This window comes from Helianthus annuus, chromosome 17, assembly GCF_002127325.2.
Source record: "Helianthus annuus cultivar XRQ/B chromosome 17, HanXRQr2.0-SUNRISE, whole genome shotgun sequence".
Classification (NCBI taxonomy): Eukaryota; Viridiplantae; Streptophyta; class Magnoliopsida; order Asterales; family Asteraceae; genus Helianthus; species Helianthus annuus.
The window spans coordinates 82,371,856-82,443,944 of NC_035449.2; the positions used below are offsets into that span (position 1 = coordinate 82,371,856).

Sequence of the window (72,089 nt, forward strand, 5' to 3'; positions counted from 1 at the left end):
TGAATTTGCTCGTCGAACCAACGCAGGAAATCAAGTGCCAAACTCCTCTATTTATACTGGAAAAACGGCGCGCTCGCGTGTCACGACAGGGAAACCTGGTCCTGGCGCGTGGCGCGAGAGGTCACTTTTAATATGAGGTGGCCACGCGTCCCAGTAGCTTGGGTGAGTAGACGGTTCGAGAAAATTCGATTTCTATCGAAAACTGTTTAGATAATACTAATTAGGAAATACCCCCCCTGAGTTTTAGGGGCCCTGATCCTGATTTCGATTGTTCTGAAAATTTTTAGGGGTCATGCAGTATCACTTGGGGGTCTCAATTAGGGTTTCCTATTGGACAAAATATAATAAGAAATAATAGTTTTGGTGAGAGTTGTTACATCCTCCCCACCTTAATAAAAATCTCGTCCTCGAGATTTGGACTAGGATATTTTCTTGGGTTATGTTTCTTCTTCTAATTAAGAGAAACAACGTATCGTGGAATGGAATCAAAAGATATTTTGAGGGGTATGAAAATTTAAAATTTAAAAAAATGATTTATAGAAACAATTGGATTTAATATTCGAAATGAACTTACTTTGATCAATTGAGGGAGATTCTGAATGGATAGATATTTATTTGTGAATGGAAGTATGGAAAATGATTTGTTAATGATTATCCGAAAATCAGTATTGTTTACTTAGATGGTAATGGACAACAGGATTTAGTGTATTGTAATCTGAGTACATAATTGTACCAAGAATATGACAAATCAAACGAATGAATCATGAATAGGGTTTAGCACAGGCCATAAATCTATTCGGATGCTACCTGGATCACCTCCTTTTCATGTACTGAAAATTCATAACCGCAATTGCTACGTTAATACCGTCTAGTTGCCCTATGCCTTCGCAGCTGTTATTTTGGCACAAATATTTTTGGTTCTAAAAAAAGAAACAGTTCGAGAAAGTTCAATTGTCCGAAATGAATTTCTAAACTTGCGAATTTATCGACATCAAATTTGTAAAATGATTCAAGGATGACCGAATAAATTCACCGTTTTTCGAAATTGAGAGTTTCAAGGAAGCGAATCTAGATATCTCAAAAGATGAGATGTTCAAACGAATGAGATGAAATGGTATAGTGTTTTTCAATGTGATTGGGTTCAAGCCAAAAGATATATGATCTATAGATTCTTAAAATGAATGTAAAGAACTTTTTGGAATTAGTAAAATTCTTTGTCAGAAGAAAATTTACCTTGATTGGTACCTAAGGAAGACTTAAGATTGACCGGTTCAAAATGAAATAAAAACATGAAAATGATTCGTCAAATATTGAATTATGATATGAGAAAATCAATGTGCTGAGATGGGTGATTTGTAAGAATACATGAAAAGACAATGAAGTTAGAGTATTTTTGTCTTAATACACAATTGTATTCAGATGATTTTAATCAAAATATTTGATTTAAAGATAGGTGATATTTTGATTTACTAAGTGTCTTTTCCTGTTATCATAAAGTAGAATATAGATAGGTTTAAAATATCAAAAACCTGTAATAATAATAATATATGTTTTATAAATAGGTTTACCCAATATCGTAGAACTCATGATTATTATTTTTAAAATCAAGTATGTTTACTATAAGATTAGGGTATCATGAAAGTAGAATAATAAATGTTTATTTTAATATCGAACATACTTAAATATTGGGATGCGTAAATGACATTTGATATTTTAATATGTATATATTTATAAAAGAATATTTCTATAGGTATTTAATAGTTGTGAAATATTAATTAAGATGAACATTTATTTATAATATGTTTTGTTCATGAATGCTTAGACAATTATTTAGATAATTTTGTTCGTCCCTTTAATTATTTTTATGAAAATATATTTTCTCTTTACAGTACGAAGTATATATATATTTCTATATATAATATAAAAATATTTTTACATGTAATTGAAATTTACTAACTAAGTATGATGACTTAATTTATATATAGTAAATAGTTATTATCATGGTTGAATATTGGTTAGTGCTGCCTTGTTTAAGCATAGGTGATCAGTCCATGTCTAACTAAGGCTAGGCTATCCAATACCTGTCTTTGATAATAACCCTAGTATTTTAAAATAATACTAACATTATCACTATTAATATTATTACTAATAATAAAATTAATATGAATTACCAATAATAAATAACTAAATAAAACTAAAATGAGAGTATACCTCAAACATAATTTTATATGTAAAATATAAATTCTGCAACTCAATGGTTTTAACAAGAATTTTAAATATAGTAATACTATATTATAAATTAGGTAATTACTTATGTAAGTTTCCATATAAAATTTATAAAATTTATATTTTAAATTTATATAATGTTTTTTCGATCAATGATGATAATAAATATCACGAAAGGCTCGATTGATGCTGTAAGAACTATTTAAGAGATACACGGAAATAGGACATGAAATGGGGTATCCTTATCTTAGCACATAATTGGGTTAAGATTGTTTGTATAGAATAAATCAACAAAGCGGATTTAAAATAAGTAAATAACTAAATAATTAATCCGAGATTAGCGCAAGCTTCAGATTTTGTGAAAACGTCACCACAAGGTGATTGTGATTTAAAGAAAATGATTCAATGAAGTTGAAGACCAACAAGCATGTTATAGTTCAAGAAAATTGAGGTGCTTGTTGGGATTATTTTGAATATGATGGCTTCAATTCATCATATGGGACTTTAAATGGAATATGTATTGCGAGCAAGTTAACTGGGTTTGGATAAAACGAGTTTTAATAAGAAAGTTCGACATGATCACAACAAAACCATGTATATCTTTTAAAAGAAACTCGAGTTTTTCGAGAAACTCATTGCTTCGATATTAGAGAGTCATTGCTTTGTAAAAACGCGGTTTACAATGCAAAGATCAAGTATAGTGAAATGATATTTGAACTTTTGATAAAACAACAAATTGGAATGTTGCCCTCCTATGGTTTTCATAACTCAAATGAACCATATGCGCAACAAACAGTGCATGTATAACGTGTGGATTTACCAAGAAATGAAATGGATCAATATTTGCTGCTATGAAAGAAATCCTCATGGTATGATGACTATTAGAGGAAGTAAAAACACGAAAGTCAATTCTTTATAGGCAGAAGTCAGAATTGTAACGAAAGAAATATAAGAGCTTTATCTGGAATTTCGCGTGATAACTATTGTTAAATGACATTATCAGAGAATGCCGAATGAAATGAAATGAAATAGGGAATTTGCAAAACTATATGACTTCTTTTGTAGTGCTAATAATTATGACTCAGGTTAGACTATGCACCGATGTTTGTAAAATATTGTTCCAACGTATCTCAGCGATATTTTGATTGTTTGTAAGGTCATGTGGCAAAGTGCCGATTTTTGATTTAGGAGTTCTTTTACTGATGGAATTAGTGTAGGTATCATCGTGCCTAATTTATATTTTTTCAAAGATCTTGCCTTTGGAAGTCGTGTGTGATAAATTTCGACATCTGTGGATGTATAATTTAAGTTTCATGTGTTTTCTTGTGCATTAGCACAACTTTACCGGCTTCTTACTGGCGTTAGTAGTTTATGGTAACGTATTGGAAATTCTTATATTTTTGATGGTGTCCCAACTTAATGGGTTTCCAATATTATTTTGTTGCACGAGTTACGAGGTAGATGATCAAACGAAAGAATGTTTGACATCAAAATTAAAGATATATATGCCAGAGATTCCTGATAAAGAAATCTATATACATATGCTTGTGCTTTATTCCTAATTATCAATTGTTATGGCTTTTAAAATTTCTTATAGATATATATATATATATCTATATAATCATATATTTCACATGCTGTAATATACATATCCTTTATAAAATCAAATGTATTTATCAATTTCATATTTCCAAGGACCAGTCAGAAATCTGGTTAAGATATTATTTAGGGAAATCTTGTCACTTTTTTGACATATCATATACCTCGTCTTACCCGGTACTCGCCGGAGAGGTAATCTCAGTATATCCGGACAAACTGGAGAGTCTGCTACTCTATACCCAGTTTTATCAGAAAAATTTTCTATTTCCCATAAATAGTATCTTTTCAAGATTTTGAAGGTGTCTCTTTTATTAGGGCTTTTTATCCAGAATCAAGAAATTTGTATTCCCATAACATATCTTATTCTAGACCAAATAATATCAATAAGCAAGAATAAATAGCAATTAAATGTTATTGCCTGCTAGTCGTTATTCTTATTGAATACCAATTATACTTCTTTATACATAAGTAATTTTATCTTGAGGCTTATATTAAGACAAAATTCTTAAGTTCGAGTCTAAATATCATTCAGAGTGCTATCAGATAATATTGAGTTTCTAACTTTCCGTTTAAGCTTAGGTATTATTATAACACCTATTTGTGTAAACAAGTGGCTTAGCTTATACTAAGGCATCTTTTCTTATGTTCAAGTCTAAATACTATCAGATGTGCTACCAGTTAAGTTAATAGCAATTTCCTAACTCTTATATTTAAGCTTAAGTATTGTTATCACAACACTTATAGGCTTAAAGCAGTGGCTTAGCTCTGATACCACCTTCTGTCACGACCCCCGACCCCATCCTGACCGGAATCGGTGCCGTGAGCAGTCCAGTGGTACCGGTGATTATTTTGAAAAACCTTGCAGCGGAAATTTCATCAGGACCGTGAGTTAGGAAAAATATCAGAGTTTAGAAACACCGGATTTTATTTCAAAAGATGGAATAAACTCCATGTTTTACAAGGGTAGCTTTTAATAAAATAATTATTTCTTAATTTGAAAATAAGCCACTTCTTGAAGTCCTTCAGTGTCGGATCCAATCCTTACTCCAATCTATTGTAATTACCTGAAACGCGTTTTAAAAAGATTTTGTCAGCGGGAAATACTGAGTGAATTATTCATTTTACTGAAAACGACAGATTTGTTATAATTCACAGTGATAAGATCTTTTACAATGTATCCTGATATCAACCAACTACCCACAGTACTTTACCACTCGATCCATTGGCCCTTACGTCCAATGGTATCTGTGATTATGGTCATATCACCCAATGGCTGCCCCAATGGTGACGATTATCAAGTAATGTGCACAATACCCCACATACCGGCTGTAACTTGGTGATTCACATAAACTTAATCACTGTAAGTTATAATTCTGGAAAATAATTTGGAGTATTGTAAACAGTCACAAACTGTGATCAAAGAATTTATAAAAAGAGAATAACTCACAAATCATCATGCAGGATTGAGTTAACAAACTTCTTGATTCTACTTCTTTCGATAATTAGGCATGTACTTTATTATTCTGGATCTTCTGATGATTTAATAGTTTGTTTGATTGTAAGGGTGTAGTTGGGAGTGTTTTTGGTGGTTTAACAGAATAGAATACGTGTTGGTGTAAAACCCAAATCAAACCTTAACGGTAGTCATGAGATTCGAACCTTAACGAATTTCACAAAAACCGGGTTAATGATCAATACAGCAGTTACGATAATTTCCCGAGATCAAATTCTCACAATGAATGACCAAGTGCAATACTTCAACTCATTTATCAAAATGACAAACGACAAAGTATAGTACTTCAACTCGTATATCGAATTATCGACAACGACAAAGTACAATGCTTCGGCTCATTTATCGGATTACCGACAAACGATAAAGCATAGCCCAATGTGGGCGGCACTTAGACATTCTTTGGACATATTGATCCTGGAAATGAATCGTAATAGCGATCGAGTAATTGCCCCGATTGCGGCAGAATTTCGAGATTATGTGGGTTTTTGTAGTATTTCGACGATATCTCGTTGCCTGAATTGAATTTGCTCGTCGAACCAACGCAGGAAATCAAGTGCCAAACTCCTCTATTTATACTGGAAAAACGGCGCGCTCGCGTGTCACGACAGGGAAACCTGGTCCTGGCGCGTGGCGCGAGAGGTCACTTTTAATATGAGGTGGCCACGCGTCCCAGTAGCTTGGGTGAGTCGACGGTTCGAGAAAATTCGATTTCTATCGAAAACTGTTTAGATAATACTAATTAGGAAATACCCCCCCTGAGTTTTAGGGGCCCTGATCCTAATTTCGATTGTTCTGAAAATTTTTAGGGGTCATGCAGTATCACTTGGGGGTCTCAATTAGGGTTTCCTATTGGACAAAATATAATAAGAAATAATAGTTTTGGTGAGAGTTGTTACAGTATCCACCATGCTTGTTTCACATTACATACGTTTCGTTACTTAAACCACTTATCCAAACAAACCACCAATGTAAATTTGCCCATGTCTAAACCAAATTGTCAAATGTCATTGTGAAAACCATGTCAAAATGTCTATGTCAAATGTCAATCATGTAGTGTGTAAACAAAATGTCATGTATGGCAAGTGAAATATGTATCTACTAAACCATAGGTGAAAATGCACAAAACAAGGTATTGAAGTAAAACTCAGTTTAAATCAACGTTATGTTTTGTGGAAATGCATGCTACACTGAATACAAACATTTATATGGTATTGTAAAAATGCATACATTCAAGCCTTGTGACTGTGGTGATAAACCTTTAAACAAATTAAAGGTCTATCGGTTTTTATGTTTAAATCGAATTCGGTCATTCCTTCCATCCAAACATACCCAGGATGTCAGGAACGGGAGTTGTCAATTCCTATGGTACCACTACCTACTAACGAGCGGCGTGATCAAAGTTAATGAATGTATATGGTCCCACTTAAACAAACCAAATGTCATACCCAATATGTAACCATATGATGAAAAACAAATGCACTAAGTATGATGAACATACATAGCGTGAAAAGGTAATGTAAACAATGTACTAAGTATGCGCTAAAAGAACATACGTAGCATAAAATGTCATGTAAAACGATGTACTAAGTATGCACACAATGGACATACATAGCAAGAACACGATGAAAGCATGTATTATATGTGTACTATTGAACATAACAAGCATATGATATGAAAACATGGAAAGCATGAAAGTAACAAGTAGGCACATGTGTTTCACCCCAAGATGTTTGAAAAACAGTAAAAGAGGGGTACTATGTACTCACTTGAGATTGCTTAGAAGTCGTAGGATAACCACCAAGCAATGCTAGAAGATCACGGAAATCAAACGGCACCTATATAGGTATCTACATTAATAAACGGACCTATCGGAGGATCGGGTAGTACGAGGGTTCGTAAACCAAATAAGTAGGGGAACTTATGTAATATGGTTTAACAAAGCCTACGTACTAAAGCGAAACCTATCCTAAGTGCTTTTGACCCGTTACGACCCGCTTAGGTAGCTTATGCTACTTTAACGCGTCGTTCGCGTAAAACGCGTTCGGAATGCCTAACTAGTCCTATGACAAGCAAGACATGCCTTACATGTTTAATATTGTTGTTAAATCAGTTTAGATATCAAAATTTATGTTGCATAGGCTTAAAATGAATTTTGGCGCAAAAAGGGTATTTTGGTAATTTACCTAAGGCATAAGAACTAATTATCATACAACTACTTAAACGTTGTGACCATAAGGTATAACCTCAGAAGGTTATTCCCTATACACTATGGTCACCTAAAATGTTTGGTCGGATTCTAATGATCAACCAAATGGGTCGGGTTTGAAAGCATAAGTGATTGATTAGATCGCTTACCTTTACGACCCTAAACAAGCACAAATCTAAAAGCGACGAGCTAAACATGCTGGAACATGTTTAGTAAAGTTAGAAAACAGGTTTGGTATATAAACAAACGGTTTTAATACCTTAGAGTAGTTTGGTTACAAAATACGCAAGAAAACGCATTTTGGCCGAAACTACGACTCGTCACTGAGCCTAGATAACGTGGTAATCCGTAGGTATAGTCACTAGGGACTATAACCATCGTGATTACGCTCACGTTATGAAGTTCAAACGAACTTCGCGTTGACCATAAACTGGTCAATGCAGAAAGTCAAACGCAGTTTGACTTTAACGCTAAAACGAATCAAAAATGCGAAAGAATACTTACAGAAGGTCCCCGCAAGATTTAACCCGATTCACTTTCAGGTAGGAAGTATACACTTCCACTTAGAAAGCTTTGAATCAGATCAAATGTGAGGAATATGGGCAAATGGGTTGGGTATTTATAGAAATGGTAGAACCGTTAGGATCGTTTCTCGATAATCGAGCTTAAATCTTGGCTTCCACTTGTGCCCATTGTTTTGCAATACAAGGGGCAGCTAAAAACCATCAAAATTTGCCCCTAGATTGATAAAAAACATGTCCAAGTTCAACGAATACCAGCTGCTGTTTCAGAAAATGGTTTTTCTGTTACCGGGCATCTCAGGCGGCCCGCTTCAGATATGCACATGGGCTCACGCGGGCCGCATGGCTAAGTATTCAGAAATTGCATTTTAGTCCCTGCACTTCAGAAACATGTATTTTGGCCCATTTTTGGCACGTTTAAGCCCCGTGAACCTCATTTCAAGGCTCTAAAATGAAGTTAAAGTTTAGGGAACTCAAAACATGCTCAAAAATATCTCGGATGTCGGTTCGTTTGGTCGTACGGTTGCGTTATTCGCTTAATTACGACGGAATGCACATAAGCGCGAAAGACGATCCAAATTGCGCGACGAATGGATTTTTCTTATGCCAAACACTAAAATAAAATATTTTAATGCTTGCATAAATTTTTGGATGTCCGGAAGTATTCAGAACGTAAGTTTTGCGCGAAAGTGCAAACTTATGCACTTTTTGACGCTTTTAGTCCCTGAATGACTCAAAAGTTTATTTTAGCACACCGAACCCCACAAAGCCTATTTCTAAGCTATGTAAAGGATATTTTGGGTGTGTTTAACTTATGGGCATGTTCCGGAATGTTCGTTACAGTTCAAATCGGCATACTTTCGCAGTTTATCAATTTTAGTCCCTGTAAGCGAATAGACTTGATTTTTTCATACCAAAGCCTTCAAAACTTATTTCTAAGTTATTTAAAGGTTATTTAAGGTATGTTAAGCATAAATTGATGTTCCGGAGTATTTGTCATGTTAATCTGATTGCTTTTACGCACCAGTTTGCGTATAACTCACAAGAAAGCGATATAGAGTTTGAAATCCAATAATATGAAAATCATCAAACACAAATAAACAAACATTGGGATCAAATAACTTTATTTCATTGATAACTGAATTGTTTACAATGATTACAAGCACATATGTCATAAGTAGGCCAGTTGAGGTAGGCCGTAGGGTGGATATGGGTTGTAGGGTGGGTTGGGCATCCACGGGTTATAGAACTGGTTGGACCAATGATTCGTTGAACGCCCTCTGCCGTAAGACCCGCGTCCCCTGCCACGTCTGCCCGACCGACCGCGGCACCTGCCGCCGGTCCGGTCATTATGCCGGTTCATGTCGGTTGGAGCCGCACGCTGTGTGGTGGCTGTGAGAGCCGATCCAGCAGCCTTGGAGGCATGTAAAGCTTGTTCGGCTTTGCGACTTTCAACTTGAATGATCTTGGAGCGGGCAGTGTAGAATGACGGTAATGGTTCCTGTTGTTGCAAGATGGTGGTAATCCCGTCATATTCTTCGTCCAAACCGGCAATCAACTAAAGCACAAGTCGATCACTGTCCACAGGAGCATTAACATTAGCAAGCTGGTCGGGCAAGACTTTGAGTTCTTGGCAGTACGCGGACACGTTCGGGAAGCCGTCAAGCCTTGTGTTGGAGAATTTATGCATAAGATGAATCGCACGGGCACTTTTGTTGTCATGAAAAAGGTTTTCGATGGCAACCCAAGCGTCGTACGCGGTGGCAGTCTTGTTAATGATGATGTGCAAGAGGTCGTTTGAGATCGTACTGTATATCCATTGCAAGACAATGGCATCCAGACGCTCCCAATCGTCCAACTGTTGGTGTTTTCGCTGGAAGAAGAGGTAGTTTCAGGTTTGCTTTTGATATGATCATACACAAGGAAGGTTTTGCAGTGAAGTTTGAAGAGAGTGGCCCAAGAGTTATATTGCCCGGACTCGATTTCGAGAGTAATAGGGATAAGAGTTTTGATGTTAGTGATGGTTGTAGCAGGGTGATTCTTGGATTCAATGGTGACAGGAGAGGTGTTGGTCGAACCTGTCATGGTGGCGGCAGAAGGTGATTGAGAGGAGGGGGGGGGTGAGCCGATGAGGGTTAGAGAGAAAATAGGAGAGGATCAAAGGATGATAACATGAAAGAATAGGTTCCTTGACCTTTCTCTATTGAATATCATCACTATAAACAATAAAATTGGTTCCACTATTTTTGGTACAGATAATCACAAATTGATATGCATTTACATCACATAATCAATGCCTAATATATACGCTATTAAATAGTCTAATTTGATAAGAATCTGTAGATGAGCAGGCTACGCTAACTGTAATCGTCAAGTTGGATTTTAGAGATATTATTATCTCTTTTTTTAGAATTGGCAAATGACGTAACATTATCTCTATAATATAACTACCCATCATGAAGGGAATCCTGATAGAGGTTTTGTGGTAATGAAGGTGAGTGTGAGTCAGTTCTTTATTTCATAATTTTCTTGATTTACCCGTACCGTTTCGAGCAGTACCATTTCGACGCGAACCATTTCAACGCGAATCGTTTCGACCAGTACCGTTTCAACGCGAACCGTTTCGACCCGTACAGTTTCGAATTGAACGGTGTCGACCCGTGCCGTTTCGAACCGGACCGTTTCGAATCGAATTGTTTCGACGCGAACCGTTTCGACCCATACCATTTCGAACCGAACAAAATTGCCCCTTGATGTACAATCTCTTTAAAAAACATTTTTAACCAACCTGAACCGAAGCCCATTCCGACCCGAAACCTGTTCTGACCCGAACCCGTTCCGACCCGAACCCGTTTCGACCCGAACCCGTTTTGACCCGTACCAAAACAACCTCTTTTTTAATTGACCCGTTTTGACCCGAACCCTTTTTAACCCATGACCTGACCCGACCTAACCCAACCCGTTTGCCAGGTCTAGCTTAATCTTAATTGTTGGATAAAAAAGCTAAAAAAAACAAGATTAATTCTATTATTTCCCATATTTTTAAAGTGTGCGAATCTATCAGTATTTAACATGTGTCTTGAGGTGAAAAGTATAAGTCTCAATATAGATTCACACCAGAATTATGCACAACATGGCACGACGTATATAGATAATTACACCACATATATAAATAGATATAAATAATTATGCACAATATTACATAACATATAGATATATATACACACACATACATACATAACGCATATTAATTAATTAATTAATTATTAACTAACTCTATAACAATTTGGAAGTTGGATGAACAGTAGAAATATAATATTTTAAATATTAAAATTACAAGTATGCCCTTAGTTATTAAATCTAGGCCAAACCAATTTACGATTTTGTCCCGCTTTAAAATTACGATTTTACCATCAGTTTCAAATTACGTTTTTACCTCCAGTTCAATATAAAATTATGCTTTTGCCCCCAGTGAAAAATTACGATTTTGCCCCGTTTAAATTTAATGTTTCTCCATTAGTTTTGTTTTCTTCCTCCGAGGTAATTGCCATCAGTTTCAAATTACGCTTTTACATCCAGTTCAAAATAAAATTATGCTTTTGCCCCTAGTAAAAAATTACGATTTTGCCTCGTTTAAATTTAAAGTTTCGCCATTCGTTTTGTTTTCTTCCTCCGAGGTAAGTTACGATTTTGCCCTCAATTTAAATTTACATTGTTGTCATCGGTTTTGTTTGCTTTCCCAGTCAAATTACGATTTTGCCATCAGTTTAAAATTACGTTTTTACCTCCAGTTCAAAATAAAATTATGCTTTTGCCCCAGTGAAAAATTACATTTTTCCCTTCGGTTCAAATTTACGATTTTGGCCCGTTTAAATTTACAGTTTTGCCATTAGTTTTGTTTTTCTTCCTCCCATGTAAATTACGATTTTACTCTCAATTTAAATTTACATTTTTTCATCGGTTTTGTTTGCTTTCCTAGTCAAATTACGATTTTGCCCCCAGTGTATAACTATAGCCAAAATATTAGGGCATAGTGTGAGGCAAGTGTCTGGAACTCCCCCATGGCCCAACCAATCTACGATTTTATCTCTGCTTTAAAATTAAGATTTTGCCATCAGTTCAAAATTACGTTTTTACCCGGTTCAAAATAAAATTATGCTTTTGCCCACAACTAAAAAAAAATACAATTTTGGACTCGGTTCAAAATTAAGATTTTGCACCGTTTAAATTTACAGTTTTGCAATTAGTTTTGTTTTTCTCCTCCTAGCCAAATTACGATTTTGTCATCAATTTAAATTTACATTTTTGCCATCGTTTTTCTTTGCTTTGTTGTTTCTTTTTTTGCCCTTTTCCGCTTTACGTATAAAATATAGTTATTATTGCGCGAAACTATTAAGAAAAATATTCGCAATTCAGTTAGTTGTATGAACATTCAAATATAGTGAGCAAATATAGTGAGTGTCATGGGTTCGAAGCCCTTCATGGGAAAGAAAATATTTTTATTACCTGCTGGTAAATAAAAGTTTGAGTATCTATTATTCTTAATAAAATTTTCCGTGATTTATTCCTTCTTCTTTTTTCACTTTTATATTGTTTTCTCTGTTTCTAAATTTTAATTTTTATAACCAACCGGTATGTACGGGTAAAACACCAGTAAGTACCGAACCGAACGGATACCATGCTCATCATGTTACAAAAGGAAACGAATCGATAACTTTCGAATTCCCCGCCGCGTAGCGCGGTGAATTTCACTAGTAAATAACTATGTAACATATATAAATAACTATGCTACTTGTTTATAGTTATATACAATTAATATTTGTTAATAAGCCATGGGAATGAAAAGTTGTTTTATGTTGATTCATCATCTCATTTCTTCTCATGGTGCCACGTTTAATTATCACTCATCTTTGATCTCCGGTATGAATCTTTCAGAGAGGAGAGAGATCATAAAATTATGAGAGAGAAAGATAAGAGGGACAATAGGCAAGCTACTAGCGGAAACAACAATGGTACTTAGGTTTCCGGTCACCACAACGGTGGTCGGGCAACCGTAACCCAAGTGGTTGCTAGGGATTCGATTTCCGATTTTGTCGACATTAGCAAAACTCGACGCTGATGGTAGTTATGTTATCTCCAGATTGACAAGGATGGCTGCAAGAAGCTCTGGTGAAACACCTTGGGTTCCGGCCATATTCCGGCAAAGTTTTGTCCATAAGGGTTAAAGCTTGCATGCTCCATTTTCGAGTAAACAGTGGTTGATTCGCCTTCACGTGTGCTTTTCCGACTAATAAGGTAAAACCCATATACTTTCCAATTATACAATCCGAATCAGGTGTCTAATGCTTGGTTCTTTCTGTTTGGACCATCTTGGTGTTGAAGAGCAAAATGTTCAATAGAAAGGCCTGATTTCGATAACCTTCGTATCTGCGCCTCTCTAGCCTTCATGCCTTTTAAAAAGGTAACCTTTATGTTAGGGTTTTTGTTCTATCCTCTGTATGTTACATAGGGTGTATACTCTCGCTTCTGGTTTTGGATTATGACGTCTGTATTAGCCGATTGAACTTGCATTTTGATGATTAGTGTTAATTTTTTTTTATTTCTAAGTTGTTTGTCGCCAAAAATGTTTGTGTTAAAAGATGATACACTCATTAATTTTATTCGGTTAGGGTACGACATTTGGGGAAAAATGCTGGAAAATAATTAAGCGATCATTGTGATGATGCTGATGGTCTTTGATAGAGTAGAATTGGTGTGTCTTCTCCTTAGTTATCAAAAGTGCACGCTTTTGGCGCCTAGGTGATTTTTCTGAGCAATGCACATTGAATTTGCTCCTACCTCCTAGCTAATTATAGCGCAGTTTTGTAATATGTAAATTCCTTATATTATGCAGTATTTATAGGCATATTATCTTTTAGCTTTGTTATATTATATATTAAATATATATATATCGGTTAGGCATACCATGTAAATAGGAGATATATATTCTAATTTGAATATGGTGATTTGATATAAGATTAGAACAGGGATTATTTATATTAATTATACACTATATTCTTATTACATTAGAACTCAATCAATTCTATATCAAATACACTTTCATTACCAACTGATTATATTACTAAAAATCCAGATCTCAGTTTGAATTCTTCACATCCACTATGGTTTTGAAGATTGATAATAAACTTTTGGTTTTCAAGTTTTACTATATATTACTTTATAACATCCTGGTTTCGAAGTATTTTTGAAAGATCATGTTACAAGTTGTAAAGGATGAAATTTTGCAAGAATGAGTTTTATAAAATAAAAACCATGGATTTAGTGTTCTTAAACCTTATTAAACAACATGTTAAAAGACTACAAAGTTTTACGAAACTTCAGGTTCATAACATCTTGTAAAATGCATATTTATGGCTATTGGTAAGTTGTGTGAAACTTGTTGCTGATTGATGATAATTTTTAAAAGAAAATGATATGCTAATAAGCATGGAAACCTCCATCTTTAAGGGGAAACTATGGAAAAATTTTTGTAAAAATTAAACACTTAGAAAAATATTTTCAAAACAAGTGTTTACAAGTAATTTTTGATCTTGGTTTTAAGTATAAAATTTGCCATAATTTTATTTATAAAAGTTACAAATATTGGAGGTTGATTTTTGATAATAAAAATCAATAAGGATATTTATTTAGGAAAATATATATTTAGATGTCACAAAATTATGTGCTACTTGTATATTGATTGTATTAGTTATATTAAAAATTAGGACTTGAAATAATACACCAAACCAAAATACCAAAAATTATAATATAAAATATTACTAAAATCACAAGAAAATAAATATATAATTTATACCCAAAAATTGGATAAATCGGACAGTGGACATATGGACTATATTTATATATATAATCCGGAAATAAATTCGTAACTTAACAAATGTGATAAATGGTATTTTCGAAACCAAAGAAACGACAAAATATGAATTTTTACAACTATTATAAAATATATCATATTTTGTCAAGGTAGAATTTTGAGGTAGAGAAAAATATATGTTTTCTTAAACAATTCAAAAGTATATTATCTTGTTGAAAACTAAAAATATATATTTTTCTAAGTTTAATCTTAAAAAGATATTAATTTTTAAGATATATTTGGAAATATACTTATTTTTGCCAAAGCAAAATTTATAGATATTTTTCTATAAAAATTCTCTTAAAATATGTATATTTTAAGAATATAAAGTGGTGATTTTTAATTGTATAAAAATAATATTCCAGAAAATTATACACAAATTTAAGTATAAAATACTTAACAAATACAAGAAAATACGTATTCCTATACGTATAAATACATACCGGAATGCACCACCGATACTTGGCAAAATACACAAATATAAGTATACCTATACTTGGGAAATACATATGTGAGAAATACATGATAAACCAAGTTAAAGATATATTATTTTTAACAATATTTCAAATTATTCGATAAAAATAGTTTAAGTTAAAATATTCCTATTTTAACTACTAATTATATAATTTGGAATTATATAATACATATCAACCGTATAACTCAAAGCATACTAAATTCCAAAAATAAGTCTTAATAAATAAATACGACTGAGAGTCGTTACACGACCTAAACGCCTAATAAAACATAGCACGTGTGTAGGTAGTTGTACGACCAGTGGAAAGGATCTTTGAGATACGAGACAAGCTACGCAAAACCGTGAGTTCATGTCCCCCTTTTCTTTTAACTGTTTTCAATTTTATAACTTACAGGGGTGAAATACATGTTTCAAATGTTTCAAACGTTTCAAATGGTATGGTTAGCTAAGGAATGAACTGTTAGATCATGTGAATTGGTAGGCATAACACTTAAGACCAGTAATATTTGAATAAAGACCGAGGGGCATGAGTGATAGATCTATTTGGGTGTTGCGAGCCCCACCCATGGATCCGAGAGTTGGTCCATGTGGTGACTATGTCATTCCAGCCGGGTGACCCGATACGAAATCCGCAAAGGTTCGAGCCTTCCTACGCCATTGCACACATATTAATGCCCTCGTGAAACATTAATTGATCTGTTCATAGATGCTTTCATACCGGATTAAAAGGAATACTTACAAATGTTTACAAGATTATTCGAGCTCACATACAAAACACATGAACTCGCTCAACTTTTGTTGATGTTCTCAAAATTACATGTATTTCAGTAAACAAGATGGATCTTGGGCGCTGGTGTTGTTTTCAAGATGTAAATATCAAGTTTAGATGTCATCCACTTTTGTTGGTTTGTAACTTAACCTGAGGATATGTTGGTTGAAAACTTAAACGTCTTGTGTTTGTAATATTTTTAAAACTTATGAATGGATGAACATCATTTTAATCATATAGTTGTTTATTATAATCGAATGCAATGAAAACTGATCAGGTCACACGTATACGCTTCCGCAAAAGTCAGGGTGTGACATTCTACCATCTAGGCCCGTAATTACCCATACCACCCATTAAAGTGGCGTAAACCATTCTAACAAGTCGTAATGGGTTAGAACACATATAGACACTTTCCAAATCAGAATGTAAGGTACACGAGCTCCTTAGCTCGTATGATTATTAAACCTCATTCTATCCGTTCTTCCGTTTAAGACACAATGTACACTAATCTTATAACAATCTGATACACTAGGAAGCACTTGAACTTTGCATACACGATTGAACAAGACATCTAGGCAACCAGTGAGTACATAGTCTCCTCTTTTACGTTTTCCAAATGTTTTGGGGTGATTCATATGTGCCTAAGATTTTTCCGAGTTTTCAAAACCACATATATGGTTTATATATACAATATGCCTTCAATTTGTGTGAAACTTGGTGGTGCGGCATTCATAACAAGGGTACGTTCATTAACTGTGGCCAAGCCGACTGGTAGTATGTTATGGTACCATAGGATTGACAATCCCGTTTTCAAATTTCCCGAGGTTTGTGGGGAAGTTTGGGGAACGACAGAAACTGTGCATTTGACAAACCCTTTGGTGGTTTGTCTGACGAGTCAACATAGGTTTGAATGTATTCACCATACGACTACACTTGTTTACATAAAACGATACTATTGGTTTACAAAGCATGATGATTGGTTTTAAAGATGAAGATTGGTTTTAAACATGATGATTAGTTTACACATACATGAAGATTGGTTTTAGACATGATGATTGGTTTATACATCCATGACGATTGGTTTCAAACATGATGATTGGTTTATACAAAACATGACGATGGGTTTTTAAGTATATATAAACCATACAATTTACAAGAAAACATTTTGGTTACTTACACGAGTTCACAAAGAAACATGGTTGTCGAGTTTCATGGCTACAAGGTTTTCTTTAAAATACCAACTTGCATAGTTCGTAAGACATAGCGCAATACAAAACACATTAGATAGAAGTTTGGTTACAAATTTCAGTTATCGACTTTCGTAGTCGGACGAGGTATTGCAATACAAATTATAGCCATGAGCTTGACCACAAAACCTATGTTACTCACTAGCATTCATTGTTGACAAAAATTTTCACAGCCGTTTCAGGTACGAATGTTTGATGATTGCACAAGTATGCTGATATACGTTAAATTATACATGTTTTTATACCCCAAAACACTTCCGTTTTAAGCATTTTTGACCGAAACCGCGACGTTTAGGTACCAAATTCGGTACTTTTATATTTTCAGGTCTTAAATGAAGAACAAAAGAAAAATCTAATGAAAAAGGACAAATTCTGATGCATTTCTAATAAAAAGAACAAAATTCTGATATGCCAGGTCTCACACGACCGCGCGACCTACGGCACTACCGTGCCAATTGCTTGATCTCGGAAGCACTGCCAATGCAACTTCCAGTGCCAATCTGATCCCGGGCTGCATGACCGTGCCACCCGCAGCATGACCGTGCCACTGCCAAATCAAGCTTTCTGATCAACATTCTGATGACCTCGCAATATCATGCGACCCATGGCATGACCGTGCCGTTCTAATGACCCAGGCAACTTGTCCACTAGTCAACTTGGCTGACAGCGAATCGGGCAAACTGACGTCACCCGATAACACCTGCCGCACGACCGTGCGACCATCGGCACGGTCGTGCCGATCATAAAAGCTTCTGTAAATAGCAGCATTCGCTACTGGTTCAAATGTTGGGGTTTTCTCCATGTTTCTTGGCGATTTCTGGGTTCTGAAGCAGTCCTGGTCAGACCCATTTGAAGCTTAAAATGGAATGGAAGCATAACCGATCCAATCCATCAATTCCTTGCTTGTTTATGGTACGATTCCTTGTTCTTGAACATGTATTCTGATCATTTTGCGAGTTATGAGCTGATGTTAGTTTATGTTTAATGTAGTATTATGTAATAGTAGTAATGAACTTGTTTCTTGAATAACCTTTATGTTGTATTCTTGTTTGTATGAAACCTTAGTACTTTTTCATGGTTGAATCTTCATGATTATATGACGAACATTTCATTGATGTCGAGTTCCTGATTATGTTTGATTATCTTGGATAATGAATCTGTGGTTAGTGGGATGGTAACTACTTCTTGATTAATCACTTGTTTGTAAACTTGTTTACACCATGAGACTCGAGAGGGGTATTGGTTTTATCTAAGATATATCTTATTTTGATTAAGAATGCTTTCTTGCACGTAAGGGTTCTAACAAATTATATGGTGTTGATTACATGTTCTTGCATGATGTTTATGATATATAAAAAAATTCGGATGTAAATAAGTAAATAAACAAGTAAATAGTTAAATAGATTTGTTTCGTAACTTGTGTGTGTGTATATATATATATAATAGTATTATTACTTGTCTTCTTATTTCTTATAATTATTACGTTCTTTATTCTGTATAATGCCTTCCTTTTTACTTACAGGCTAATGTCCACACCCCTTGCACCCGCTAATGCTGAGCTGGCCAACGAACCTGAAAATAACTTAAGAAGAAGTAGGCGGCTTCGCGAAAGATCACTTGTTATTGCACAAAGAATTGCGGACGCAATCGACGAACCAGTGATACTTTCTGACAGCGAAAGTTCAAAGGACGACAGAGGAAGCATTATGGCACAGGACGATCAGCCTTTAAATGAGACCGGCCGTCCAGGAGGAGAAGGCTTGCTACCGAGCATCGCCTGACCTACAATAGCAGCACCGAGTTTTGAAATTAAATCTAGTATAATTAATATGTTACAAAATTCTGTGCAGTTTGATGGGAAGGATCACGAAGATCCAGGTCGGCACATCGCATCATTTCGCGAAGTGTGCTCGACTTTCAAAATTAGAGACGTTTCTGAAAACACAATTCGTTTACAACTCTTTCCATTTTCTTTGCGAGACAAAGCCCGGTCTTGGCTTTTGTCACTTCCAGCAGGGTCCATCACGACTTGGAACGAGATGGCAGATCTTTTTATGCAAAAATACTTCCCGCCGGAAAAGAAAGCTAAGTTGAAGAATCGTATAATGACATTCAAACAGGACGAAGGAGAATCTCTACACGCAGCTTGGGAGAGGTTTAAAGATCTTCTGATCGATGTTCCACATCATGGGTTGTCCAAAAGACAACCTGTGTTGAACTTCTACCAAGGACTTAACTACGACCCACAAGAACGTTTAGATGTATATGCAGGAGGCGATCTTGGAACCAAGACACCCAATGAAGCCTATGAAATTATAGAGAAAGCTACCTTGAAGTCGAGTTCTCGTAACGGTGGAGTGCGAAATAAAGCATCATCTATTCCTGGAGTTCATCAAGTGGATACGTATACAGCTCTTGCAGCATAGATTGGAGCCTTGGCAGCAAGGTTTGATCAAGCTCAGAAGGTTTCGCAGGTACAATCATCATGTGAGCTGTGTGGTGTGTCACACGAGCCAGGTACATGTGAACAGGGTGTTATGTTTACAAGCCACGAAGAGGTGGACTATTTGGGCAATCAAATTAAAATAACCCCTACAGCAACACGTACAATCCGGGTTGGAGAAATCACCCAAACTTTGGGTGGAAGTCTAATTCCAATAACCAAAACCCACTCGGATATGCTCAACGTGCTCTCGCACCACAACAACCCCAGGGGCAATCCTTTCAGCCCCAGGGACAATCTTTTCAGCCATCAGGGCAAACCTTTCAACAACGTTATAATAATTTAGGTTTAGGAAGCACTTCCCAGCCACAAGCCTCTCAAAACCACTCAAAACTAGAGGAGATGATGGCACAGCTGTTAAACAACTCCAACAATGCCAATCAAATATATGGGAAACGATACCAGCAGCATGAGGAGCGTTTCATGGCACAAGAAGGGGAAATGCGAAGCCAGAAGGCTTCAATACAAACCATTGAGAATCAAGTCGGCCAATTGGCCAAGATGTTGTCTGAAAGACCCCAAGGTAGTCTTCCAGGTAACACAGAACAAAACCCGAGAGGGCACGTTAATGCAGTAATGACAAGGAGTGGTAAAACCACGGGACCTGACAAATCAGACTCACCACCAATCACTGAGACGGTCCAAACTGAAACTTCGGACGAGGTGCACGCTAGGCGAGTCCCAGCAAGTACAGCACAACCCCAGGAGCCAGTAGCAGATTACACTCCTCCAGTCCCATATCCAAGCAGACTAAAGAAGCAAAAGAATGATGAACAAGATAGTAAGTTTCTAGAAATGTATAAACAATTACATATAAACATACCATTCTTTGAGGAGTTGGCTCAAATGCCTAAATACGCCAGGTTCTTAAAAGACATCCTCACAAACAAGCAGAAACTTGAAAGCTTGTCTTGTGTGTTGATGAATGAAAACTATTCAGCCCTTCTTCAAAATCGTCTACCTGAAAAGATGGGAGATCCGGGCAGTTTTACTCTTCGCTGTCTCATTGGCAGCATGTCTGTCAATCACGCATAAGCTGATTTAGGAGCTAGCATAAATCTTATGCCTTATAAGGTTTTTGCTAAATTAGATCTGGGTGAACCTTCACCCACTAGAATGAGCATTCAACTTGCAGACCGTTCAATTAAGTATCCGCGTGGATTCGTTGAAAATATGCTTGTTAAAATAGACAAATTCGTGTTTCTAGTGGATTTTGTTATTATAGACATGGATGAAGACTTAAAAGTGCCATTAATACTTGGACGTCTGTTCCTCAATACTACAAGGACGATTGTTGATGTAGCAATTGGCCAAATCACACTCTGAGTAAATGACGAGCACATGACTTTTGATATTAAAAGATCAATGCAACATCCGCAAAGTCACGATGACATGCTTTACTATGTCGACATTGTCGATACTTGTGTAAGCTCTCATTTCCAAGCCACGATTAAGGAAATTGATACTGACACACATCTGTTGTGTGGGAACCTAGATGGCATTTCACAAGAGGGCCACACAGTTGAGCAGCCGATTTTCCAAATCGGTGAAGATGGTTCCCAAAGTCTAAGATCAATTTGTGGAGATTGACCGTGAAGTTGAAGAAAAGTCAAAACCTTCGGTTGAAGATCCACCATCTTTGGAGTTAAAAGAACTCCCACCGCACCTCGAATATGCATTTCTAGACGAGGAGTGTCACTTACCAGTCATCATTTCAGTATCTTTAGCAAAAGAGGAAAAGAGACAGCTTCTCGAGGTTCTAAAGCTTCATAAGAAAGCCATGGCGTGGAAGATTATGGATATCAAAGGCATTAATCCTTCTTTTTATACTCATAAGATTCTAATGGAAGACGATTACAAGCCTAGTGCACAGCATCAAAGACCTTTGAATCCAAATTTGCAAGACGTGGTGAAGAAAGAAGTAATCAAGTTGTTAGATGCAGGGCTGATTTATCCTATATCCGATTCTGTTTTGGTAAGTCCAGTGCAAATAGTACCCAAGAAAGGTGGTATTACTGTAGTTCCAAACGATAGGAATGAACTTATTCCTACCCGTACCGTCACCGGATGGAGAGTTTGCATCGACTACCGCAAACTCAGTGATGTCACCCGTAAGGACCACTTCCCGCTTCCATTCATCGATCAGATTTTGGAACGTCTGTCGGGGAAGTCATTTTTCTATTTTCTGGATGGGTTCTCTGGGTATTTTCAAATTCCTATCGCTCCTGAGGACCAGGAAAAGACTACTCTCACATGTCCTTTCGGCACATTCGCCTACCAGCGTATGCCTTTTGGACTGTGTAATGCACCAGCCACATTTCAGCATTGCATGGTAGCCATTTTCCATGACATGATTGAAGACTCCATTGAAGTATTCATGGAAGATTTCTCTGTGTTCGGGAGTCCTTTCAATCAATGTCTTGGAAATCTGAAAAGAATGTTAATGAGATGTGAGGAAACTAATCTTGTGCTAAATTGGGAGAAGTGCCACTTCATGGTGAAAGAAGGAGTAATTCTCGGACACAAAATCTCTGAAGCCGGGTTGGAAGTCGATCCAGAAAAAGTGGACATCATTTCTAAACTTCCTCCCCCTACCTCGGTCAATGCAATTAGAAGTTTCCTGGGTCATGCAGGGTTCTATAGGCGATTCATAAAAGACTTTTCAAAAATCACAAGACCTATGACCCGTTTGTTAGAAAAAGAAGCTCCATTTGTGTTTTTAGACGAATGCATAAAAACATTCAAACAACTGAAACAGAGGATTATTGAAGCCCCTATTTTAGTTGCACCAGACTGGGTGTTGCCATTTGAGATAATGTACGATGCCAGTGATTACGCAATAGGAGCAGTCTTAAGACAGCGAAGGGAGAAGCATTTTCGACCTATTTACTATGCCAACAAAACTCTACATGATGCTCAAGAAAATTACACGACTACAAAGAAAGAGCTTTTGGCAGTAGTTTATGCTTTCGACAAATTCAGGTCGTACCTTGTGTTGTCGAAAACAATTTTGTATACTGTCACACCCTGACTTTTGCGGAAGCTTGGTTATTGGTGTGACTTCTTAATACCATAACATTCAATCATAACAACGCTATATGATAAAAACATGAGATATTCATCCATTAATTAAGTTTAGAAAATACCACAAAATACTTGTCTGAAAACATCGACACCAAATTAAGTTACAAACCATGACATGTCTAACTGAGTTCATAAAGACTCCACAAAAGACTTTAAATAAAACCTGAGTTTAGAAACATGTATCCCGACCAGGAATAGGATACACCCCCTAAACTCAAAAACCATGGATAACATCTTTTATTCACGACGCAGCTTGAAGACACATGCATACACCTGCCAGATCCACTAGTTCCCTGAAATACATGTAGTTTATAAAAAAATCAACAAAAGTTGAGCGAGTTCATGCATTTTGTATAAGTATGAATAAACCTTTGTAAAAAGTGTATGTATGTATGTCTGTAAGTCCCGGTATGAAAGCAAACAAGGAAAAGATCACCAATAGTTTGCAAGGCCACTGATATATGTGACGGTGTAGGAGGACTCAAACCAAGCAAAGTTGTACCGGGCTTCCGGCTGGAAGACATAGTCACCCTATAGGCCACGCTGGTCCTCATGGGTGTGGGCTCACTACACCCAAATAGATCTATCACTCATGACCATCGGTCCTTATACGAGGATTAATGGTCCCAAGTATACGCCTACCAATTCACATTATCTATGGTTCTTTCCTAGGCTAACCATACCAATTGTATTTGTAGTAATCCTTTTGTAACATGTATTTCACCCCCGAAGTTAATAAACAAAACACTTTAAAGAAAAAGGGGGACATGAACTCACTGTATTTCGTCTTCAGAATCGTAACCCAAACTTCTTCAGCAAACCCGACTACCTACAATGTACTACTGTCTATTAGGCGAACGGGCCGTGCCTTAACTTAGAGTTACGTTTCTTTCATGTCTTCAAAATTATATTTAATATTTGGAATAATTGTTTACGCAATATTTCTGTATTAATACTTCTCAAGTATTTATTTTTGTATTTCCTTCCCAAGGATGGGGGTATTTAATACATGTACTTTTGTATTCTCGTATTGGTATTCTCAAAATAATATATTTTCAAGTCTCACTTTAGAAAATATATATATATATATATATATATATATATATATATATATATATATATATATATATATATATATATATATATATATATATATATATATATATATATATATATATATATAACTTATTTGTCAAAAATAATGTATTCCAAGAAAATATATATTTTTCACAAAAATCATATATCTTCTAAATATACTAGGAAAATATATTTTTATCTCCCAAAAATAATATATTTTCTTCTTGTTGAAAATATGACATAACTTGTTAGTATGTACAAAAATCATATTTTGTATCCAAAATAATATTTACTAAAAATATATTTGTAATGGTATTTTCCGGAATATTTCATAAGTTAGGTTCTTTCGTTCGGTTTCGCAATATTAAGTGTGTAACTTATATATTTATTGCTTGTGATCTTTGGTATTATTTTGGATTGTAAGTTCTTGGTATTTTTGTTAAGTTATATTACTTTACCCCAATATAACATAACTTATTTCATAAAGTATACAAATATTCACACAAGTGTGTTTAATATAAATATATATATTCTAAATGTATATTCATCCATTTTTATTTATAAAAATCAACCTCCAATATTTGTATTTTTGTTACAAAAATTATGGCAAAGTTTATATTGGAAACCTATGATCAAAATACACTTGTAAATATTTGTTAGAAAATATTTCTTTGAGTGTTTATATTTTTAGAAAATTTTGCTATAGTTTCCCATAAAAATGGAGGTGTCCATGCTATTTAAGCATATCATTTTCTTTTCAAAAATTATCACAACAATCAACAATCAATCCCTAAACAACTTACACTTACCAAGTGCAAAAACTATTCAATTTACATAACAACATGAACTTGATCTTTCACAAAAACTTGTAGTAACTTGATAATGTTTTTAGTAGGTCTAGTTATCCTTTAAAATGGGTTTATTTCTTTAAAAATCACATTCTTAAAGAATATAGGTGTTTACAACTTGTAAATATATTTTATAAAAATGTTTCTTGGTGAGATCTTCTTGTTTCATAAGTGTTTACACACTTGTTTTACCACTAAAAATAGTGTATATTTAAGTAAAAACCAAGATCTTCTAAAAATAACATTTTAAACTTGGTTCTTTTGGAAAACCATCCATAAATCTTAGATCCATAAGATTACTAGCTTACTTTGTTTATTATTTTTCAAGAAATCATCTTTTTATTCAAGTTCATGCTTATGTATGAGGATGATCTTCTTGTGTTAACACATAATCATCCTCTAACTTGCAAGATCATGTGTTGAATCATAATCTAGCAAGCTCCTTATGATGATCACCATCCAAATCTCAAGTAAACAACAAGCAACTATCATTCATACACTAAACAACACTATTTCATCAAGATTTCATCATATGTAAGCTTTATGTTAGAGTTGCATGCTTATGTCTTTTAGTGTTCATCAAGATAATCAAAGTATTTCATCTTTTAACCACTCAAAATTAGAAGTAACAAAGGTTATGCGGGTCTTACTACTAGCTCTAAGCTAGGGAAGAACACTTGAAGATGGTGATGACAAAAGTGATGGATAAAAGCAATTGATGAAGGTACTTCAAGATCCACAAGCACCAAACCTTCTAATCTTGCTTCTTACACCTTGTGAGGAGCTTGGAATGGATGAACTTGAAACGAAAATGGTGGTGGTGTGGAGAGGGGTGTTCGGCTGAGAATGGTAGAGAGGAGAAGGAGAGTGAAGGTGTTGAGAAGTGTAGGTGATTATGTTCTACTTATAATCACATAATTCTATTGTCCAATGGTTCTAATATCTCAAATAGTACATACAAGATCAAAGCATATCCAAGTAAGATTAAGGGGATATTTAGAGATCTTTGAGGAGATTATGGTGGGGGTCACCATGTAACCGTCCCAAGGGGGGGGGGGTAATTAGTTGGGTCTCAAATATTAGTTAAGTGTCTAGGTTAGATTTCAAGTGTATAGTTTAGGTGTTATGCATAAGGTATGCTATATAGTGTGTTAAGGTGTTCGGGGATCATAACTAGCCAAGAAATAATAAAACAATGCTTCTAGCAATATTTTGGTGTTTCAGGTAATGTCCGGTTGTTCGATTTGATATCGGTTCGTTAAAGTGTCAAGCTTTACCGTTTAGTGTTCTTTAAGTACCCTTTTGTGACACTTTCAATTCCCGACAGTTAGGAAAGCATACAGGACCATTTTGCCATATTTTTGCATGATACTAGCTCTTTTAAATGCTGAATTTTGCTGAAATGTGCTGAATTCTGCACTTTATATGGGTTTTAGGCACTTTCCGGCACTTAAACTATCACCTAGTGACGCAGTTTTATGGTCTTTACTTCCCTACACTCCATACTAGTGTAGAACTTGGTCTCCAGCTCATATTGGGTCTCAAAACACTGTCTGTCTATGTACTGAACATCGTCAACATTTTTCTGAGTTATCCGCTAACTGTGCTAACTGTGCTTTGTGCATCGTTTATGTCACTAAAGTTTGTATGTAAAATGATGTGACAGTATGTAATATGTGATGCACATGTAAGTATGATGCAGTAATCAGAAAGCAGTTAATAGTTATTCAGCACAGTCATTAAGCACTAATCACGATTAATTAATTGTACGGATACCTGGATTTATGAGGGTTGTCACATTCTCCCCTTGTTAAGAAAATTTCGTCCCAAAATTTTAGTTCTACTACTAGATGCAGGGGAGTTGGGGAACAAATGTGGGTATTTTGCTTTCATGTGATCTTAACGCTCCCAAGTGAATTCTGGGCCGTATCGTGCGTTCCAACGAACCTTGACGAGTTTAACACTACTCCGTCGCGTCTTGTTAACCTTCCAATCAGTAACCACAACAGGTTCTTCAGTAAAGTGGAGTGCGTCGTCAATATGAACTTCGTCGGCAGGAATGATAATTGTTTCTTGAGTTGGACTCTTATTTCAGATTAGATACATGAAATGTATCATGAACGCCATTAAGTTCTGCGGGTAGATCCAACTTGTAAGCTACAAGACCAATCCTTTCCAGGATTTTGAATGGTCCAATGTATCTTGGGTTCAACTTCCCATGCTTCCCAAAGCGTGCTACACCATTCCAGGGTGAAACCTTTAACAAAACCATATTTCCTACCTCAAACTCTAGAGGTTTCCTTCTTCGGTCCGCATAACTCTTTTGTCGATCACGAGCCGCCTTGATGCGCTCTCGGATCTGTATAATCTTGTCTGTCATCTCTTGAACCAATTCAGGACCAACAAGCTGTCTATCACCCGCGTCTGCCCAGCATAACGGTGATCGACACTCGCGTCCATAGAGAGCTTCGAACGGTGAGGCTTGAATGCTTGCATGATAACTGTTGTTGTATGAAAATTCAGCCAATGGTAGGTGAGTGTCCCAACTTCCACCTAATCCATTACGCAAGCTCGCAGCATGTCTTCTAGCGTTTGAATCATTCGTTCGCTCTGGCCGTCAGTCTGTGGGTGAAAAGTCGTGCTATAACCTTCTGTCGCTGCATCAGCACGCAGCCTAAACCTTGACGCGAAGCGTCGCAATATACAACGAAGTCGTCAGTGCCTTCGGGTAGAGACAAAATCGGTGCATCGCAAAGCTTGTTTTTCAACAACTGAAATGCTTCTTCTTGCTTGTCTCCCCATTCATACCTCTTGTCTTTTTGAGTGAGGGAGGTCAATCGTTGAGCGATTTATGAAAAATCCTCAATAAACCTGCGATAATATCCTACCAAACCTAGGAACCGTCGAATCTCGGTTGGTGTCTTCGGAGTCTCCCAATTCTTGATTGCCTCGATCTTTGTAGGATCCACATGAATTCCATTTCCATTAACCACGTGACCAAGGAACTGAACTTCACGCAGCTAGAACTCGCACTTCGAGAACTTCGCGTACAACTTCTCTTTCTTAAGCAGCTCTAAAATAGCTCTTAAATGTTGCTCATATTCTTCCTTTGTCTTCAAGTAGATCAAAATTTCGTCAATAAACACGATCACAAACTTATCGAGGTACGGCTTACAAACTCTATTCATCAAATCCATGAATATTGCTGGTGCGTTCGTCAGACCAAACGGCATAACCAGAAACTCATAGTGCCCATAGCGAGTCCTAAAGGCCGTCTTTGGAATACTTTCCTCTTGAATCCTCAACTGGTGATATTCTGATCGAAGATCGATCTTGGAGTAAAAACTTGAACCTTGTAGTTGATCGAACAGGTCATCAATCCTTGGCAAAGGATATCTATTCTTAATGGTCAACTTGTTAAGCTCTCGGTAGTCGATACACATGCGGAAACTACCATCTTTCTTCTTAACGAACAAAACTGGAGCTCCCCAAGGCGAGAAGCTTGGTCTGATAAATCCCTTATCCAATAGCTCCTGAAGTTGCGTTGACAGCTCTTGCATTTCTGAAGGCGCAAGTCGATAAGGTGCCTTGGCTACAGGCGTGGCGCCTTGAACTAAGTCAATGTGGAATTCGACTTGTCGCTGCGGTGGCAATCCTGGCAAGTCTTCGGGGAAGACCTCAGGATATTCCTTCACAACTGGGATATCTTCTATCTTTGGTTCAACGGCCTCTTTATCCATGATGTGTGCCAAGAAGGCGACACATCCTTTCTGTAAACACTTTCGAGCCTTCAAACAGCTAATGATCCTTAGGGGCGTATCGCGCTTCTCTCCATGTACCACAATTGTTTCTCCATTCACCATCAGAATGCGAATAACCTTCTCGTGACAAACGATCTTCGCGCGGTTACTTGACAACCAATCCATTCCGACTACCACGTCGAAGCTTCCCAACTCGACGGACAGAAGATCAAGCGTAAACTCGTGCTCTCCCAGTTCTATCACGCAACCTCTGATTACTTCATTTGCTTCTACTAGCTTCCCATTAGCTAGTTCTATCGAATATGGAATATCTAGCTTACTAGCTACCAACCCAAGTATTTTCTTAAACTCTAGCAATGCAAAACTATAATCGACACCAGTATCAAACAGTACAGATGCAAAGCGTTGATTGATAGGGAACGTACCAGTGACCACATTTGGATCTTGGCATGCTTCCCTCGCTCCGATGTTGAAAACCCTTCCTTGTGCTTGATTTAGCTTTGGGCACTCTCTCTTGAAATGCCCCACATCTCCACAATTAAAACAACCTGGTCCTCGACCATTACCATTTCCATTACCCTGATTGTTGTTTTGGTTGCGATTTTCACTCCCAGCTTGATTTCCAAAATTACCACGGTTTCCATTTCCACCATTTCCTCCTTGTGGGCGGTTTCCATACCCATTACCACCACGGTTGTTGTTCCCATTACCAAAACCTCTCTGACCACCACGACCTGTACCAACCCAACACGTCTCCTTCGAGTGACCAACTCTACCACAAGACTCTCATTTTCCAGCTCGGCATCGTCCATTGTGATGTAACTGACACGCATCACATTTGGGCAAGGTGCCCATATACCCTTTTCCCTTGTTTTGAACACTAGTTTTGTCTTCACTTGTGGGTTCACTTCTTTCTTTTTGCTAGCACTGCTGTACCCTTCTTAATGTTTGAGAACTTCCTTTTGTTGTCACTCGAGGACTCAACGTGAGTCTCCTTTTTCTTCTGGTCAGAAATCGAGAACTTGTTCAACCTGATAGCCTCTTCAGTCAGTGATATACTCAGATCAATAGCCTCGGTTATTGTGGCAGGCTTCGACGTTGTCACCATACTCATAATCTGAGGTTCCAACCCCGAAATAAAACGCTCAATGCGTTTGAATTCCGGATCAACCATATACGGCACACCGCGTGACAAGTCGTGAAATCTCTGCACATATTCAGCAATTTTCGGGCCGTCCATCTTGAGGTTCCAGAATTCAGTTTCCAACTTTTAGATTTCAGCTCTGGAGCAGTATTTCTTTCACATAAGCTCTTTCATTTCATCCCATGTCATGGCATAAGCAGCTTCTTCCCCCAAGGTCTGGACTTAAAGATTCCACCAGGAAAGCGCTCCGTCTAAGAACAATCCGGAGATATAGGTGACTTGGTGTTGTGGAGCACACTTGCTCATCATGATCACAGAATCAGTCTTCTCCGTTCATCTGAAAAAAGCTACAGCACCCCCGGTGTCGTCGAAATTCAAGGGCTTACAGTCTAAGAACTGTTTATAGGTGCAGCCTGTACAAGGAACATCATTCACATAAAGCATTAGCGATTGCACATGGAATATCCAAATGTAACGTAATGTTTCTTTAATGACTTAAACATTACCAAGGGGTGGGTTGCTTCCCGAGGTACCTCCGCTATGCTTGGAGCGTAAGGCCTCGTGTTGTGCTATCGCCCGTGAAATACGTTCTTGTAACTCGGCCTCAGTTGTAGGCAGTGTGTTGTCTCTTCAAGGTGGCATCTTCTATAAGAAGATTGTATAGGTCAGGTCTTATGCATATAAGTATGTAGTATGCGTATGTAATAACATTCATCAACACAAGTAAACACATAACATCCCATGTCATAACACAAACGAGTAATCCAACAACGTGTATAATGAGAATGTTGCGATTGAGCTTTCATATAACAATGACCACAATTACAGTTTTACAAGTTCATCAAATGTATCATATCCCAACAAAAAGGACTACAGGGTCACATCACCCTTGTCCAAAAATATACATCATACTACAATAATCAAAAGTCAATAAGTCAAAAGTGGTCTTCAAAAGCTGTGCAATCTGGGCTCAAAAGCTACACTCTCACCAAAAGTAAGCTACCTGCATAAAACCAAAAACTGCTATGCTGATGGAGGAGGAGGAGGAGGTGGAGGAACGAAACGCAACCTGTGCCAATGCGCTAAATCCTCCTCAAGTGCATGAACAATACGCAACAGATAGCTAATCTGCTGCTCCATAGTAAGAAAATGGACGTCAAAATTTGGGTATGGCAGAAGTGGAGCCAGTGGAGTCGCGAATGGTGACTGACAAGTGTAAGGTGGAGGACGCGGGATCCTCTCTAACTCCATGACTCCGCGACACAACAACTCCTGCTGGAGCTGTAACGACAAAAGCAAATCATCCCTGGTGTATCCAGCATAATGTGAAAGATGATATGGGTCAGAAACAGGCATCGTGTTGGGCAAAAACCAAATAAGTGGCTCGCCCGAGGGTGCAGAAACAAAAGGAGCAGTGTGTGTAAACTGCGGCATGAAAGGATCGGCTGCTGACACAGAAGGTATATGACTGGGCTGCTGATTCGATGGTCCTTCCCCTGGATGGGGAGGAGGGATATCCTGAAGGAACGTGACCGGTAGATCTGTACGGTGAATGTCAGACACATGTGGGTGAAACGGGGCGATATTAATGGGTGCATGTACAGGTGCAGGTGGGGGAGTAACAGGTCTAACAGAAGGAGGAAAGTCGTCATCGTCCTCGATCCACCCATTGTGGGTGAATGCATATCTGGGGTCAACCTGGGCAGCAAAAGGAGCATGATCAACAAGTATAGGAATCGGGTCAGGTAAAGGTGGTGCAACAACTGGTATGTCAACAGGTATAGGGTCATGCTCAGGTAAAGGATCGTGTGCTGGTATAGGCTCGGGTGCAATCTCAGGCTCAGGGTCAACTAGGGCTAACTCAATATTAGAGGGTATCATGTCAGGAGCGATAGGTGCCTCAAAAGGCTACTCATCAAAGACAAACTCAAACTCATGCTCAAGGTCAAAGTCATGTGGAAAGACAGGATCAAACTCATCGTCAAACTCAAAGTCCTGTGGAGGGACGGGTGCGGCAGACATAGCTGTGTTAGAGTCAGAGTCAGTGGGATAGCGCTGCAATCCCAGTGCATGTAAAGTAGAAGATGACACAGACTCAAATGAATCGGGACCAGAATGGTCAGACAAAATCTCCACGACAGGAACCTCGACAAGTGGAATAGCAATGACATCAGCGACTAGAATCTCAATAAGAGGAATAACATCATCATCATCGACTGGAACTCCATCATCCTGGGGACCCTTAATAAAAAGATCGACGTCGTCGTCAAACATAGCATCAAGAGGCAGATCCTCGAGAGGAAATGCAGCAAGAGGAAAAGGAGCAGGGATCTAAACAAGAAGTAGATCCTCGCTAGGAAGACCATCAGCTAGCGGCATAACATCGCCAAACTCTGGTAAAGCAAACGGCTGGAAATCATCATCGTCGCTACTCGTGGTGTCAGATGTAAAAACCTCATCCTCTGGGATGATCTCGTCATCCGAAACTATAGTCGTAGGGTGTACCGTATCGGATACTCTACTCTCAGAAGAAGATGACATAGTGTCTGTAACAACACAATCACAATATATACACATATATCAACAATCATCCAAATAAGCATGTAAGTAATAACAATGTAAGCATGTATACATCCTAGTCTTCCCAGACTATTCCACCCAGCCTCTCACACTGAACCCCTAGTCTCTCAGACTAAAACTCCCCAGTTTCCCAAACTAAACTACCTAGTCTCTCAGACTAAACTTCTCCAGTCTCTAAGACTCAATTTCCCCAGTCTCTAAGACTAAATTTCCCCAGTCCTAAGACTGAACCTTCCCAGTCTCTAAGATTAAACATCCCCAGTCTCTAAGACCGAATTATAAACATAGCCTTGAAATGTGTTTTTATGCCTTTTGTTTGTAAAAATGTTTGTTCCCTGGATTTGGACACTTTGTGTATGCAATTAAAATATGTTTGAAAACATTTTTGTGAGAGCCCTAATGATCGTAGTCTAGACTCGAGAAAGAATCCTAGTTCGCTGCGATCGAAGCTCTGATACCAAGCTGTCACACCCTGACTTTTGCGGAAGCGTGGTTATTGGTGTGACTTCTTAATACCATAGCATTCAATCATAATAATGCTATATGATAAAAACATGAGATGTTCATCCATTAATTAAGTTTAGAAAATACCACAACATACTTGTCTGAAAACATCGACACCAAATTAAGTTACAAACCATGACATGTCTAACTGAGTTCATAAAGACTCCACAAAAGATTTTAAATAAAACCTGGTTTAGAAACATGTATCCCGTCCAGGAATAGGATACACCCCCTAAACTCAACAACCATGGATAACATCTTTTATTCACGACGCAGCTTGAAGACACATGCATACACCTGCCAGATCCACTAGTTCCCTGAAATACATGTAGTTTAAAAAAAACATCAACAAAAGTTGAGCGAGTTCATGCGTTTTGTGTAAGTATGTATAAACCTTTGTAAAAAGTGTATGTATGTATGTCTGTAAGTCCCAGTATTAAAGCAAACAAGGAAAAGATCACCAATGGTTTGCAAGGCCACTGATATGTGTGACGGTGTAGGAAGACTCAAACCTAGCAAAGCTGTACCGGGCTTCCGGCTAGAAGACATAGTCACCCTATGGGCCACCCTGGTCCTCATGGGTGTGGGCTCGCTACACCCAAATAGATCTATCACTCATGCCCCTCGGTCCTTATACTAGGATTAATGGTCCCAAGTATCCGTCTACCCATTCACATTATCTATGGTTCTTTCCTAGGCTAACCATACCAATTGTATTTGTAGTAATCCTTTTGTAACATGTATTTTACCCCCGAAGTTAATAAACAAAACAGTTTAAAGAAAAAGGGGGACATGAACTCACTGTATTGCGTCTTCAGAATCCTAACCCAAACTTCTTCAGCAAACCCGACTACCTACAATGTACTACTGTCTATTAGGCGAACGGGCCGTGCCAAAACTTAGAGTTACGTTTCTTTCATGTCTTCAAAATTATATTTAATTTTTGGAATAATTGTTTACGCAATATTTCTGTATTAATACTTCTCAAGTATTTATTTTTGTATTTCCTTCCCAAGGATGGGGGTATTTCATACATGTACTTTCGTATTCTCGTATTGGTATTCTCAAAATAATATATTTTCAAGTCTCACTTTAGAAAATATTTATATAACTTATTTGTCAAAAATAATGTATTCCAAGAAAATATATATTTTTCCTAAAAATCATATATCTTCTAACTATACTAGGAAAATATATTTTTATCTCCGAAAAATAACATATTTTCTTCTTGTTGAAAATATGACATAACTTGGTAGTATGTACAAAAATCATGTTTTCACTTCTTGTATCCAAAATAATATTTACCAAAAATATATTTGTAACGTATTTTCCGGAATATTTCATAAGTTACGTTCTTTCGTTCGGTTTCGCAATATTAAGTGTGTAACTTATATATTTATTCCTTGTGATCTTTGGTATTATTTTGGATTGTAAGTTCTTGGTATTTTTGTTAAGTTATATTAAGTGTCTTTAATATAAATATATATATTCTAAATATATATTCACCCATTTTTATTTATAAAAATCAACCTCCAATATTTGTATTTTTGTTACAAAAATTATGGCAAAGTTTATTTTGAAAACCTAGGATCAAAATACACTTGTAAATATTTGTTAGAAAATATTTCTTTGAGTGTTTATATTTTTAGGAAATTTTGCCATAGTTTCCCCTAAAAATGGAAGTGTCCATGCTATTTAAGCATATCATTTTCTTTTCAAAAATCATCACAACAATCAACAATCAATCCCTAAACAACTTACACTTACCAAGTGCAAAAACTATTCAATTTACATAACAATGTGAACTTAATCTTTTACAAAAACTTGTAGTAACTTGGTAATGTTTTTAGTAGGTCTAGTTGTTGATGCATATTTTGTCTATCGCCTTCGTCAATCCGAGTCATAGTGAAAAGCCGGAAGGAATCAAGTGCATAACGTCATATTTAGTTAGAAATGGCAAGGTGGCAAACTTGTAATTAATGTGAACTTTCATTAAAAGCCTTGACCATATAAATAGGGTGTTATGTCATAGTTTTAGTAAGTTTTTGAAAAAGACTTTTGGAAGACTTTTAGAAGAGATTTAGAGAGGAGACTTGGAGAAGACTTTCTAGAGAGAGAAAGTAGAGAGAGAAAGTTGTGTATTTGTGATTCTTGTACCGTACACGTCAAATTCAGCAATGGAATCACATTAGTAGTACGTTATCGTGTGTTCGGTCACGTTCGTTCATGGATTCCGCACGTGAAACGTTCATTACGCAATCGAACGGTATCAAAACCGGTCCTACAAGTGGTATCAGAGCTAGGAGCTCGATTGCTTGATCAAACACGTTGTTTTCGTACTGATTCAGAGCCGATTCAGATCCAATTTCGTCGATTTTTCATATTCTACTCGTTCTTTTCTGAAAAACGTCAAATTGAACTGGTAAATACGGTCCAAATCGTCTGATTTTTGGATATGAGGTGCGTTTAGACCCGATCTACAACCCTACCAAGTTTCAGCCCGAAACTCCAAGCCGTTTTGGAGAAATCTCGATTTTTAGGTCCGAATTCGCAGGTGTGGATCGCTTTCTTGAACACCTGGATCGCTTTTGTGGATCGCTCATTGAATGATCCTGAACCGCTCGAAAATTGTGTTGTGGATCGCTCATAGAATTTTCTAAATCGCTCATATGACAAAAATAAACCTCTGGATCGCTTTTAAGAATCACGTGAACCGCTCATAGGGTTATGTGTGAACCGCTCAAAATCATTAAGTCTTGGATCGCTCAAACAGACTTTGAGGTGAACCGCTCTTATGTCGTCTTCTTCACATGACTATCTGATTTTGCAGGTTATTGTCAGTTGCAGGTTCACCGCCAATTAAGACCAAATTGAAATCCTACAATCATCGCTCATTAGTTGTTTTTAAAACTGCACACCCAACCGCCCCATTAAGCAAAGATTAACCAATCATCAAAGACCATGACAGTTTAGAATCGGCCACTACTCATTATCAGCCCACTTAATCCAAAAACCACCGCCCCACTTAAAGTGAAGGTCCAACCGTCCATATTATCCAATCATACTTTCACTCCACCCAAACAAATTAACCCACCGCCATTTTCTATTACAAAGCACCGTCCATTTCTAAGCCCACCGCCCCACTTACCCAATCACTAAAGCCCAACTTCATCACATTTCACCGCCCCATTAGCTGATATTAATTCACTGCTCACTCCTAGTATTAATCTGGACCGCTTATTCGGATTGATTTGGATCGCTTTTTTCAGACAAATTCTTTGAACCGCTTATTCGAACATCGGTTGGATCGCGTATTCGAACATCGGTTGGATCACTTATTTGGCAGTTTGAAAAACCGAGTTAAGAAATCATGGGTTTCAATGTGTTTAATATGACTCAGGAAACAATGGATAAAATAAGGGAATTAGAGACAGAATTTGATTCGTTTTCAAGGTTTCCAGGAGAAAATACAAAGAGTATCATTAAGAGATATATCCATCTTGTTAGTTCAATGTCTGATTTAGATATTACAAAAGAACCAGAAGAGTGGGTTGAAAAATTTATCAGTGCGTTACCGAAAGAAGAATGGGAAGATTATGTCTTGAACTTGAAAAGTTCTAGAGAATTTTCTCAACGGACAATTACTCCACTCATTAAAAGGATTGAAGAACAGATGGTGATCAAGGATGAGAAAAGGAAAGAAAAAGCTGTAAAAGTCAAAGAATCTGTAAAGAATGAATTGTCAAGGTCTGCATCAGTATGCTCAAATTGTCACAACTTCAAGACAGTCAATGCCAAACTTGTGAAGGATGCAGAAAGTTTAGCATTGGAGATCAAGAAATTGAACAATAAGAAGAAAGCTGATGAAAAACAGATTCTAGACTTACAGGGTATTTGTGAGAAGTTGAAAGTCGAAAATGGCAAACTGTTAGGTAGTGTGAACAGTTTGACATTAGAGACCAAAGGTTTAAAAGAAAATGAAAAGGTTTTTGAAAGCAAACAGAAATCATCTGAAAATGAAGATTTCTGGATAAAATTGGAGAACAAAAATCTTAAAGCAAATGAAGTGAAACTTCAAGAACAGATAAATGTTTTGGAAAATGAAAAATCGGTTCTTGAAAATTTGAAAAATGATAATGAAAATTCAATCAAGTCTCATCTTGAAAGAATATCTAAGCTTGAAGACGAAGCTAAGAGTTCAAGGATCAAGATTGATGAACTTGAAAAGAAATTGATCAGTTTTGCGACTAAATCTGACAAGTTGAATATTCCTTGTCCAAAACCGATCAATTCAGATCCAATAAGTGACTGTGTCACAAACTTTGACTCTGTCAAAGTTGAAGATTGTGATGATGCATCCGATGATGAAAATATTAAAAAAGAAAAACAAAAATTGTTTTTAAATTTGAAAGAAAAATCTCAGAAAACTGTTTTGCAATCGACCGAAAAAGGTGAATGTTCTAAGCAAAAGCCTTTGAAGAAGAAAGCAGAACAGAAACAAAAAGATAATAAAAGTTCATCGGATCGATCATCCAATCAAAAACAAAATTTACAAAAAAATAAAAAATGAAAACTCAAAAAATGTTAGTAATAAGTGGTGCAGGTCAGACCACAGTGCTAAAGCGTCAAATCCAGCAAAGTTGAGGAAGGAATATCACCAGGCCAAACAGTGTTACGACTTGAGTGTTTGGTACAACGGTGATAACTGGTACGATAACAGAATGTGTTACAGCTGCGGCTATCATGGACACATTGATGTTAATTGCCAGTACTGGAGATATGAGACCAGGAGGTGCTATAACTGCAACATCAAAGGTCATATTGCCCGAGATTGCCCGAGGAGATCAATGGGAAGATCAAGGGTTATGTCTCAGAAAGTGGCAAGAATTCCAGTAAAGGTCAAGCCCGAAGAACTAAAAGTTCGAGAACCAAAAGTTCAACAACCGAAAGTTCTAGAGACGAAAGTTAAACTTTCTCAGGGGCAAAAAGACCGACTGAGGAAGAAGAGAAAGAAAGCGAGAGAATATCTCGAGAAGATTTTGTCCTCAGGTTCACAGGATAAACAGAATAAAAGTTCTGATGAATCGACTCCTTCAGTTGCAAAAACAAGCAAGACGAATTCATCAGATACAAATCTGAGGACAGAACAGAGAGAGAAGAAGAAAGAAAAGGTCGGCGATGAATCAGACAGATCAAAGTCGGACAAGCCACCTGCAGGCAATGATTCTGGTATGGTAAAACCAGAGGAGCCATTGGTTAAGGTAAAAGTTGAGAATTCTAGTTTAGCAATGGATGATGCAAATTTTCCACCATTGTTGAGCAAGAATTTAAAATCACCCAAGGGCAGTCAGGCTTGGGTGAAATTGTTTAAATAGAAAAACCTGACTTGCCGGAGATCCCAAGATGGTATCGTGGATCATGAATCGGCACATTTCTTGAGAAATTTCACTTTGGTGATTTTTCGCCTCAAATGTGGTAAATCAGGGACATTAATTTGTACTTGATTTTCTACTGATGGTTTATGATCAAACTGGAAATAATAAATCTTTAAAAGGTTTGAAGAAAACAAGATGATGAGATAACCCCAAATCTACAAATGGTTGGAACACAAACTAATTTTTTTCCGGAAAAACCATTTTGATTAAAACAAACTTAAGTGTTTTGAAATCATAATGGGAAAATAGTTTGTTGTGAGGGGGAGTTCTGATTGTTTTTTGCACGAGAATGGTGAATTGAGGTAATTCACATAATGTTGTCAAATTTTTTGTATAGTTTGCTTTTCAATTTTTCCTCAGAAAATCAAAATTGAAACATATTTTGATTTTAGGGGGAGTATTAAAATTTTGAAAAATTTAAAAAAATTGAAAAATGAAAATGAGTTTTGTTGCAAAAAGAGGAGATGATAGTACATCGGTGGACTATCACAGCATGCTAGAGATTTGTAAAGACAAAATTGTTTTTAAACAAGTCTTACTAATGATGTGTCAGTAGGCTTCACACAGTTAGTAAATTGTATTCGAGATATAAACATAAAATCAAAACTTACTTATTTTGTGGGGAACACTACTTGGATATATAGGTAACCCCTGAAATCTCGTTTGAAAGGTTTCTTATTCTGGAATACTAGGTTCTTGTACTCAATTGATGTCTGGGGTATTATTCCAGGACTTCTGCTGAACGGTAGTTCTGACCTAGTCCCTGGCTAATACTTTCTTCGTATGCTTGAAACATAGCATAAAGCCCTTAGCTGATTAGACAATAAAATTGATGATCAGTTGTTGTAGCTGAAAAGATCCTCTAAAGGGGACCCACTGCTAAGTCGAAGCTGATATCTCTCTGCTGAACGGAAGTTCTGACCTGAGATCCCTCAGTTCTCGCATTTTTCCCCTAATTTATATACAGATATCATTTGTAGTTATACTTACCTGTAGATCAGAATATTGGGATCTGGATACGGGAGTATATTCAAGAGGTGGGACACTCAAATAAGTTTAAGTGCTAATACATTAAATACGTATCTTGAATCAATTGAAAATTTGTGTAGAGATTTAAGTGGACAACAATACTGACAATCAGAAGTAAATTTGTTTTTAACATTTGCTGATTAATCAAGATCAACGGTGTTGGTGATATGTCTCAAAAAACCGATATGATCCTCTTGCACAATCTCTCAAAAATAGTGTTCATTTCTGTATTGTTCAAAATTCAAAAATCCAAAAATATTGTATTTTTGTTTGATATTTGAAAATTACAAAAAGATTTTCGACAACAGAGTGTGAAGAACTGATTTTCGACATTTCAAGTGCTAAACATGTTGAACTTTTGGTTTGGGAGAAGAGTGTTAAATTGTGAAGATTTGAAATGCAAAATTGGTTCATTAACTTGATGACTAAGTTGAATGGTAACCTACAATTTGATCTTCATAGTTTTTCTTATACGATTAGTTAATTCATTAAGTTGAATTGTAAATTGTATTGGTTTGTGATAGTGTGTTTGAGTTTTGCAGGTTTCTGATCCTGTTGCTACGAATAGCCAGGAGACACATCAGAACCAGAGAAGAGCTTAAACAGAGAAAGCCAGGAGTTGATTTCAATGGTGATAACGATTTCCAGACAGAGATCCCAGCATGATGATAGGGGGAGTCTGATGAAAGTTAGAGCCAGAGAATGATCCAGGCATGTGATTCCAAGAAGAAATTCTTGAAGAAAATTTGATTCCAGGCAGAGTTCCTGAAGAAGACCGAACAAGAGTGAAGAGCTGGAAATGATTGAAGACTCTCACTGAAGATTCCGTCAACATCCAAGGGGGAGTTTGTTAGTGCAGTTGTCTGTCGACTACATCTTTGTTCGAGTCTTAGAGAGAGAGAAAGACAAGTCGTTACGAGTTTCACTACGAGATTGACTACGGCAATATCCAAGGGGGAGATTGTTGATGCATATTTTGTCTATCGCCTTCGTCAATCCGAGTCATAGTGAAAAGCCGGAAGGAATCAAGTGCATAACGTCATATTTAGTTAGAAATGGCAAGGTGGCAAACTTGTAATTAATGTGAACTTTCATTAAAAGCCTTGACCATATAAATAGGGTGTTATGTCATAGTTTTAGTAAGTTCTTGAAAAAGACTTTTGGAAGACTTTTAGAAGAGATTTAGAGAGGAGACTTGGAGAAGACTTTCTAGAGAGAGAAAGTAGAGAGAGAAAGTTGTGTATTTGTGATTCTTGTACCGTACACGTCAAATTCAGCAATGGAATCACATTAGTAGTACGTTATCGTGTGTTCGGTCACGTTCGTTCACGGATTCCGCACGTGAAACGTTCGTTACGCAATCGAACGGTATCAAAACCGGTCCTACACTAGTTATCCTTTAAAGTGTGTTTATTTCTTTAAAAATCGCATTCTTAAAGAATTTAGGTGTTTACAACTTGTAAACATATTTTACAAAAATGTTTCTTGGTGAGATCTTCTTGTTTCATAAGTGTTTACACACTTGTTTTGCCACTAAAAATAGTGTATATTTAAGTAAAAACCAAGATCTTCTAAAAATCACATTTTAAACTTGGTTCTTTTGGAAAACCATCCATAAATCTTAGATCCTTAAGATTACTAGCTTACTTTGTTTATTATTTTTCAAGAAATCATCTTTTTATTCAAGTTCATGCTTATGTATGAGGATGATCTTCTTGTGTTAACACATAATCATCCTCTAACTTGCAAGATCATGTGTTGAATCACAATCTAGCAAACTCCTTATGATGATCAACATCATAATCTCAAGTAAACAACAAGCAACCATCATTCATACACTAAACAACACTATTTCATCAAGATTTCATCATATGTAAGCTTTATGTTAGAGTTTCATGCTTATGTCTTTTAGTGTTCCTCAAGATAATCAAAGTATTTCATTTTTTAACCACTCAAAATTAGAAGTAACTAAGGTTATGAGGGTCTTACTACTAGCTCTAAGCTAGGGAAGAACACTTGAAGATGGTGATGGCAAAAGTGATGGATAAAAGCAATTGATGGAGGTCCTTCAAGATTCACAAGCACCAAACCTTCTAATCTTGCTTCTTACACCTTGTGAAGAGCTTGGAATGGATGAACTTGAAATGAAAATGGTGGTGGTGTGGAAAGCGGTGTTCGGCCGAGAATGGAAGAGAGGAGAAGGAGAGTGAAGGTGTTGAGAAGTGCAGGTGATTATGTTCTACTTATAATCACATAATTCTGTTGTCCAATGGTTCTAATGTCTCAAATAGTACATACAAGATCAAAGCATATCCAAGAAAGATTTAGGGGATATTTAGAGATCTTTGAGGAGATTATGGTGGGGGTCACCATGTAACCGTCCCAAGGGGGGGAGGGGTAATTAGTTGGGTCTCAAATATTAGTTAAGTGTCTAGGTTAGATTTCAAGTCTAAAGTTTAGGTGTTATGCATAAGGTATGTTATATAGTGTGTTAAGGTGTTCTGGGATCATAACTAGCCAAGAAATAATAAAACAATGCTTCTAGCAATATTTTGGTGTTTCGGGTAATGTCCGGTTGTTCGATTAGATACCGGTTCGTTAAAGTGTCAAGCTTTACCATTTAGTGTTCTTTAAGTACCCTTTTGTGACACTTTCAATTCCCGACACTTAGGAAAGCATACAGGACCATTTTTGTGACAAATGTGTTCTGCAATCGATGTTCAATGTAAAACAATGATGATTATTAATAAAACAATGTGCTTTGGTGTTATTATATGTGTTTTGATGTTATTATGTATGTAATTGTGTTTGATGATTTTACAATTTGATTCAATGCCGATTTCAAGCTTTAAATCGCTTTCTTGAAGGTTATATGCAAACTGGCGCGTAAACGCAGTCAGTATAACACGACAAACACTCCGGAATAGTCACATAGGCTTAACATACCTTAAATAACCTCCATATGACTTCGAAATAAGCTTTGGATGGATTGGTGTGTTGAAATCAAGTTGGTTCGATCGCAGGGAGTATTTGTGTCAAACTGCGAAACTATACCGATTTTTATAGTAACGAACATTCAGAATGTTTTGAGTTCCCTATACTTTAACTTCATTTTAGAGCCTTGAAATGGGGTTAACGGGGCTTAAACGCATCAAAATAGGCCTTAAACATGTGCAGGGACCAAAACTGTCAAATTTTGAAAGTTTCTGGACCTGGCACATGGTGGCGCTGCGCCACGACCTTCTGCCTATCCCGTGGCGCGCCGCGAGAAACTGATCTGGGTAGAAACTCCATTTTTGCACTTGCAGGTCCATTTTCAACACTTAACTTGATGTTTAGGGGCTATTTTGTAACTTTTTCATTACCATTTGCTGGTTTTGAGGGCACCCCTAGTATTACAAATCAATGGGCATGAGGTGTACGACCTAGATTAAAGCTCAATCTTCGAGAAACGATCCTAACGATTCTTGAATTCCTATAAATACCCACCACCATTCACTTGCAAAACCCACTTGATTTTTCTGAGATATCTCTAAGTTGAAGTGCTAATCACTTCATACCTGAGATTACTTGGAAAATCAAAGCTTGCGGGGACCTTTTGTAAGTATTCCTTCGTTCTTTTCTTTCGTTTTTATCGTAAAAGTTAAACTGCGTTTGACTTTCTGCATTAACCAGTTTATGGTCAATGCGAAGTTCGTTTGAACGTCATAACGTGAGCGTAATCACGATGGTTATAGTCCCTAGTGACTATACCTACTGATTACCACGTTATCTAGGCTCAGTGACGAGTCGTAGTTTCGGCCAAAATGCGTATTCTCGCGTATTTTGTAACCAAACTACTTTTAGGTATCAAAACCATTTGTTTTGATACCAAACCTGTTTTCTAACTTAACTAAACATGTTTCGATATGTTTAGCTCGTCACTTTTTAGATTAGTGCTTGTGTAGAGTCGTAAGTCAAGCGGACTAAACACCCGCTTAGACTTTCGAACACGACCCATTTGGTCGATCATTAGGATCCAACCAAACATGTTTAGTGACCATAGTTGCATAGGGAATAACCTTCCGAGGTTATACCTTAAGGTCACTTAGGTTTAATTAGTCGCATGATAGGTAGTTTATATGCCTTTGGTAAATAACCAAAATACCCTTTTCATGCATAATTGGTAAATAAGCATATGTAACCTAAACTTTGTTCACATAACTGATTATGTAACATATCTAAACATGTTAAGGCATATAATACTCGTCATAGGACTAGTTAGACGTCTCAAACGCGCATTGCGCGCAAGACGCGTTAAAGTAGCGTAAGCTACATTAATAGGTCATAATGGGTCGAGAGCACTTATGATAAGTTTCTTTTTAGGATGTAGGCATTGTTAAACCATACCACATGAGTTCCAACACTCATATGGTTTACAAGACCTCATTCTGTCCAATCTTCCGATTTAGGCGTCTATTGTTTGACTAGTAATTCGATTACTAGGTGCTGCTTGATTTCTCTGGTTTACTTGAGTTTGTTGAAGTTCTATTGATTGAGGATACTTTGCACTTCAAGTGAGTACATAGTTCCCCTATTTTACTGTTTTCAATTGTTTTGGGGTGATTCATATGTACAAAATGATTTTCAAGGTTTAAATGATGGTTTTTCAAAAACGAATAAGATGGTTTATATTAAATTAATAACGATTTCAATAAAGTGACTTGTTGGTTGTAGTTACATAACAAATGACATTCATTAGCATTGATCAGGCCGACCAGTATTAGGTTATGGTAGCATAGGATCTGACAGATCCCGTTATCTTATTGCACCCATGGTTATGTGTGGGGGTTGTGGGTAACGACTGAATCTGATGATAGTTAACTTACCCTTTGGTGGTTTGTTAAAGCGAGAAGCGAGACGCGAGGAAGTCGAGTCACGAAGGTTTGAATGTTGTTAGCAAGACGACCATAAATAGTTTTTCACAAATTAAAACGAGGATGATTTAAACGACTTAAACGAGTTAACGATTTTGAAACGATTTGAACAAGTTAAACGAATTGGATAAACTATTGGTTTTTGGTTAGTGTTTAGATAACGGGACAGGTGTAATGTGATGAAAGCATGGTGGATACGCCGCTGGTACTTCCTATATATAAGTGTTTTCAACATATTACATATCGTGGCGTTATTTAGTTCACTTGGGTAAACGATTTTGAAACGATGTCACACAATGATGTTTTCTAAAAATATAAACCATACGAGTTTTATTAACGAGTTAATACAAGATGTTTTACAAATTGGTTTTCTAAAATAAATGTTTTTGGGTTAAGAATCATGGCTTCAAGGTGTTATAAATTATAATCTACTTGATTTGAGTTGGTTAAATTATGTTGCAATACACTTTTCAAAATAAGGTTTGTATTTTGACTCTTGTAGTCTAATAAAGTACTGCAACATATAAACGAGCCATGATTATAGTACTCTTATAAAACCTATGTACTCGCCAGCATTTCTTTGCTGACTTTGTTTTTACATATGTTTCACGTGTTGTTGCTTGATGTGATTTCTAGGATGCATGCGTCACATAGGATCTGGACAAGGCCTTAGTGACAAAATAACAATGATAGTCGATTTGTAACTTGTTTGTTATGTGTTAAGACAATGTTAATACTTAATATTATCAATAAAATGAAACTCTTTTTGTATCCATGGTTATGAAACAATAATTCTGTTACAACACTCCCCGACGTTTCCGCCACGATTTGTTGTTTTACGTGGTCGGGGTGTGACAGAAGAAGTCGGTATAAGAGCCAATGGTTATAGGGAATTAGGTTATTAGTAATGCTTTGACCTAGACTATAACTTTTAGGACCCCAACGCAAGTTTACTTGCGTTTAGATTTTAAAACAAAACCGTCACCTATCCTTAGGTGATAACCACAATGAGAACACTAAGTTTGAATCCGCTTTGAAAACTAATCATCTATTCTAGGATGATTGATTACTAGGTTTTGAACCCTCTGTTATAAGGTTTTGAACCCTCTAAGTTTTCAAAATCTCATCAAAGTTTGGGTTTAAATAGTGTGAACACGTGCAAACTGGAAGGGTGAGTGCCTGTACCCTGAGTTTTCTGTCTAAGGCTAGAGTGTTCGTACAAATCCACATAATCAGACCAGTCACTCTTACCTGGGAACTCTTGGGGTGAGTGTTCACTTATAGGCGAGCATGTCTTCGGCGATACATTATATTGACCCATTTACTTTGATTAGTCACTGCGTATCATTTGTTTGTTTGAGGTAACGAATGAATGATTACCTTCCTTGTGTTTTGTTGATGTTTTCAATACCTCTTTTGTTTATCCGGATGTCTATGCCAATGTGAATCCCGCTTGTGGACGAGCATTCAATCTGGATGCAAACGAGACTCGAGCTGACAACCTCGTTGTCAATGGTACCTTTCTTGTCAATGGTACGTTTCTTGTTAACAATCGACCTGCATCTATTCTTTTTTATTCTGGTGCCGATAGAAGTTTTGTTTCATTGTCATTCGAGCCTTTGCTTGCGATACCTAGAACTAAACTGAGGAAACCCTTATCTGTTGAAGTTGCTACTGGTAAACCTCTTGTTCTCGATTCTGCTATTCGTGATTGTCAGTTGAACCTTGATAACCATCTTTTTCCTATTGACCTCATGCCAATGCAACTTGGGAGCTTCGACGTTATCATTGGAATGGATTGGTTAACCAAACATCATGCTGAGGTGGTTTGTTTTGATAAGATTGTTCGTATTCCTTTGTCTTCTGGCGATATTCTGGAAGTTCGTGGCGAGAAACCTTCAGGTGGATTGAACCTTATGTCGTGTATGGAAGCCCAAAGTTATTTGAGAAAAGGATATGTTGCTTTTCTGGCACATGTCACCGAGGAGAAAGACAAGAGTAAGCGTATTCAAGATATTCTGATTGTTCGGGATTATCCAGAGGTGTTTCCTGATGAACTGCCTGGTTTGCCTCCAGTTCGTCAAGTCGAGTTTCATATTGACCTTGTACCCAGTGCCAACCCAATTGCAAAAGCACCTTATCGTCTTGCACCGTCCGAAATGTAAGAGTTATCGAAACAGCTTCAAGAGTTATCTGATAAAGGATTTATCCGACCGAGCTTTTCACCCTAGGGAGCTCCTGTCCTCTTCGTGAAAAAGAAAGATGGATCTTTTCGAATGTGTATCGATTATTGTGAGCTTAATAAGCTTACCATCAAGAATCGATATCCCCTACTTCGAATTGATGATCTCTTCGACCAGCTGCAAGGTGCTTCATGCTTTTCAAAGATCGATCTGCGTTCTGGGTATCATCAACTTCGTGTTCTCGAAGAAGATATTCCCAAAACTGCTTTCCGTACAAGATATGGGCATTATGAGTTCTGTAGGATCGTGTCGCGACCTTAATGAGTCGGTCAGAAGAGCTCTAGTCCGTTTCAGAGGCGGAAACAGAGAAACGAATGTGAAAACAGCTTGAAATACATTTTAAACCTCTTGTATATTGAAATAACAATGTTTACAATAAGAGGATAAACCGGCAGCACCTCGGTATCACTTAGTCCTTTCGTTACAAATGACATAAACAACACACCTATTTATAGGCCACCGAGTCTCTCTTCAAACGGCCATGACACCTTCAAACGGTATGCATGCTTCAAACGGACACGTCTTCAAACGGACACAACCATGTTCAAACGATACCCTTTCAAACTAAACACTCAAAAGTCAAATTCAAACCGAATTGTTTCTTGTCGTTTACTGTTGCAATGATGATTGACATATTATGATGATGCCATCTATTATGATGTCATCATTCAACATGATGACATCATGCTTGATCAGATCCGCAACGCAACCCAGACTCGATATAAGACGAAGTCGACAGATGTATGCACCAACAGACTCCCCCTCAGATATTGACGAGTCTTAAGTGTCGAGTCTTCTCAATCTTCAGTCTTTATCAGTCTTTCGGCTTCCTTCACTCTAACTTTCTTCAACTAAACTTTCAGGATCAAACTCCTCGCTCTTGCATCTTCAGACTCTCTTTCTCTAACAGACTCCCCCTCAACTTGTACTGGGATCGTAGTCTGGCTTTCACAGGTTCAGGTATCGTAACCTGACTCACCTGCATATTCTCTACCCAAAACATAAGTTTTCTAATGATAACTTGTAAAAACAATCTCACCATCTAATGAATCACTTGCAGAAATTTTACAATCAAAAATAATTTTACAATGTTAATCTTTGATGAACCACTTGAAGATATATCATTTTTATTTTCAAAAACAACACACTCTCCCAAACCATCTGTTCATCATGTTTAGCACTCGGAATTTTGAAAATTAGCTCTCCAACACCAGTTGTCGAAAATCTTTTTGAATTTTTTCAAAAATTTATGCTAAAACACACTAAAATCTTTTTGGATTTTTCAATGTAAAGAAATGAAATGCAGAGAAGAAATATTTACATACAATATTTTTGTGAGTTTGTGTAAGAGGATCATATCAGTTTATGAGACAAATCACCAACACCGTTAAGCTTGAATTCATTTTAAATTCTAAACAATTACCTAGATTTTCAGTATACTGGTCCACTTAAATTTTCACACAAAGTTCAACTGATCCGAGATACGATATTAATCTCTTAAGCACTTAAACTTATCCGTGTGTCCCGCTACTTGAATATACTCCTGGATTCAGATCCCAATATTCAGTCTTACATGTGAGTATACCACAGATGATATCTGTAAGGGGTTAATTGCGAGGGCCGTGAGAGCTCAGGTCGATACTTCCATATACACAGAGAGATGACGGCTTCGACTATTGGTGGGTCCCCTTTAGAGGATCTTTTGTTACAACTGCAGTGACTATCAATTTTATTGTTTCATCAACTTGCTGAGGGATGCGCTTATATTTCAAAGCTTTTTGCAGAAAGTATTATACGGGGACTAGGTCAGTATTTCCATATAGCAGAAGTCCCGGGATAATACCCCAGATATCACTGAGCATAAAGACCTAGTATCTCAGAAAGAGGGATCTTTCAAACAAGATTTCAGGGGTTACCTATATATCTAAGAAGTTGTTACCCGCAATATAAGCAAGTTTGAATTTTTACGGTTTATATCTCTTCACAATTTACTAAATGTGTAAAAATCTACTAACACATCCGCAATAAGATTGTTTATCACTTTTAAACTTTCCAATTCTTTAGCATGTTGTGATAGTCCACTGATGTACTATCATTTCCTCTTTTTCACAACAAACTCATTTTTGGTTTTTATCATGTTTTTGTCTTTTTCAAATTTTCTAATGTTTTTGGACTTTCAGAAAATTTCTGAAAATTTTCTATTGTAGGATCGTGTCGCGACCTGAATGAGTCGGTCAGAAGAGCTCTAGTCCATTTCAGAGGCGGAAACAGAGAAACGGATGTGAAAACAGCTTGAAATACACTTTAAACCTCTTGTATATTGAAAATAACAAGGTTTACAATCAGAGGATAAACCGGCAGCACCTCGGTATCACTTAGTCCTTTCGATACAAATGACATAAACAACACACCTATTTATAGGCCACCGAGTCTCTCTTTAAACGGTCATGACACCTTCAAACGGTATGCTTGCTTCAAACGGACACGTCTTCAAACGGACACAACCATGTTCAAAGAGATACCCTTTCAAACTAAACACTCAGAAGTCAAATTCAAACCGAATTGTTTCTTGTCGTTTACTGTTGCAATGATGATTGACATATTATGATGATGTCATCTATTATGATGTCATCATTCAACATGATGACTTCATGCTTGATCAGATCCGCAACGCAACCCAGACTCGATATAAGACGAAGTCGACAGATGTATACACCAACAGACTCCCCCCTCAGATGTTGATGAGTCTTAAGTGTCGAGTCTTCTCAATCTTCAGTCTTTATCAATCTTTCGGCTTCCTTCACTCTAACTTTCTTCAACTAAACTTTCAGGATCAAACTCCTAGCTCTTGCATCTTCAGACTCTCTTTCTCTAACAGACTCCCCCTCCACTTGTACTGGGATCGTAGTCTAGCTTTCACAGGTTCAGGTATCGTAACCTGACTCACCTGCATATTCTCTACCCAAAACATAAGTTTTCTAATGATAACTTGTAAAAACAATCTCACCATCTAATGAATCACTTGTAGAAATTTTACAATCAAAAATAATTTTACAATGTTAATCTTTGATGAACCACTTGAAGATATATCATTTTTATTTTCAAAAACAACACACTCTCCCAAACCATCTGTTCATCATGTTTAGCACTCGGAATTTTGAAAATTAGCTCTCAAACACCAGTTGTCGAAAATCTTTTTGAATTTTTTCAAAAATTTATGCTAAAAGACACTAAAATCTTTTTGGATTTTTCAATGTAAAGAAACGAAATGCAGAGAAGAAATATTTACATACAATATTTTTGTGAGTTTGTGTAAGGGGATCATATCAGTTTATGAGACAAATCACCAACACCGTTAAGCTTGAATTCATTTTAAATTCTAAACAATTTACCTAGATTGTCAGTATACTGGTCCACTTAAATTTTCACACAAAGTTCAACTGATCCGAGATACGATATTAATCTCTTAAGCACTTAAACTTATCCGTGTGTCCCGCTACTTGAATATACTCCTGTATTCAGATCCCAATATTCAGTCTTACATGTGAGTATACCACAGATGATATCTGTAAGGGGTTAATTGCGAGGGCCGTGAGAGCTCAGGTCGATACTTCCATATACACAGAGAGATGACGGCTTCGACTATTGGTGGGTCCCCTTTAGAGGATCTTTTGTTACAACTGCAGTGACTATCAATTTTATTGTTTCATCAACTTGCTGAGGGATGCGCTTATATTTCAAAGCTTTTTGCAGAAAGTATTATACGGGGACTAGGTCAGTATTTCCATACAGCAGAAGTCCCGGGATAACCCCAGATATCACTGAGCATAAAGACCTAGTATCTCAGAAAGAGGGATCTTTCAAACAAGATTTCAGGGGTTACCTATATATCCAAGAAGTTGTTACCCGCAAGATAAGCAAGTTTGAATTTTTACGGTTTATATCTCTTCACAATTTACTAAATGTGTAAAAATCTACTGACACATCCGCAGTAAGATTGTTTATCACTTTTAAACTTTCCAATTCTTTAGCATGTTGTGATAGTCCATTGATGTACTATCATTTCCTCTTTTTCACAACAAACTCATTTTTGGTTGTTATCATGTTTTTGTCTTTTTTCAAATTTTCTAATGTTTTTGGATTTTCAAAAAATTTCTGAAAATTTTCTATTGTAGGATCGTGTCGCGACCTGAATGAGTCGGTCGGAAGAGCTCTAGTCCGTTTCAGAGGCGGAAACAGAGAAACGGATGTGAAAACAGCTTGAAATACACTTTAAACCTCTTGTATATTGAAAATAACAATGTTTACAATCAGAGGATAAACCGGCAGCACCTCGGTATCACTTAGTCGTTTCGTTACAAATGACATAAACAACACACCTATTTATAGGCCACCGAGTCTCTCTTCAAACGGTCATGACACCTTCAAACGGTATGCATGCTTCAAACGGACACGTCTTCAAACGAACACAACCATGTTCAAAGAGATACCCTTTCAAACTAAACATTCAAAAGTCAAATTCAAACCGAATTGTTTCTTGTTGTTTACTGTTGCAACGATGATTGACATATTATGATGATTTCATCTATTATGATGTCACCATTCAACATGATGACATCATGCTTGATCAGATCCGCAACGCAACCCTGACTCGATATAAGACGAAGTCGACAGATGTATACACCAACAGACTCCCCCTCAGATGTTGACGAGTCTTATGTGTCGAGTCTTCTCAATCTTCAGTCTTTATCAGTCTTTCGGCTTCCTTCACTCTAACTTTCTTCAACTAAACTTTCAGGATCAAACTCCTAGCTCTTGCATCTTTAGACTCTCTTTCTCTAACAGACTCCCCCTCAACTTGTACTGGGATCGTAGTCTGGCTTTCACAGGTTCAGGTATCGTAACCTGACTCACCTGCATATTCTCTACCCAAAACATAAGTTTTCTAATGATAACTTGTAAAAACAATCTCACCATCTAATGAATCACTTGCAGAAATTTTACAATCAAAAATGATTTTACAATGTTAATCTTTGATGAACCACTTGAAGATATATCATTTTTATTTTCAAAAACAACACACTCTCCCAAACCATCTGTTCATCATGTTTAGCACTCGGAATTTTGAAAATTAGCTCTCCAACACCAGTTGTCGAAAATCTTTTTGAATTTTTTCAAAAATTTATGCTAAAACACACTAAAATCTTTTTGGATTTTTCAATGTAAAGAAATGAAATGCAGAGAAGAAATATTTACATACAATATTTTTGTGAGTTTGTGTAAGGGGATCATATCAGTTTATGAGACAAATCACCAATACCGTTAAGCTTGAATTCATTTTAAATTCTAAACAATTTACCTAGATTGTCAGTATACTGGTCCACTTAAATTTTCACACAAAGTTTAACTGATCCGAGATACGATATTAATCTCTTAAGCACTTAAACTTATCTGTGTGTCCCACTACTTGAATATACTCCTGTATTCAGATCCCAATATTCAGTCTTAAAGGTGAGTATACCACAGATGATATCTGTAAGGGGTTAATTGCGAGGGCCGTGAGAGCTCAGGTCGCTACTTCCGTATACACAGAGAGATGACGGCTTCGACTATTGGTGGGTCCCCTTTAGAGGATCTTTTGTTACAACAGCAGTGACTATCAATTTTATTGTTTCATCAACTTGCTGAGGGCTGCGCTTATATTTCAAAGCTTTTGAAGAAAGTATTATACGGGGACTAGGTCAGTATTTCCATACAGCAGAAGTCCCGGGATAATACCCCCGATATCACTGAGCATAAAGACCTAGTATCTTAGAAGGAGGGGTCTTTCAAACAAGATTTCAGGGGTTACCTATATATCCAAGAAGTTGTTACCCGCAAGATAAGCAAGTTTGAATTTTTACGGTTTATATCTCTTTACAATTTACTAAATGTGTAAAAATCAACTGACACATCCGCAGTAAGATTGTTTATCTCTTTTAAACTTTTCAATTCTTTAGCATGTTGTGATAGTCCACTGATGTACTATTATTTCCTCTTTTTCACAACAAACTCATTTTTGGTTTTTATCATGTTTTTGTCTTTTTCAAATATTCTAATGTTTTTGGATTTTCAGAAAATTTCTGAAAATTTTCTATTGTATGATCGTGTCGCGACCTGAATGAGTCGGTCTGAAGAGCTCTAGTCCGTTTCAGAGGCGGAAACAGAGAAACGGATGTGAAAACAGCTTGAGATACACTTTAAACCTCTTGTATATTGAAATAACAATGTTTACAATCAGAGGATAAACCGGCAGCACCTCGGTATCACTTAGTCCTTTCGTTACAAATGACATGAACAACACACCTATTTATAGGCCACCGAGTCTCTCTTCAAACAGTCATGACACCTTCAAACGGTATGCATGCTTCAAACGGACACGTCTTCAAATGGACACAACCATGTTCAAATGATACCCTTTCAAACTAAACACTCAAAAGTCAAATTCAAACCGAATTGTTTCTTGTTGTTTACTGTTGCAACGATGATTGACATATTATGATGATGTCATCTATTATGATGTCATCATTCAACATGATGACATCATGCTTGATCAGATCCTCAACGCAACCCAGACTCGATATAAGACGAAGTCGACAGATGTATGCACCAACAGACTCCCCCTCAGATGTTGACGAGTCTTAAGTATCGAGTCTTCTCAATCTTCAGTCTTTATCAGTCTTTCGGCTTCCTTCACTCTAGCTTTCTTCAACTAAACTTTCAGGATCAAACTCCTAGCTCTTGCATCTTCAGACTCTCTTTCTCTAACAGACTCCCCCTCAACTTGTACTGGGATCGTAGTCTGGCTTTCATAGGTTCAGGTATCGTAACCTGACTCACCTGCATATTCTCAACCCAAAACATAAGTTTTCTAATGATAACTTGTAAAGACAATCTCACCATCTAATGAATCACTTGCGAAATTTTACAATCAAAAAAAAATTTACAATATTAATCTTTGATGAACCACTTGAAGATATATCATTTTTATTTTCAAAAACAACACACTCTCCCAAACCATCTGTTCATCATGTTTTGCACTCGGAATTTTGAAAATTAGCTCTCCAACACCAGTTGTCGAAAATCTTTTTGATTTTTTTCAAAAAGTTATGCTAAAACACACTAAAATCTTTTTGGATTTTTCAATGTAAAGAAATGAAATGCAGAGAAGAAATATTTACATACAATATTTTTTTGAGTTTGTGTAAGAGGATCATATTAGTTTATGAGACAAATCACCAACACCGTTAAGCTTGAATTCATTTTAAATTCTAAACAATTTACCTAGATTGTCAGTATACTGTCCCACTACTTGAATATACTCCTGTATTCAGATCCTAATATTCAGTCTTACAGGTGAGTATACCACAGATGATATCTGTAAGGGGTTAGTTGCGAGGGCCGTGAGAGCTCAGGTCGATACTTCCGTATACACAGAGAGATGACGGCTTCGACTATTGGTGGGTCCCCTTTAGAGGATCTTCTGTTATAACAGAAGTGACTATCAACTTTATTGTTTCATCAACTTGCTAAGGGTTGCGCTTATATTTCAAAGCTTTTGCAGAAAGTATTATACGGGGACTAGGTCAGTATTTCCATACAGCAGAAGTCCCGGGATAATACCCCAGATATCACTGAGCATAAAGACCTGGTATCTCAGAAAGAGGGATCTTTCAATCAAGATTTCAGGGGTTACCTATATATCCAAGAAGTTGTTACCCGCAAGATAAGCAAGTTTGAATTTTTACGGTTTATATCCCTTCACAATTTACTAAATTTGTAAAAATCTACTGACGCATCCGCAGTAAGATTGTTTATCACTTTTAAACTTTCCAATTCTTTAGCATGTTGTGATAGTCCACTGATGTACTATCATTTCCTCTTTTTCACAACAAACTCATTTTTGGTTTTTATCATGTTTTTTCCTTTTTCAAATTTTCTAATGTTTTTGGATTTTCTGAAAGTTTCTACTCCCCCTAAAATGCAAACACATTAACGAAAATTGAAAACAAACTGTACAGAAACATGACAACCATATAAAATCGCATCAATTCGCCATTCACTTGGCATAAACAATCAGAACTCACCCTATCAACAAACTATTTTCCCATTTAGATTTCAAAACACTTAAGTTTGTTTTAATCAAAATGGTTTTTTCGGAAAATAAGTTTGGTTGATTTTACCATTTGTAGGAATATCAATACTAAGTTCGGGGATGTGGTTCATCATCTTGTCTCCCAATCACTTGTAAGAAAATGCAAGTACAAATTAATGTCCTTGATTTACCATATGCACAAGTTATGCACAATCAAATCTTCTAACCACTTGTAAACAAACATAAACAAACCTTTTTACCGTTTGCATGATTGACATTACCGTAGTAAATTCCTCAAGAAAGATGCCGATACCTGCTCCTCGCTTACCAACCTGGGAGCTCCGGCAAGTCCGGTGTTTTACTCAAACATAATGTCCACCCAAGCCTCACCAGCCTTGGGTGACTTTGGAACACATCTGTCCCACCAACATTTTGATTTATAAAACTCTTTAGCACCCTTTACCTTCCTGTCTACCATCTTCCCAAACATATGTTTGACTTTCCCGTTGAAAGCCTTCTCAACATCAAATTCTCCTTTATCAGTGAAGAATTGATTTGAGATCTCAACCTTTCCAACTTTCTTCATCAAATTTTCCTTTGACAATGACGGAAAATTCTCATCATTCACCACTGGAATGGAATTCACAATCTTTTTATTAACCAATGACTCCTCTGATTTTATGGAATCAGATTCATTGTCAGAATTACCCTCAGATTTAACAACCCATTTTTGTTTACTTAAATCACCTCTTCTTTTGTAAAACCTTTTTGAACTTTCTCCTTCCTCAGAAGTAGAATTTTCAAACTTTTTAACAATTTTTACAGGTTGTTCGTTCTTATCCACACAAGTCTTTTTCAAAACAGAGTTAGAAGAAACTCCTTGTTTTTGGTAGCTGGTCTTGGGACAATTCCAAGCTATGTGTCCAACTTCCTGGCATTTGAAACAGGTTCTTCTGTCAACTCTTTGAGCAGATTTTCTCACATTCTTCTTCACTTAAGCAAGAAACTCTTGATTCGACTGTTTCCAGAAAGGTTTCTTCTGCTCATCTTCAGAACTCCCACCTGAAACAAATTTTGTTTTTGATTTATAAGTTTTCTGATTTTTATAATTTTTTTGTGAAATAAAACCAAGACCTTTCTTTTTGAGATTACCATTATTGTTTGGTTTCGATTGGAAACTATAACCACAACCATAACCCATTTTCTTATTTACTCTTTGTTGAATCCTTGAAGTGTAAGGTTTAGGTTTTGCAGAAAGATTTAAATCTTTTATTTCAGAAATATTAATTTCTGTTAATTTGAAAACCTTTTTGATCATTTCAGTTTTAACACTTCTTATTGGGAATTCCTTATCAGAATATAATTTGTCTGAATCATTCAACGTATATGCTACTTTGACTGATCCGTCATTCAAATTAGATTTTGATAACAGGAATTCTTTATTGAAAACCCTCTTAACCAGTGGACTCGGACTCTTCTCAGACGACTTCGAACTATCTGACTTAGACTCTGACTTTGACTCTTCATCCATATCCAACACCTGATCGACAACTTTCTTAACTAACTCGGACTCATGATCAGTGTCAGACGCTGTGAATGTGACATCAATATTGTCTGGTAATTCATCAGTGATTTCAGACTTTAATTTGATGTTTAGAGCCTTGTCTACTTGTTCCTCATTTGGTTTCCTGGGGGAATAATTCTCAAAGATAGAAGGCGTACATCTGTTATACTTGACACTTTGTGTCTTACCAGTATCCTCTTCTTTTTCTTTCTTCTTGAAAGCTTCAAGACCTGCAACAGTAGGATAAACACGATCAATCAGATAATCACAAGTAGTATAACCCAACAACAATCGGTTAATCCTTTCACTCTCTATTTTCTCAAGTTCCAACTCCTTCTTCAAGTTAGCACAATCTTCAATGTAATCATTTATAACACTCTGCTTTGTCATCAAAGTTGCACTCATTTTGTCATTTGTTTTTTCGATTTCTGCATTTATCCTTTTCAGAGCATCAACTGTCCTGTTTTGAACATCATAGGACTCTTTAACATACTTCACATCAGACAGTAAATCTTTCTTCATTTTCTCTAACTCAGCAATCTTTTTGTCTTTCTCATTACAATCTTTGCAAGATTCTGAACATTTCTCACAAGGCTTAGTAACTTCTACCACCTTTTCAACTATCTTTTCGACTTCGACAGTCTTTTCTATTTCAACAATCTTTTCAACAATTTTCTCAACTTCCACAACTTTTTCAACTTCGACGATTTTCTCCACCACTTTCTCCACTTCAACAATCTTTTCTGTCGCATTCTCAGTAACTGCTTCAGCTTTTATTTCTCCAGCTTCTGTCTTCGCCTTGTCATCAGCGAGTAGCTTTGCTGCTTCCAGCTCCTTCTTCAAACGAGCAATCTTCTTCTGATTCGGCATCTCAACTTTATCTGCATAGAAAAAATTAAAACTATCAGGATCAATGATTTTTCTACATTTGTTCAGATATTCTTCCTCGTCATCAGTATCAACATCGCTTTCAAGATCTGGAAATATTGGAACTCTTTTCTGACTAGCCTCATCTTCACCCAAAATTCTGGTAACAAGAGCCACATCAGGTATAGTCCCACTAGGTATATACTTGTCCCAGCTAAAACCCTCTGCAACAAACTCATCACTTTGGTCCATTATCCCATAATAAGCTTTCCTATTAGCTTCGTCGATCATTTTCCCATGAGCTGTTTTCTGATCTTTTTGCTGAGGTTGTTGATCGATCTGATGAAATATTGATTTCTGATAATAATTGCTTTTATCTTGACTCCCAGTTGACTCTTGATTTTTACACTCTCGTTTAAAATGACCTTTTCCTTTACATCGGAAACAGGTAACCTTTGATTTGTCAAAACCCAGTGGAGTGGTAGCCATTCCTCGAAACTCATCCCTGCCAGTAATCTGTTGAAATTTTTCAGCTCTTCTGCAAGCACTAGCCAAACACCACTTCACATCCATTAACTCAAGTTCTTCAGCATCTATTTGGTCGTAATCTTCTTTTGTGAGCATCAGATTACCAATTCTTCATGCTATCAAGCTTTCATACGACTCTAACATGGCGACAAGAGATGCCATATATTTCTTAGCCACTTCAGGAGAAAGATGTTGACCATTCTGGATGTTCAGGGTCACATTGCACTGCAGATTTGTAGAATTTTGCTTCTGAGGGCTAGGTGTGTTGCTGTTTGGATCAAAGCTTGAGAATGATGAAGTGTATCCCCCACTTTGAGTTGTAGTGCTAGCATTTGGACTTGCAGAACCATCAGCACTAAAACCAGTTTGAACTTTTGGGCTAGAACTGGGAGTAGCCTCAAACTTGTTCCCACGATAGTACAAACTAATATCTTGTTTCGCATTTGGATTTGTCATGATAGCTGTCTTTTGAATATCTAGCTCCTGTTCTTCAATCTTCTGAATGAATTGTGCCAAATTCATACTCTCGGACTTTCTCATGAGTTTCACAACCATCAGATAAGTTCCCCACTTGTGCTGTGGCAAAGCTTCAGCTAGCTTATCGACCCACTCATCATCTTCTTTCTGAATATCCAATCTTCCCATTTCCAGAACCAGATGACAGTATCTATCTATAGTCTGCTTGGTTGTTTCATGATCAAACGCAGTAAACATGTCAAACGATTTCTTCAATAATGCCTTTTTCTTTTTTATCATATCAGCACTCCCTCTGAATTTCTGAATCAAATCCTCCCAGATGGATCTAGCTGTTCCGTTATGTTGAAATAACACAAAAATATCTTCTTAAACAGCTTGCTGAAGAATGCTAATCATCATCTTTTCACTTGTGTATTTCAACTTGTCAGCTTCTGTAAAATCACTAAAACCCTTTTCAAGCCCACGTTCATTCTTTGGTCTCTCGTAGTCTTTCAGCAATGAACACCATGCATCAAATTTCTATGCCTGAACCCAGTTCTCAAATCGACTTTTCCATTCCTGAAAATCCTCAATGTACATCAGCTTCGGTGGTTTCTGATGAGTTCCTGTCTCATTCTCACTGTACACAGTTTCAGCAGCAGTAACTGGAGCAAATGGCGTGGCAAACGCATTGTAGAATTCCTCGTCCATGTTTTGAAAAATTTGAGATACTTCGGGAAACACCTTGTAAAATACCTCCAATCACCTGAATGAAAACAAAAACAACTAATCAGTTTAAACACTTATCAATTAACAGAATAAGACTGGTACTCGAACTGGTAAATATTTTATGCAGACTGAAGGTTGACACACTGTGCGAACTGCTATGACCCGGATCAAATTCAAACGACCCTTTCCACTGAACTTGTTAAACCACACAACCTTGAACGAGTTTGAATTTAAAACGTACTGAACCACCTCTTGTGAACTTGAATCAAATTCAAACTGTGTGACACAAAATTCACTTTCAAACTACCTTGACCCTTTCAAATGATTTTGCCAGCTGAAATCAAACCGTGTGAACTGATTGAATGGGCCGAAAAAATATTTGATTCAACTGGGCCACACAATAAGACTTTATCAATTAAAATTCAAACGATGTACTTGGGCTGTAAACACTTAACACATTCAAACTGTGATTGGGCCGCTTTATTTAATGGATTTATCAATTCAAAACAAATTTGGTCAATAACACTTATACCAAATCAATTCTATTGAACCTAAAAAAAATCACATGCAAACTAATATGAGCTGACAACTTCAATGATGAAACAATCTCATTGGGCCGATACAATGTAGTGGGCTAACACTATGTCTGACTATTTTGAATCACAAAACACTATGATTGGACTGATTTTTGCAAGTGGACTGATAACATTTGACTATTGTTTGCACTAATTCAACTTTTCGGTTTTGAACATTGTTTACAAAGGTGGCCGACAATTTCAAGTTTCAACACAAACCTATTGGACCTCAACCTACTGATCACATGCAATACAATCACACAAAACAAATCTTGGGCTGCTACAAAAGTTATTTCTTAATTCTGATTGGGCTGCATTATGAATTCACATGCACTTTTAATTTTTTATGAATCGATAGTCTCTATCACATGCAAAGACTGACAAAATTGATAAGTTCGGTATAGTGGGCTGACACCAATTTCCAATGGACTGACAAACTTGTATAATGTTTCACACACTCAATGCACCTTTCAAACAATGTTTTCAAACGGGACGGTCGATTTCAAACGGTGCTTGTCAAAAGAAAGGTCATTTTCAAACGGAATGGGATCAAATTCAAACTGAATGGGTCAGATACAAACGGAATGGCCTATGACGTCAGCATTTTTCGAACATTTTCAAACGGTATAGGTATTTTTTATCAGTTTTAAGTCGAATTATGGTCTAAAACTTTCCAGGATTTGTTAGAACACTGTAATGTATGTAATACTTGAAATTTAGCCCATTTTATCCGTGAAAATTTTTCTGATTTATGAAAGAAGGTGTAGAAAATAGATTTTCAAGCTGAATATGGCAAGAACTCTTCCTCCTGAGCTCTGATACCAATTGTAGGATCGTGTCGCGACCTGAATGAGTCGTTCGGAAGAGCTCTAGTCCGTTTCAGAGGCGGAAACAGAGAAACGGATGTGAAAACAGCTTGAAATACACTTTAAACCTCTTGTATATTGAAATAACAATGTTTACAATCAGAGGATAAACCGGCAGCACCTCAGTATCACTTAGTGCTTTCGTTACAAATGACATAAACAACACACCTATTTATAGGCCACCGAGTCTCTCTTCAAACGGTCATGACACCTTTAAACGGTATGCATGCTTCAAACGGACATGTCTTCAAACGGACACAACCATGTTCAAACGATACCCTTTCAAACTAAACACTCAAAAGTCAAATTCAAACCGAATTGTTTCTTGTCGTTTACTGTTGCAATGATGATTGACATATTATGATGATGTCATCTATTATGATGTCATCATTCAACATAATGACATCATGCTTGATCAGATCCGCAACGCAACCCAGACTCGATATAAGACGAAGTCGACAGATGTATGCACCAACAAGTTCACTGTCATGCCTTTTGGTTTGACAAATGCTCCAGCTATCTTTATGGACTTAATGAATAGGGTCTGTAAACCTTATTTAGACAAGTTCATCATTGTGTTCATCGATGATATCCTTGTCTATTCAAAGTCTCGAGCCGAACACGAGCAACACCTTCACTTAACATTGAAACTCCTGAAGAAGGAACAACTTTTTGCTAAATTCTCCAAGTGTGAATTCTGGCTTAAAGAAGTTCAATTCTTGGGTCATATAGTTAATGAGCAGGGTGTTCACGTGGATCCATCCAAGATTGTTGCTATTAAAGACTGGAATACACCAACAACGCCTACAGAGATTCGATCTTTTCTTGGTCTTGCTGGTTATTATCGTCGATTCATTTCCAATTTCTCGAATATTGCGGTTCCACTCACTGCTTTGACTCAGAAGAATAAGCCTTTTGAGTGGGGACCCAAGCAAGAAGAAGCGTTTCAAATGCTGAAACAGAAGCTTTGTGATGCTCCTGTTCTATCTTTGCCCGAGGGAAATGATGATTTCGTTGTCTATTGTGACGCGTCGAATCTAGAACTTGGTTGCGTTCTTATGCAATGAGGTAAAGACATTGCATATGCGTCAAGACAGCTGAAAATTCATGAAAAGAACTACACAACTCATGATCTTGAGTTGGGAGCTGTGGTTTTCGCGCTTAAAATTTGGAGACACTACCTCTATGGAACAAAGTGTGTGGTTTTCACAGACCACAAAAATCTCTAGCATATTCTTAATCAGAAAGAGCTGAACATGAGGCAACGATGTTGGGTTGAGCTCTTAAGTGATTACGATTGCAAAATTCGCTACCATCCTGGTAAGGCAAATGTCGTAGCCGATACGCTTAGTCGAAAAGAGCGAGTCAAGCTTCATTCTGTTCAAACGCTATCTGATATTCAAACTCGTATTCTTCAAGCTCAGCAATTTTGTGTTTCACAAAGCTTGATGGATACGGAATTACCACGTCAACTAGAGCTTAAACTCGAAGCAAAGGATGATGGGTTGCTCTATTTCAAGGATCGTTTGTGGATTCCAAAACAAAACGATCTTCGCGCCTTGGTACTGGACGAATCTCACAAGTCTCGATATTCTATCCATCCTGGTGCTGATAAAATGTACAAGGATCTCTGTACTCGGTATTGGTGGCCTGGTATGAAGAAGGATGTTGCCTTGTATGTATCAAAATGCCTAACTTGTCTCAAAGTCAAGGCTGAACATCAACGACCTTCTGGATTGCTTGTACAACCAGAGATACTGGTTTGGAAGTGGGAGAGCATTGCGATGGATCTCATCACTAAGTTACCGCATACGTCTAAAGGTCATGATGCTATTTGGGTTGTTATCGATCGATTAACGAAATCAGCTCATTTTATTCCAATTCGTGAGGATCTGTCTGCTGATAAACTTGCAAAGATTTATGTTGATGAGATTGTATCACGACATGGTGTTCCTTTGAATATCATTTCCGATCATGATGCTCGGTTTTTATCATCCACAAACGGATGGTCAATCTGAGCGAACGATTCAAACTTTGGAGGATATGCTTAGAGCATGCGTGATAGACTTTGGTGGTAATTGGGATTCTAATCTTCCTCTGATCGAGTTCTCTTACAACAATAGTCATCATGCTAGTATTAATATGGCACCATTCGAAGCTCTCTACGGTCGAAATTGCCATTCGCCTGTCTGATGGAATGAGACCGGTGAAGCTCAGCTTACTGGACCTGAGCTCATTCTGGAAACAACAGACAAAATCAAGAAAATCCGCGATAATCTTGTGATAGCTCGAAGCCGTCAAAAGAGTTATGCGGATATGCGACGCAATCCCTTAGAATTTCAAGTCGGAGACCGTGTCCTACTCAAGGTGTCACCTGGGAAGGGAGTGGTGAGATTTGGAAAGAAAGGAAAACTTGCACCTCGATATGTGGGACCATTTAATATTGTGGAAAGAATTGGGAAGGTTGCCTATCGACTAGAGCTACCTCCAGAGCTTGGGAATATTCACCCGACATTTCAAGTGTCCAATTTGCGAAAGTGTTTAGCTGACGCTGATCTTCACATTCCTCTCGACGAAATCCGAATCGATGAGACGATGCACTTTGTCGAGAAACCCGTGGAGATCGTGGACCGTACTTTCAAACAGTTGAAGAACAAACGGATTCGATTAGTCAAGGTTCGTTGGGAGTCCAAACGTGGCCCAGAATTTACTTGGGAACGTGAGGAACAAATGAAGACGAAGTATTGCATTTGTTTTCACAAGCTTCCTCTAGTTAAAATTTCGGGACGAAATTTCCTGAAGTAGGGAAGATTGTGACAACTGTGTTCTGTAATCGATGTTCAATTAAAACAATGATGATTATTAGTAAAACAATTTGCTTAGGTGTTATTATATGTGTTTTAATGTTATCATGTGTGTAATTGTGTTTGATGATTTTACAATTTGATTCAATTCCGATTTCAAGCTTTAAATCGCTTCTGAAAGGTTATACGTAAATTGGCGCGTAAACGTAGTCAGTATAACGCGACAAAACTCCGGAATAGTGACATAGGCTTAACATACCTTAAATAACCTCCACATGACTTAGAAATAAGCTTTGGATGGTTAAACATACCGATTTGTATAGTAACGAACATTCCGGAACTTGATCATAAGTTAAACATACCCTAAATATCCTTTATATAGCCTAGAAATAGGCTTTGAGGGGTTTAGTATGCTAAAATAAACTTTATTGATCAATAGGGACTAAAAGCGTTAAAAAGTGCACAAGTTTGCATTTTCGCGCATATCTTACGTTTTGAATATATCCGGACATCCAAAAATTCATGTAATCATTAAAATATTTTATTTTAGTGATTGGCATGATAAAATTCCATTCGTCGCTTAATTTGGATCGTTTTTGCGTCCGTTACGACTTCCATCGTAATTAACCGAATAACGCAACCGTACGACCAAACGAACCGACATGCAAGATATTTTTGAGCATGTTTTGAGTTCCCTATACTTTAACTTCATTTTAGAGCCTTGAAATGGGGTTAACGGGGCTTAAACGCATCAAAATAGGCCTTAAACATGTGCAAGGACAAAAACTGTCAAATTTTTAAAGTTTCTGGACCTGGCACATGGTGGCGTTGCGCCACCACCTTCTTCCTATCCCGTGGCGCGATGCGAGCAACTGATCTGGGTAGAAACTCCATTTTTGCACTTGCAGGTCCATTTTCAGCACTTAACTTGAAGTTTAGGGGCTATTTTGTAACTTTTTCAATACCATTTGCTGGTTTTGAGGGCACCCCTAGTATTACAAATCAATGGGCATGAGGTGTACGGCCTAGATTAAAGCTCAATCTTCTAGAAACGATCCTAACGGTTCTTGAATTCCTATAAATACCCACCACCATTCACTTGCAAAACCCACTTGATTTTTCTGAGATATCTCTAAGTTGAAGTGCTAATCACTTCATACCTGAGATTACTTAGAAAATCAAAGCTTGCGGGGACCTTTTGTAAGTATTCCTTCGTTCTTTTCTTTCGTTTTTATCGTAAAAGTCAAACTGCGTTTGACTTTCTACATTAACCAGTTTATGGTCAATGTGAAGTTCGTTTGAACTTTATAACGTGAGCGTAATCACGATGGTTATAGTCCCTACTGACCATACCTACTGATTACCATGTTATCTAGGCTCAGTGACGAGTCGTAGTTTCGGCCAAAATGCGTATTCTCGAGTATTTTGTAACCAAACTACTTTTAGGTATCAAAACCGTTTGTTTTGATACCAAACCTGTTTTCTAACTTAACTAAACATGTTTCGACATGTTTAGCTCGTCACTTTTTAGATTAGTGCTTGTGTAGAGTCGTAAGTCAAGCGGACTAAACTCCCGCTTAGACTTTCGAACACGACCCATTTGGTCGATCATTAGTATCCAACCACACTTGTTTAGTGACCATAGTTGCATAGGGAATAACCTTATGAGGTTATACCTTATGGTCACTTAGGTTTAATTAGTCGCATGATAGGTAGTTTATATGCCTTTGGTAAATGACCAAAATACCCTTTTCATGCATAATTGGTAAATAAGCATATGTAACCTAAACTTTTGTCACATAACTGATTATGTAACATATCTAAACATGTTAAGGCATATAATACTCGTCATAGGACTAGTTAGACGTCTCAAACGGGCATTGCGCGCACGAGCGTTAAAGTAGCGTAAGCTACCTTAATAGGTCATAATGGGTCGAGAGCACTTAGGATAAGTTTCTTATTAGGATGTAGGCCTTGTTAAACCATACCACATGAGTTCCAACACTCATATGGTTTACAAGACCTCATTCTGTCCAATCTTCCGATTTAGGCGTCTATTGTTTGACTAGTAATTCGATTACTAGGTGTTGCTTGATTTCTCTGGTTTACTTGAGTTTGTTGAAGTTCTATTGATTGAGGATACTTTGCACTTCATGTGAGTACATAGTTCCCCTATTTTACTATTTTCAATTGTTTTGGGGTGATTGATATGTACAAAATGATTTTCAAGGTTTAAACGATGGTTTTTCAAAAACGAATAAGATGGTTTATATTAAATTAATAATGATTTCAATAAAGTGAACAAACTTGTTGGTTGTAGTTACATAACAAATGACATTTATTAGCATTGATCAGGCCGACTAGTATTAGGTTATGGTACCATAGGATCTGACAAATCCCGTTATCTTACTGCACCCATGGTTATGTGTGGGGGTTATGGGTAACGACTGAATCTGATGATAGTTAACTTAACCTTTGGTGGTTTGTTAAAGCGAGAAATGAGACGCGAGGTAGTCGAGTCACGAAGGTTTGAATGTTGTTAGCACGACGACCATAAATAGTTTTTCACAAATTAAAATGAGGATGATTTAAACGACTTAAACGAGTTAACGATTTTGAAACGATTTGAACAAGTTAAACGAATTGGATAAACGATTGGTTTTTGGTTAGTGTTTAGATAACGGGACGGGTGTAATGTGATGAAAGCATGGTGGATACACCGCTGGTACTTCCTATTTATAAGTGTTTTCAATATATTACATATCGTGGCGTTATTTAGTTCACTTGTGTAAACAATTTTGAAACGATGTCACACAATGATGTTTTCTAAAAGATATAAACCATACGAGTTTTATTAATGAGTTAATACAAGATGTTTTACAAATTGGTTTTCTAAAACAAATGTTTTTGGGTTAAGAATCATGGCTACGAGGTTTTATAAATTATAATCTACTTGATTTGAGTTGGTTAAATTATGTTGCAATACACTTTTCAAAATAAGGTTTGTATTTTGACTCTTGTAGTCTAATAAAGTACTGCAACATATAAACGAGCCATGATTACAATACTCTTATAAAACAATGTACTCGCCAGCATTTCTTTGCTGACTTTGTTTTTACATATGTTTCAGGTGTTGTTTCTTGATGTGATTTCTAGGATGCATGCGTCACATAGGATCTAGACAAGGCCTTAGTGACATAATAACAATAATAGTCAATTTGTAACTTGTTTGTTATGTGTTAAGACAATGTTAATGTTTATTATTATCAATAAAAAGAAACTCTTTTTGTATCCATGGTTATGAAACAATAATTCTGTTACAACACTCCCCGACGTATCCGCCACGATTTGTTGTTTTACATGGTCGGGTTGTGACAATTTTGCCATATTTTTGCATGATACTAGCTCATTTAAATGCTGAATTTTGCTGAAATGTGCTGAATTTTGCACTTTATGTGGGTTTTAGGCACTTTCCGGCACTTAAACTATCACCTAGTGACGCAATTTTATGGTCATTACTTCCCTACACTCCATAGTAGTGTAGAACTTGGTCTCCGGCTCATATTGGGTCTCAAAACACTGTCTGTCTATGTACTGAACATCGTCAACATTTTTCCGAGTTATCCGCTAATTGTGCTAACCGTGCTTTGTGCATCGTTTATGTCACTAAATTTGTATGTAAAATGATGTGACAGTATGTAACATGTGATGCACATGTAAGTATGATGCAGTAATCAGAAAGTAGTTAATTGTTATTCAGCATAATCATTAAACACTAATCACGATTAATTAATTATATGGATACCTAGATTTATGAGGGTTGTCACATATACGGATCATGCAGCAATCAAATACCTTTTTAGCAAAAAGGACGCAAAACCGCGTCTTATCAGATGGATATTGTTGCTATAAGAATTTGACATTGAGATCCAATACAAAAAGGGAGCTTTAAATGTTGCAGCCGACCATCTCTCGAGACTTGAGCATGGTGATTCGGAAAATTCGGTGGAGGAACCAATAAACGACAATTTCCCCCACGAATTTCTTTTAAGTATCGAGATGAATGACGAGTCACCTTGGTTCGCCAACTTTGCAAATTACCTCGCATGTGGAATCCTTATCAAAGGATTCTCATATCAGCAAAAGAGGAAGTTCTTTGCAGATTTGAAATATTATATTTGGGACGAACCATACTTTTTTAGAGTCGAAGCCGATTAGGTGATCCGAAGATGTGTATTTGGAGAGGAGGCAGCTAGCATTCTGCGCCACTGTCACGAAGGGCCAACCAGAGGTCATCATGGAGCAAATTATACTGCAAAGAAAGTGTTAGACTTTGGGTTTTACTGGCCCACAATCTTTCGTGATGCACATTAATGGGTTAGAGCGTGTGATGCTTACCAAAGGGCAACAAATATCTCCGCACGCAATGAAATGCCTCAACATCCAATGCAAGTTTGTGAAGTCTTTGATATATGGGGCATCGACTTCATGGGTCCATTTCCAGCCTCATGAGGTAACAAATACATCCTAGTTGCTGTAGACTATGTCTCAAAATGGGCCGAAGCTCAAGATTTACCTACAAACGATGCTAGGGTGGTTGTGAGGTTCTTAAAACGTTTGTTTGCCCAATCTGGTGCTCCAAAAGCAGTGATCAGTGACCGGGGAACAGATTTTTGTAATGCGCAATTATAATGAGCCTTGTCCCGCTATGGTGTTCATCACAGATTGGCTATGCCATACCATCCTCAAACAAGCGGGCAAGTAGAGGTCACGAATCGGGGTTTGAAAAGAATCCTTGAGCGGTCCATTAATAACAACCGCAAGGATTGGTCAGACGAGTTAGATGACGCTCTATAGGCTTTTAGAACAGCATTCAAGACACCTATCGGGACCACGCCCTTTAGGTTGGTTTACGGAAAAGCCTGTCATCTACCAGTCGAGCTAGAACACAAGGCATTTTGGGCCTTGAGAACGACAAATATGGATTTGAAAAGCGGAGGTGAAACCCGTTTCTGCAAATCCACGAGCTCGAGGAGCTAAGAAACCATGCCTACGAGAGTTCTAGCAGGTACAAAGAACGAGTCAAGAGGTTTCATGACAAAAGATTGAGAGAACATAAAGATTTCCGCGTTGGGGATCTTGTCTTGTTATACTCCTCATGACTGCGTTTATTCCCCGGGAAGTTAAGATCCCAATGGACGGGTCCATATACGGTCAAAGAAGTATTTCCATATGGAGCCATCGTCATCGAAAACTTAAGTGGGGAAACATTCAAAGTCAACGGTCACAGACTCAAAAGTTACATCAACGGACTGGTTGACTCGGTGGAGGAAATTCTCGAACTCCACGTCCCGCACGCTTAAAACAAGTGTGGGGAGAATGAGTCTAGCTATCGACTCGTTGACAAATTTAGCTAGCGTGTTTTCACACGCTAAGGGTAATTTTGTACATAGTAGTTTATCATATTTATTTCCTAGTTCGTTAATTTTTCGGTTTTAGATGTAGGTACATACAAGCTTGATCCATAACTTTCGGAATTTTGAAGTTGATTTACTGTTAAAATATACAAAATATTGCAAAAATGGAAAAATTAGGTGAAAATACGGAGTTAAACGCATGCTGTTAAAAATGACCAAAATATGCCCAGGTGATGCACGACCGTGCGGTCATCGGCACGGTCATGCGATCCGTAGTCAGACAAGGCCAGAACTCGTACACAGGACGGTCATCGATCGGCACTACCGTGCAACATATTGCACTACCGTGCAACACTGCACGATTAGGCAAACTAGTAGTGCGATCCAGATCGGCACGACCGTGAGGCCAGCCGCACGACCGTGCGAGCAAAATTCTCAACAGTAAAAATAGGGTATAAAAGCGAATTTTCAGTAAAACCAATCACTTTTTCAAAACCCTAACAGCCGCACGGGAGTTTCAGGTCGCCTAAACCTAAAAATCAACCAATTTTTGCTTAGATTTCACTCCAATCATCATCCAAGGTATGTTTCCTAATTGTTTTGCAGATTTAACTTAGTTTCTGATGAAAATCTAGGGTTTGAATCAAGAAATTTGGGGGTTTTCTTCATAAAGTCAAATAAACCTTTGTTCTTGACTGTTTGATGATAAATCGGTGGTTCTGATCCTTGATTCGAAGTCTATTCACTGATTACAGGTTAGATTTTGAATTGTACAAGTGAAAAGCAGCAAATAAAACTGTTTTCTAATGATTTTTGCGACCGCACGGTCATGCAGTTTCATTGGCATGGCGGTGCCGATAAGAAAACACGAACAGATTAGTGTATAATAACTGCGACTCCGAGTCGCACGACACTGCCAAATCGGCACGGCAGTGCAGGACCAATTACCGGAAACAAACCAGACACCGATCTCGGATTGGCACGGTAGTGCGACCAGTCGCACGACCGTGCGGATGCTGAAACGACAACAGAATGTCATAAACAGCCTGTTCCGGTGGCAGCACCTAAAATTTTAGATTCTACTATGATTTTGTTGTATTCCTGTATGCAGATGAACCATAGATTCCTCGAGTTCAGCGAGAACAAGACGAAAGAACGACCCTGTATTGCCTTATTAGAAGCATTATGGAATCGACGTGGACAAATCGGTGAACCAAGAAGGATAAACTAGGGCACTCTAACAGCCCTAAACCAAGAAGAAAGGGTATCCAATATGATTTCATATCCGATGTCGAGGTTGTTAAACATTGCACGGCCCGTATATCTCGAGCTTACTTTGGAATTTTTCGCTTCATACACTTATGACAAACCAAAAAGCGAAAATCCAGACTTTAAGAATAAGGAGACGATACAATTCAGATTGGGAAAGAAATGGCATAAGTAGTTAGTTGCTAGACTGGGGAGAAGGCTAGGAATATACTCAGCTGAAGACATCGATTCAGAACTTTTCACCAATATCTACAAGTTTGATAATGTGCAGCAACGGGCTAACTTTTGGGCACAAGTGGCAGTTGGACCACCCTATGAGGCTAGAAAGGCTAAAGCATCAAGACTACGAGACCCACTACTTAGGGTCATTCATCAGGTCATGAGTCACACCATTTGTGGACGCATGGATAGTGCAGGAAACTGTCCCACTCCAGATCTTCTTTTCTTATATTCAATTGTGAATGGAGTGCACGTCAACCTCGCAGCTAGAATGGCTGAATTTTTCTTAAACAGTGCGGGGAGATCTACAAGCAGTGAGATTCATGGTGGTGAATATGTGACTCAGTTGGCTTACAACTTGGGTATTATGACGGATGAGGTAGTCAGTGGCCTCACAATGGTTCATGCAGAAGGAGACGTAGATATGAGGTCTTTGAGAGCAATGGGTCTGGTAGTGGATACAGACAATGGCCCGAGGCTAAGGGGTTTAAATGGAGAGATATGGGATCCGCTACCAGCACAAGATGAAGACGTCAACATGGAGGAGCATCAGGTATTAGAGCCGCCACACGATCAGCCACAGCACGAAGAACGGCAGCACCAGCACGAGTATCAGTATCCGCCAGGTATACCTTCCTATCCCGAGTTGTACCAGCAGTTTCAGCATATGCAAGTTACTCAGGACACTATGAGAGCCACCAAGGAAACTATGCGGGCGACTCAAGACACCATAGGGAGGAGATGTACGCAGGTTTTTCCTAGATCTTCGGAGGGCTACAAAGCGTCTATCTAAGCCACTTCGAGGAGCCTCCACAGTTTCCATTTGGAATCCCAGGTAACTATGGGGCGGGTTCATCTGGAACACGCCACCATGATGATGATGATGATGAGGAGTAGGAGGAGGTGAAGCGGACCATTCAGAAACTATGTTTTATCGTACTTTATCTTATTTCTATTTTAATACTTTATTTTATTTGGGATTTAAAAAAAAACTTTATGTCTATTTTTAAATGTTTAGGTAGTGTGTTTGCTTTATCTGAATAATGGATTTGGTTTGGTTATCTAACATTTTGATCAATGGTAATATTGACTGTTTTGGCAAGTTACATACTTGGCAGATTTGAAAGGAAATGCACATAGAGTCGAGACGACTTCAATACAAGCCTACTCAAACAAGTCAACTCCAACTCTGAGGGAGTACCTCTATCCCTTTTCACATTATTAGTTTATCTCTTCATAATTACTTAACTAATATGTATTTCACATTGGGACAATGTGAAGTTCAAGTGTGGGGAGGGGGTTAAAGGATTTTAAACTTTGTTTGTCCTTAATTGTTCTCATTTCTGTACATATTTCCGAAAAATAAAACAAAAATGGTCAATTGCGTTCTTTAGAAAGCATCAAATTTGATAAAAACCGACAAGCCAAATTGATTTTTGAAAAAGATAACTAAAAGCATGATAAAACAAAAAGAAAGACTTGCATGTTTATCTTTATATTTATACCCATTCCTTCCGTTTACGTGAGCATATTTTTGAGCCTTTACAGCTTTCTTGTCAATGCTTCTTTGTTTTTGCGGAAAAATGAGTGAGTCGGATGTTTTATGTAATTTTGAACTTGTCATTTGTATACTTTTTAAAATCATGAATATGTGAAACTTCATAGAAATGATAGAGGCACTTATGTGACAACTCGAATTTCTAAGATTTCTATTTCGCATTTATTGCACGTTCATGTATTGTTTAGCTGTTTATTTGCACAATTGATTGCTATGAAATTGTATACGTTTTGATGCGATGAATCGTATTGTGTGATTGTGCATGGTTGTTTGTTAATTGTGAAAGACTTGGTAAATATATGAACTTGGTGGTGAATCTATGAAATTGTCATGAGATGGTGTGCATGTGTAAAATATGATACTTAGGGAGGTAGAGGGTAATTAGTGAAATCTTAGAGATACTTAACCCTAATCCCTTTTTCACTAATCATTCTCTCAAAACCAAAGCACGTACTACATTCTCTAATCCCCTAGCAATCATCACCATCATCATTGGCACAAGACATTCAACAC

General features: G+C 37.2%; 1 protein-coding gene across 1 annotated transcript; it reads left to right on the plus strand.

Moving 5' to 3' along the window:
* Window positions 1-20,314: 20,314 nt before the first annotated feature.
* LOC118488860 lies at window positions 20,315-23,000 on the plus strand. Its single transcript, XM_035986265.1, has 3 exons — window positions 20,315-20,969; window positions 21,568-21,944; window positions 22,293-23,000. The coding sequence occupies exons 1-3, from the start codon at window positions 20,315-20,317 to the stop codon at window positions 22,998-23,000; spliced, it is 1,740 nt and encodes a 579-aa protein (XP_035842158.1).
* Window positions 23,001-72,089: the final 49,089 nt, after the last annotated feature.

Excerpts from the sequence above, each read along its gene's own strand:
- LOC118488860 (XM_035986265.1), top strand. The coding sequence starts at position 20,315 with ATGGCACAGCTGTTAAACAACTCCAACAATGCCAATCAAATATATGGG. Across the intron at positions 20,970-21,567 it reads GGGCAGTTTTACTCTTCGCT|TTGAAGAAAAGTCAAAACCT; the intron begins GTCTCATTGGCA and ends TTGACCGTGAAG. Across the intron at positions 21,945-22,292 it reads CTATATCCGATTCTGTTTTG|CATTGCATGGTAGCCATTTT; the intron begins GTAAGTCCAGTG and ends GCCACATTTCAG.